Raw genomic sequence first — 65244 nt, 5'->3', positions numbered from 1 at the left:
TCTTCTGGCCTGCAGACATACACACAGACAGAATATTGTATACATAATAAATAAATAAATATTAAAAAAAAAAAAAAAAAGGCCCATCAATAGAGCCGAGCCCTAGTGGGTCTATGTCGTCTTCCTTTGAGAAACCCAACCACTGTACGAATTACCGTATGCGATCCCCAGAGCTGCATCCTAGCCCAGGAAGAAGAGCAGTGCCTGCAGAATAGAGACCCACGACTGACTGGACATGTCTGTTGTGTTTACTTTTCATTGTTGGCCTATCTGCTGATCTCTCTAGTTGCTTGTGGTGGCGGCTCAACCACGAGACTGGATGACTCTTACACTGAATTACAGTTTTACTGTGCTGTGTCTAACTTTGGCCAGAGATTTATTTCCTTAGGAAGCATTGGGTTAGACAAATACTTGGAAGACACCCAAGAGCCCTACCCAGTGTGCGGCCCTCCCGTAGCACAAGCCACTACAATGTGCAAGTATGGGGTGGAGAGGAGTGAGAGAAAGAAGCGAAGCAGCCTGGGCACCATGAAAACAGGTAGATCTGGAGACTCAGAGGTAGAGAGGAAGAGCCTGATGTGAGTAGCCTGTGAAGTCACCTGAGTTGAAGTCCCAGCCCATGCTGCTGCTGAGAGCCATGTCTGGGTCTATGACCAAGCAACAGCAGGGGTCTGTGTCAGTGTCCATGGCCCATGTTACTATCAAAGGCCATGTGGATGTCCCTGGGCTTGATTGCAGCTTGAGACCATGTCGCTATCCAAGGGCTGCACAGAATTGGCCCTGCCCCTCACCAACTGAATCACTTGGGAGGGTGGGCCCTGCACCTTGCCTGAGTAGCGCGGTAGAGCTGGCCCTGGTGTTGTGGGTGTGGTGAGCCACACTTAGGGCGTGGAAGAACTGCCTCACCCCTTGCTGCCTATGGCACTGGGTGAGCGCGCAGTGCTGGAGAGCTCCCCCTGGTGGTAAGGATGTTGGAAAGCTGACCAACTCAGCTATGACCCAGGCCCGGACCCAGGGCTATGAGTGGGCCCATCCCAAAGTCCGCCTCATCTGTGAACTGCTGGAGCGCACTAAGGGGCTGGTTCTGCAGATCCAAAGCTTCAGGATCTCCACGACACAGGGCGACAACAGGATATCCAAGAGGAGTTCCCATGAGGATCCAGTATTGATAGTGTAGCAGAAGCCAGAGGCCTCCAACCGGTCCAATGACATTTGCAAGTAAAGATGACTGGACAAAGCATATGCTGTGTGACTCACTATGACACGCTACAGCTGACATGATGAGGTTTTGGTTTTGTCTTTTTTTAAATTTTATTTTATTTTGGGGGTGGAGTTGCAAAGATAGATGACAAATAGGAAGGGACAGGGAGATGAGTGGGATTGGGGTGTAGGATGTGAAATCCACAAAGAATCAATAGAACCTTTAAAAAGCAGGGAGGGGGTACTTGAAAGCAATTGTGCAAGCCCTATGTAATGGCTGTTGTTCTTATAAACCCAACTCTTGGGAAACTGAGGCAGGAGGATTGGTACAAGCTCCAGATCAACCAGAGTTTTATGGTGAAAACCATGCAATACAGCGAGTTTCTGTAACTTCCCTAAAAGAACCCAGACCCTGCCTGCCTCCCAGAATTTGGTCCTCTCCCGTGACCTTCACCACTCTTGACTCTGCCTAGCAGTCATTCTGCCTTACATCGTGTTAGACAACAATCTCGACAGAAGATAAACTTTAAGAAATCTTCCTATGCTTCACAATTCAAAGTTTTCTCTCTTCCCCTCTCCCCCTTTCCCATCTCCTCTCTCCCTCCCCTGCCTCTCCCTCCTTGAGGGCCCAGTAAGACTCCATCTGCATGTATGCAAAGGCTATGTAAGTAGTAGGAATTGCTGACTTGATTTATGCAAATATCTGAGCTGTCATTTTCTTTGATGGCAGCTCCATAATGACAGTGTTGTTGCCTAAGGCTAACACCACGGGGGAGAGATGATGGTGGGCGGCAGGAAAAACGGGAAACCGCGCTTAATGTCAGCAAACCAAAATGTCAGAACGGTGGATGCTTTGCCAGCTGGAAGCACACCGAAATATATTCTCTGCTTTCCTTACATTTAAGAAAATGTTGGGGGGTTCGATGCTGGGGGCGTCAAACCCACAGCTTGATAAGTGCTGGGTAAGTGTTAATTACTAAACTACATATCCAGTCTCGCATTTTTTTTAAGATTTATTTATTTGTTTGTTTTATGCATATTAGTGCTGTATCTCCATGAACACCTTTACGCCAGAAGAGGGCATCAGACCCTACTGCAGATGGTTGGGAGTCACCATGCTGTTACCAGGAATTGAACTCAGGACTCTGGAAGAGCAGCCAGTACTCTTAACCGCTGAGCCACCTCTTCAGCCTCAGGCTCGTATATTTAATGCTTGATTTTCATCTGTGTCAGTTGTGAGAGTGTAGTACCAAGTGGGGAGATTCAATTATTATTAAAATCTTGAAATATCTGTGCATGATATATAGTTGACATAAGAATGAAGTTCAGAGGATAGGAAAAAAAAGACAAGGAGTCTATATCTTTTAAACACTGAAGTGTAAATTGTGCTGCTCACCAGAGATGGCAGGATGATAAACTTTTTGAGACAGAATATTCTATATTCCAGACCAGCTTCAAACTGGCATGCAGACAAGGATGACCTTGAACTGATCTTGCTTCTACGTCGTGAGTGCCAGAATTACAAGCACTCACCACCACCACACTCTGTTTTATGCCCTGCTAGGACTGAAGCCAGGGCCATATGAGCGTTAGGCGAGCCCTCTACCAACCGAGCTACATTCCCAACCCCTCTGAAAGTCTTTTCTAAATAAAAGTATTTTGTTAGAAAAGTATCATTGTTGTTCCCCCAATTTTTTAATGTCCAAATAGAAGACAGCTAGATTCTTTTTCTCTCTTTTTCTTTTCTTTTCTTTTTTCATTTCTTTTCTCTTTCTTTTTCTCTCTCTCTCTCTCTCTCTCTCTCTCTCTCTCTCTTTTTTTTTTCTTTTGAGACAGGGTTTTTCTCTGTAGCTTTGGAGCAGCATATCTTGGAATTCACTCTGTAGACCAGGTTGGCCTCAAACTCACAGAGATCCGCCTGCCTCTGTCTCCCAAGTACTGGTATTAAAGGCGTGTGACACTACCACCTAACAACAGCTAGATTCTTATGAGGTGATACCATTTTTTTTGCTTGAAGTGTGTGGGGGAAGAAAACAATCCTGGTTCCAGGTCTCTATGAAATCAGAAAGGGAGATTATTTTAATCAGTTCCTTTCAAACCCTTGTGACCATCTCACTGAAAGTTCGAAAGGGCAGCTTGTGAAGATGGATTGCACTAGGGAATATGAAGGCACGTGGGCAAACAATTCTCTGCTCTCTACGAAAAATTCTACACCTTAAATAGATTTTTTATCTATGCAAAACTTTGAAACATTGTATATTTTTCATTTGGAAAAGAACTGTACACTTGAATATCAGATGTTAAATTTCATTAAGTAACATCAAATAATCATAGTCTTCAAAAAAGTCCCTTAAGTATTAGAAACCTATCATGGTCATTAAGGTTTTCCAAATTCTTTTTGTTTGTTTGTTTGTTTGTTTTTTGAAACAAGGTTTCTCTGTGTAACAGCCCTGGTTGTCCTAGAACTCACTCTGTAGACCAGGCTTGCCTCAAACTCACAAAGATCCGCTTGCCTCTGCCTTTCAAGTGCTGTGATTAAAGGTGTGCATCACCATCACCCAGCAGGTTTTCCAAATTTGTATTTTTTACTGGTAAATTTTATTTTTTCTATGCTAAGTAAGGGTCCTTGTACATGTGAGGCATGCAAGGCCAACCATTGCTCTACTGTTGAGCTGTATCCCCAGCCAGTACAGTTGAGCTGTATCCCCAGCCCAGAGAAGATTGACTTCTGTCATTGGAAGCAAATTCCTGTTCTTCTAACACATAAGAATGCTCTCTCAATTTGCAGACCTGTTTGACGCTTCTTTCTACTCTTTTCTTGAAGTCTAGAAAGACAGCTGTGCCTATTTTGTTCATCAAGTCATCACTTGAAATCTGTACCTCACCTATCAAATAACATACATTCAGTAAATGCTGTGCTCATAAATATGAAAAGGAATTGGGGAGGGAGGGGTTCAGGGTCTTTCTCTAGCTCAAAGTGGCCTAGAATTTACTATATAGCCCAGGCTGACCTTCAACTCTAGAAGATCCTCCTGCCTCAACCTCCTAAATTTGGAGATTATAGCCATGAGCCACCATACCTCCCTCTCCACGTCCTGCGTGTATGTGTGTGTGTGCGTGTGTGTGCGTGCGTGCGTGTGTGTGTGTGTGTGTAGAGTATATGTGTGTGTAGACTGGCCGGCCTCCTTTCTCAACTTCCTAGCTTTGGGACTACGGAGTATACTGGCATGGTCAGCTCTCTTCTATGGGTCCTGGAGATTTGAACTCAGGTCCTTATGCTTGCACAGCTTGCACTAAACCCACTAAGCCATGTACCCAACCCCTCCACTGAGAAGGAAATTTTAAACAATAATAGTAAGTCATGTTGGGAGATTTTAATATATTTTATTCACTACTTCCATTAAAAAAATGAAAACATATATGGTATGGAATATAGTAACTCATGTTTGTAATCCCAGCACTTGGGAAGCTGAGACAGGCAGATCATAAATTTGAGGCTAGCCTGGACTTTGTAGTAAGTTCCAGATTAGCCTGGCATAAAACCAGTCTTCTCTGGTTGTTAATGCACTTCTCTTAAGCCTTAAGTCTTATAGTTGATATGACAAAAAACTTTGGTACTAGTTATTAAATCACAGCCTATGCTATTTTGTCTTAGTTTTATGGGCTTCCAGCACCTGACCTTGGTCCATCACAAGTTTGGGGATTGTGTGACTGGTGTCTGAGCCCCACCATGTGGCATATCTTGGAATTGTTTGCTTTCCAAGGACCTACAGGATGGAAACACATAATAAGGAGGATAAAGGGGAATTTAACAGGGAATCACAAGGGAGGAGTAGAGGCTCGTTCTTATAATACTAACACTGGGAAGTGAAGGCGGAAGGATTATTAATATCAAACATAGTTTGGGTATGTTATTAGACTCAAAACAGAAAAGAAATTTTAAAAATGAAACATTGTTGGGGCTGGAGAGATGGCTCAGAGGTTAAGAGCACTGACTACTCTTCCTGAGGACCTGGGTTCAATTCCCAGGACCCACATGGCAACTCACAATTGTCTATATCTTCAGTTCTAGGGGATCTGACACCCTTACACAGATATATACACAGGCAAAACACCGATGTATATTAAATAAGTAAATAAATCTTAAAAAAGGAAACATTGTCTCAGTATTTACTTTATAAACAGGTAGAATTGAAAACATTGTACGTTTGGAGCTCTTTTGGGGGAGTTGGTTTTTCAAGACAGGATTTCTCTGTGTAGCCCTGGCTGTCCTGGAACACGCTGTGTAGACCAGGCTGGCCTTGAACTCAGAGATCTGCCTGCTTCTGTCTCCCAAGTGCTCCAAGTGTATGGTTTAAAGGCATACACCACCACACAAGCCAACACTATAAGTTTTAAAATAATTTTTTTTAGAAAATATACAAAATAATGAGATTTATTATGTCGTTTTATATGTATATCACTATCTTCACTCATATTCACCTTTCCCCTCCATCTGATTTCTTTCCTAGCCCACAAAATAGTTACCCTGTTTTCATATCTCATATATATATCTGTGTGTATATATATCATAAAGAAGAGATGAGGTAGTGCACGCCTTTAATCCTAGTACTTGAAAGACAGAGACAGGAGGATCTCTGTGAGTTTGAGGCTAGTCAGGGCTACACAGAGAAACCCTGTCTCAGAAAATAAGGGTGAGGGAGAGGAGGAGAAGAAAGTATGCATTATGTGTCTTCCGGAGTCTGACGACACCATGCCTCTAATTCCTCATTTCTGCTTTTGCAACTGACATAGCTTTCTTCTTTATGGCCGAATAAAATACATTGCATACACATGCCACATTTTCTTATTTTATCGCTGATGGGCATCTAGGCTAGTCCCCTGCCTTAGCTGTTGCGAACAGTGCTACAGTAGACATAGATGTGCAATTATTCCTGTGGTGTGCTTGGATTCCTCCAGATATATACAGAAGACTGGAGTAGAATAGTCATATGATACGATTTTGGTTCTATTTTGGTTTAGTTTTGAGACATAGTCTCACTGTGCGGTTTTGGGTGCGGGGCTGGAGCTTGCAATGCAGACTTGGCTAATTTTGAGCTTGCAGCAATTCTGTTGATGCTTCCTGAGTGCTGGGATTATAGGCATGCACCACCACACTCATTTTGTGTTATGATTCCACTTTTGGTTTGGTTTTGCTTGTTTGTTTTTGAAACCTCTGTATCAGGGTTCTCAACCTTCCTCATGCTGTGACCCTTTAATACAGTTCCTTATGTTGTGGTGGCCCCCAACCATAGAATTATTTTTGTTGTTACTTCATAACTATAATTTTACTACTATTATGAATCATAATGTAAATATCTGTAGTTTCTGATGGTCTCAAGCAACCCCTGTGAAAGGATCATTTGACCCCAAGGGGGTCAAGACCCACAGGTTGAGAACTACAGTTGTATTGTCTTCTATAATGGTTGCATCACTTTGCGTTCCCACCAGAGTTGTGTAAGAAACCCTCTGCCCCTTACATCTTCACTAATGTTTGCTGTTTACTTTCTTGACGATAGCCATTCTGACTGGTATGACGTAAAACTTCAGTGTTTTGATTTGTGTTTCCTTGATGGTTACGGAAGTTGGGCAATTTTTTGTTAGTCAACAATTAAAAGTTTTAATATTTCTTTCCTTCCTTCTTCTATGCATAAACATAACCCATTTTTGTGATTCTGATGTAGAGAAATTCTCATGCTTATGATCTAAAAGACCCATGTAACAGTGTTCATTCAGGCAACTAATTTTTATCTTTTGAGGATTATAAAAGTTATATTTATTCATGGAATTCCATTCATTTTGTTCCCTTACGGAAATGCAGAATTGCTTATATACCCGATTTGCAAGTAAGTTTTATTTTTATGAATCATATGTAGCACATAAGAATAACTGGTACAGCTAAAATCCTGACACTACAGTTTGGAGATTTCCACTTCAGAGTCTCCAGTGTATCAAGTCTGCACCATACAAAGTGAAAACTAGAATTATACTTCTGCTACTATAAGACTTAGACTAGGGGGCTGGAGAGATGGCTCAGCAGTTAAGAGCACTGGCTGCTCTTCCAGAGGCCCTGAATTCGATTCCCAGGAACACATAGTGGCTCACAATCATCTGTAATGAGATCTGGTGCCCTCTTCTGGCCTGCAGGCATACATGCAGGCAGAAACACTATACAAAATGAATAATATTTAAAAAAATAAAAAAGACTTAGACTATACTTTAAAATATAATAAAAACGGTATTTATTATAAAAACAAAAATACTATAAAATGGGAAGACTTATTCTAATATCATTGTATCCATTTGACAAATTCATACCTTATTTTGGCAGGGTCTTTCAAATGTTAAAAAAATGGAAAGAAAGAAAAGACAGAAAAAAACCACCCTAATTTCGATACTGTGACTGCTCTAGGTCATTTGTCAAAATATTTATCAAACACTTTGAACAATAATTTTCCCCTCAAAAAATTAGGGCAACCATAACGGGAGCTTTCCTACAGAGTTTATCTAGGCTGGGATTGATTGACACAAAATAATAGAAGTCTCTAAGTTGTATTTTACCATGCAGAAAATGGACAACTCTTGAAATGTTTTTTGTCATTAAATTACAAATCTAATTTCAATGTAGTTTTGTCTAGTTGTTACCACATTTGGCCTAACGCCTATAAGACCTCATTTTTGAGAAAGAAATGCTGTGGGATGCATTGTGTTCTAGGAAAAGAATATTTTGAAACATTCATTTTAGATTTATTAATTTTATGTGTCTTAGTGCATAGTTGGTCTTTTTTTTTTTTTTTTTTTTTTTTTGTCTTTAGGGGCCTACCACTCAGCTCCCAGATAAATACAAGATTTATTCTTACTTACAAATGCCCGGCCTTAGCTTAGCTTGTTTCTAGCCAGCTTTTCTAACTTAAATTACATAAATTCTCATTAGCTATACTTTGTCTCTGGGCTTTTAACCTTTCTTTATTCTGTGTATCTTTCTTTCCTTCTTACTCTGTGACTGGCTGGGTGACTGGTCCCTGGCGCCCTCCTCCCCTTTTTCCTCACTGCTCACTCCTCTCTCTAGAGCCTAGATTTCTCCTATTTATTCTCTCTGCCTGCCAGCCCCACCTACCCTTTCTCCTGCCTAGCTATTGGTCATTCATCTCTTTATAGACCAATCGGGTGTTTGAGGCAGGCAAAGTAGCACAGCTTCATAGAGTTAAACAAATGCAACATAAAAGAATGCAGCACGTGTTTGCATCATTAAGCAAATATTCCACAGCATAGATGAATGTAATATATCTTAAACTAATATTCCACAACATTATCGTTTTGCCTGCATGTATGCATGTGTACCATGCACATGCATGGTGCCCACAGAGGTCAGAAGAAGGCACTGACTCCCTTGAAACTAAAGTTAGATAATTGTGAACATGATGCCCAATATCCAGGGCCATGTACATCCACATAAAACCTAGGAAAGTTTTTTAAAAGTTTCTTAATGCACAGAAACAGACAAATGCAGCTTTCTAGTATCACAGTCTCACGCCAGCTGCAGTGCAGAGACACGTATCTGTGCGATGAAGCCGGCCACCAGCCTGTGTGGCGGGTTCCTGCAGCCTCTCGCATGGGCAGTGGTATAGAGAGGCTTCTCCCAGTTGCTGCCTGAGAGCTTAAACTACATGCTGCCTGGTGGGTTTGCAGTCTTTCCTCATGCAGGCAGGAAAGATTACAGATGTGCAGTACAGACAGGTTCAGGCGGAGAGACAGACTAGGAGGATGCTGGGAGGAAGAAGGGCAGAATCTGGAGTTGCTAGCCATATGCAGAGGGAGCAGAAGATGAAAGTGCCATGCTATGCAAATGGATGGAACTAGAAAAACCATCCTGAGTGAGGTCACCTAGACCCAGAAAGATGCGCATGGTATGTACTCACTCGTAAGTGGATACTAGCTGTAAAGCAAAGGATAACGAGTCTACAGTCCATGACCCTAGAGAAGCTAAGTAACAAGGAGAACCCTAAGAGAAGCATATATAGATCCCCAGGGAAGGTGAGATAGACAAGATCCCCTGACAAAATTGGGAGCATGGGGGTTAGGGGATAAGGGAGGGCAGAAGGGGAGGGGTAGAGGAAAAGGGGAGAGGGGAAGAGAATGTGAGGGAACAGAATAGTCAAGATGGAGGAAGGACAGAGACAGAGAGCTAGGAAATAGATATTTTGATTGAGAAAGTCATTATGGGGCTAGCAAGAAACGTGGCACTAGAGAAATTCCCAGGAATCCACAAGGATGACTCCAGCTAAGACCCTAAGCAATAGTGGAGAGGGTGCCCGAAACGGTCTTGCCCTGTAGTCAGATTGATGACTATCTTAAATGTCACCATAGAACCTTCTTCACCCAGCAGCTGATGGAGACAGTGGCAGAGACCCGCAGTGGAGCACTGGGCTGAGCACCTAAAGTTCAGTTGAAGAGTGGGAGGAGTGAGAATGTGGGCAAAAAGGTCAAGACCATAATGGAGACACCCACTGAAACAGCTTATCTGAGCTAATGGGAGCTTACCCACTCTGGTTGGACAGGAAATAACCAGCATGGGGCCAAGATAGACCCTCTGAATGTGGGTGACAGTTGAATGGTTGGGGTAGATGGCGAGGCTACTGACAGTAGACCAGGTTTTGTTCCTCCTGCTTGTACTGACATTTTGGAACCCATTCTCTTTGGATGGATAGCTTGCTCAACCTGGATATAGTGGGGAGGGCCTTGGTCCTTCCTTGGAGTAATGTGCCTTTCCCTCTCTGGGGAGTGGATGGGGGATGGGGTGGGGGGAAGGTGGTAAAGGGAATGGGAGGAGGGGAGGGAGTGGGAACTGGGATTGGTATGTAAAATGAAAAGAGATAGTTTGTTTTCTTTTTTAAAACATAAAATAAAAAAGAAAGTACCATGCTAATAAAGGTACCGCCATGTGGCAGAGTGTAAATAAGGTATATGAGTTAACTTAAAATATAAGAGCTAGTTAGTAATAAGCCTGGTCTATTGGCCAAGCATTTATAATTGATATTAAGGCTCCATGTGGTTATTATGAAGCAGTTGCTGGGACACAGAGAAACTCTGCCTAGATTAACCATTATGTGGATTCTGGCAACCAAACTCAGGTCCTCTGCAAGAACAAGTGCTCTAACCCCTGAGCGATCTCCACAGGCCCCTGAAAAGATCTTTTACTTATTTATTTGAAAAGATCTTTTAAAGTAAGATTCATGTTTTATTATTTTTAACTTTATGTTTGAGTCTGTGTGTGGGTATGTGCATGTGAGGTTTGCAATGGGTGCAGGGAAACACACTCTGGTCCTCTGAGAGAGCAGAACATGCCCTTAAAGGCTGAGCTATCCCTCCAGCTCATTCTATGAGATATCTTTTAATAGTAAATTGCTGTTATCTTCATGAGTGATGAAGTGCAGGTTTTCACATTTTACCTCCAGGGTTTTAGGTAGACAATATGTAGCTGAGGACGATTCTGAACTTGTGACCACCTTCCCTCTATTTCCCAAGTGGAGGTTCCTGGCCTGTGCCACCACTCCCATCTTAAAAGATTTATCTGGAAATGATTTTCTTATTTACAAAATGGATATAATACCGATTCCCGCCTCAGGGCTATTGAACTGAAAATTCAACTCATCTAATCCGTGCAACGAGCTTACCAAGACAACCTGCTGTAGAGTTCACTACCACTAAAGAGGTCAGCTATTATGAGTTACAACACTCATAGTGCTTAATGTGTCCTGCCTTTGAAAAAAAGATAGGAAATCTCTTTAAGTCAAACAGGTATTTCTCATTGAAATCTGAAATTAAATCAACTGGTGGCATCTTCCATTAAATAAATATATGCAAAAATACTAGATTGAAATACTAAGATAAAACTTGACCTTCCCCTCTGTATTTTTGGTTGTAAAAATTCCAAGATTAAATTTCTTTGTTAAAATTAAAAAAGTACAAGTTTTTTCTTATACATACCATCCAATTTAATAGTTTGTTCATAGCAATAAATGTACAAATATGGTAGAAGAAACGATTCTGCAGCTCCCCAGGCTCAGAGTACGTACGGAAAGACCCTTTCAGGCAAAGGACCTTTTCACGTTTCGCGTAGCTAGGGAGATCAGATAACCACTTGGCGGGAAAAAGGATAAATACTGACCAAATCAGCACAATCTGTTTCTGTTTAGTTTATAAACTGCGTTCTAGTATGTCAGTTTTCCTGCCTTGTGGGACTTGAAGTCCGAAGTTAGAAGCGATTCAGCTAGCTGGACCTTAGAAACCCACAGACCCTGAAGCTCTGCGGCCTGAGGACTACAATTCCCGACGTACATCAGAAGGCCGCGCCGTAATCACGGGCAACCAATCGTATTCCTACAAGGCCAAGTCCCGCCCCCAACCCCAGGACAGCCTTGGCCAATGGCAGAGCTCGGAGCGCACAGCCTGCGGGTTAGGTTGTGAGGCCTGGGCCGGGGGTGGGGAGGAGTCGAGGGTTTCGGAGCGAGCTCGGCGGCCGGTGATTCGGGGCGTTCGGCGCGCCCTTCACCGAAGCGGCAGTGGCCGGGCTGGGAGCAGGGAGTGGGAAGCGACGGCGCGGTTGGAAAATGCCGGTCCATTCCCGAGGGGACAAGAAGGAGACGAATCATCACGATGAGATGGAGGTGGACTACGCGGAGAACGAGGGGAGCAGCTCCGAAGACGAGGACACCGAGAGCTCGTCGGTCTCCGAGGATGGGGACAGCTCAGGTGCGCGACCCAGCCGGGCAGGGATGCCGGGTCCCCGCGACCGGCGCGCGACAGGCCGCGGTACTCACGCCGGGCGGCGCGTCCTGCTGCGAGCGCGGGGCGGGGAGACGGGGAAGGGGCGGGGACTGACTCGGCCTCTGGCACCCGGGAGCTGCGGGGCGCCGCCAGCTCGGGCTCTGGGGCGGCGGGGCGGGCGCTGACTTGCGTGACGACCCGAGGCGGCCCCGGCCAAGGGTGGGGCCTGCCCTAGGGTCGTCTAGCCGTGTCCTGGGGCTACCGATCCGGGAGTGGAATGCCCCGCCGGCTAGTCTGGAAGACCGTGGAGAAGTCCCTTTCCCCAACCTACTTAGTCACGCCCTTGTCGGCGTGTTTCGGGGCTGTGGATAGATTTTGACTCGGTCCTTGGCGGTCTTGGAACTCATTAACATTTGCTTTAGGTCGTCCTGTCTAGTGCTGTCATCAGTGCTCTGGAGGGGGACTAACTTGGGAACTCTCCGGCTCATAGTAGGTCCCTAAAGTTTCCAAGACCAAAAAGGGACCAGCCAGACGGATGGTTTCGAATCTTTATGGGTTTATAATCAGGACGATGTGGGCAGTGTCGACATTCCCAGTCTTCTAGCGTTCATAGTTCTGTAACTTTAGACAGTTTCTGATTTCTTTACTTGTATTTTTTGGGTTTTTTGATGGGGGAGGTAGGGTAACACAAATACATTTTGTAAATCTTTAATAATTGCCATTCAAAAACGAGTAGTAGTTGTGATTTTCTGGCGCATTCTCTGACGGAGAATGGCTTCTTTGCCTAACCCTGTTTTTGACCGTGTTTATGAGGGAAGCATTGATGACAGGTTAATGACAGCGTGTTATCACTCCGCACTATTTTTCCGGCTTGCCTGTCAGAGTATGCTCCTCCATGGGAAGAATGTAATGGCATAAATCAGCCATCCAAAAGTAAATAATTGTGAGGAAGACTTTTTGCTCAGTATTGGGCACTACTCACCCTGAGGTATAAATATCTAGTTATGTTATCTTGTCCCAGATAAAGAACGGCATTTTCCTTACTCAACAGAGCAGTTGAACATACAAACTCATGGCACTTGTGACAGCATGCAAAAGACCTAATTCCAGTGTGAAGGGGTGGAGGTGGCCATGAGGTTCTACCACTCTTTCAGGAGCTGTTAGCATTTGGGGGGGTGGGGGGGAGAGTCAGTTTTCTTTAATAACATGAGATGAAGCCGGGCGATGGTGGCGCACGCCTTTAATCCCAGCACTCGGGAGGCAGAGGCAGGCGGATCTCTGTGAGTTCGAGACCAGCCTGGTCTACAGAGCTAGTTCCAGGACAGGCTCCAAAGCCTGTCTCAAAAAACCAAAAAAAAAAACCAAAACAATAATAATAATAACATGAGATGAGCCCTGGTAGGTTAGCCACGTGCCAGGGCAGGTTCCAACCAAGAACGATTGGGTAGAACAAATTGAACTCCATGGTTTTGCAAAGAAGAAAAAGTGAAGGACTTGCAGTTGTGTGACCAGGGAGATGGGTGGATCTGGAGCAGTTGGGGGAGGGGAGTGAATGTGTTCAAAATACACTGTACAAGTCTCAAAGAGTTAATAAAAGTGTCTAAAAATACTGTTGTGAGTTTCCACAAGTTGCCAAATAAACGATCGAATGTAAATAATGCCATGAAAATTCAGAGACGCAGGAAAGACTCCCTGAACTGAGTGGTCGGCATGCAGGGTTGAGCAAGCAGGATTGCCTTGTTTTGAAGCCTTTGGGTTGGGATTGTTAGGTGGAAAGTTCGTATAGGGGAAGGAATGTGAGAAAAGGTGCAAAGGCCAGAGTTCAAGGCTTCTAGGGGAATGAGAAAACCAGTTTGGTTGGGAGACCAAGAGGCTTGAAAAGGCAAAGAACGTTGTCGTTGTGAGAAATTTCAAGCAAGGCAAAAATCGGAATTGAGGAATCCAACTTTAGGAGCGAAGGTAAGAGGACCGCTCAGATACAGGAAAGGTGTGGGGAGCATCAGCCGGATGGGAAGATAAATCCTGGGGTGAAGATAGAAGATAAAGTGTTCCGAGCCTGTCGCGGTTGAGTATGGTCTGCTTAGCTAAGAATGCCTGTACTGACAGACGGAAATCTAACATTGGAACCTGCTTGAGATGAGAAGGATTCTGAGATCCTCTGCCTAGCTAGGGACATAGGTGAGACTTCAAAATTAGCCAGTTATTTAGCATAAAGTAGGGATTATTTTATTCTGAATACAGTTCTTGGATCTGAAAAACGTTTTTTGTTTAGTTCTTTTTTTTTTTTTTCTTTTCCTGGTGGGGTATAGAGGACAGGGTTGTGCAGTGTAGCATTTTTATGTTCAAGTGTTTTTGTTTGTTTGTTTTTAAAAAGACTTTATTTGGGCCAGGTCGTGGTGGCACACGCCTTTAATACCAGCACTTGGGAGGCAGGGGCAGGCGGATCTCTGTGCTCTGTGAGGTCAAGGCCATCCTGGTCCATAAGAGCTAGTTCCAGGACAGGCTCCAAAAGCTACAGAGAAACCCTGTCTCAAAAAACAAAACAAAAACAAAAAAAAAAAAAAAGATTTTATTTGTCCACTAAAGAATAGTATGTGCTCAGATTCCCTGAGCCATCTCTCTGGTCCATGTTCTTCTTAGGCTTTAATGGGAGCCAGGTTCCCATTAAATGTATTATAATTCCTTCCTTCTAGTATTTACATTGTCATGATTTTTTAACATGTTCAAGAAAAACTCATTCTAGAAAAGAACATAATTTACAAGGATCATAGTAAGGTAAATTATTTAGATGCACTTTGTCTTTTCGCTTTTTCTAGGATCGTTTTTTCGTCTACTGCGCTTTGCATTTTACTTGTCAGAGTTTTCCTGTTAGACTTCGGTACTGAGCAGGTCCTGTGGACAAAGAAACTTCCTACAGAATGTAGAAAATAGGGAATTTGGAGGGAACAAATGTTGTGTGTGATCATGTGTCTCTGTCGTGTTCCTTCTGCTCCCTGTCAGACCTTGGGACTTGAGCAGTTTGGGCCCGTGCTCTTACGTGGGATTAGCTCTCCAGTTAAGGGATGAGTTTTTTAAAACTTGCCCTGCAGAGCAAGCTCCAAAGAGGCAGAAATATTTCCGTGTTGGAAAATTATCATCATATACTTCCTTGCTATATGAAAATAACTATACATTCTGTGGCTCTCATAGTTTGACCCTTTATTTGATGAAGATCAAGATTCAGACCAGTTTGTGCTTGTTATTTTGATGTGTTGCATATATGTGATATAAAAACAGAAGATGTGATAATTGATAGTAGCTGTCTTTAGAAGTTGGCTTTTCCTTTTCCTCATTTGCTCTTTCTCATTGACTGACAATATCTGGAGAGAGGGTGAGTGGCAGTTCAAGATTCCTTAAACTAAATGTGATGGGATTAGTTTGCTTTCGGTGGTGAGACAAGGTTTCAAGGTGTAGCCTTGGCTGGAATTCTCTTTGGAGACCAACCTGGCCTTGAACTCAGACCCGCCTGCCTCTAACTCTTTTTTTTTTTAATATTTATTTATTATGTATACAATATTCTGTCTGTTTGTAGGCCAGAAGAGGGCACCAGACCTCATTACAGATGGTTGTGAGCCCCCTTGTGGTTGCTGGGAAATGAACTCAGGACCTTTGGAAGAGCAGGCAATGCTCTTAACCACTGAGCCATCTCTCCAGCCCCTGCCTCTGCCTCTTAAGTGCCACATGCTGCCTAGCAATTAGTTGTTTTTTTTTTATGTGATGGGATAATCAGCCATGTGACTTCTCTACCTACATCCTCATTTTTTTTTTTAAACTTAAAAAAAAATTTAAGTCACGCGTATGTGTATGGCATGTTTGGAGGTCAGAAGAGGGCATCTGGTCCCCTGGAACTGGAGTTACAGGCAGTTGTGAGCCATGGCATGGATATTGGGGACTGAATTTTGGGCTCCTGCAAGAGCAGGATTCACGCTCAACCTCTGAAGCATCTTTCCAGTTCTGGTTTTTCTTTCTTTGACTTTTTCCCTTCAGCCTAGGCTGGCTTTGAACGTTCATCGTTTCCGGCCTCGCAGTCATGTGCTGCACAGCTGACACGCCGCAGTTGTGAGGGACGGATGCCAGGTGTGTTTTTTGAATAATGACATTTTATGAGCATAGGCATTTTTGGTGCTAAGTTCTCAAGAATTAGTGTAAAACCAAAGGTAGGTTAGTTAACTTCATTGACATAGCTCTTAAAGTCCTTTAAGAAGACTGAAAAATGGAAAAACGCTGGAAGCTCTACAGACTGCTGGGGTTTTAATCTGTCATTAAATTAATTCTATAGTGGTAATTATTTTGGAAAAATTGTTTATTTTCCTTTAAGGTTCAATATAGACCTTGGATGTCCAATTTCATATTACAACTTTTTTTTTCTATTTGGACTAACCAGATATATTTGAAAGTTTTATCTTTTTTTTTTTTTTTTTTTGATATACGGTCTCATGTAGCCCAGGCTGGCCTCCAACTTGCTGTGTGGCGTATAGTTTTAGGTAACCTTAAACTCCTAATCCTCTTGCCTGTACCTCCCAAATGCTGGGATCCAGGTCTATGTGTGCCTCCAGGCCTGCCTTGAAGTTTTATGTTTGATATTTTCTGTTTTGTTTTTTTATTAACAGAGATGGACGATGAAGATTGTGAAAGGAGAAGGATGGAATGTTTGGATGAAATGTCCAATCTTGAGAAACAGTTTACAGATCTCAAAGATCAGTAAGTATCGACTTCTGAAGGTCTTTGTCGCTGCGGCTCAGTGCTATCATTTTTACTAGCACAAGGGCAATTACATGGTCTCCACTGTGTTTCCTTTTGTGTTTTATGGGAACAGACTGATCTGATCCGAAGGAGGCTTCAGTTATTGTTAAGCGTTGGAGACCTCATTAACCAAAGAGAGTTTTTTCTGGGGTGGGATGGAGTAGGTGCCTGGCCTGTGGGCGTTGGTGATTCAGTTGTTTGTATTGTTGCACACTTGCTGCTAATCTGCATTGTTCATTCCTTTGTTAAATAATTGGCTGAAGATTTTCCCCTCTGGTGCTGGAGTTGAAATCGTGTATGTGATAAGTGAGTGCTCTGCCGCTGAGCTATGGCCCCAGATCCCTCTTTTTACTTTTTCCTTTGAGGCAGGGTCTGGCTAAGTTGCCCAGGCTGGCTGTGAACTCGCTTTATAACTCAGGTAGGCCTTGAGCTTATGATCTTTCTAACCAAGCCTCCAGTGTAGCTGGGTTTACAGCTCTGTGCCAGCAGACTGAGATACCATTTTTAAAATTTGAGAATAGAGTAAAGTATTGTCCTCCAGTTTTCTATTTGGTTTTAATTTGATTTTATGTCTTAACATTGAATAGTGTGTATATTACCTATTATTTCACATGTGTGTTACTTAATTTACTTTAACAACTCTGTAAGGCTTCCATTTTAATAATGAAGAAACTGATGCTCAGAGAAGTTTATTTGTTCCCATAATTTATCAAAAAGTGTAAATAAAGCCAGGGCTTTTGCCTCTAGTGTTACAAGTGCATTCCCCTAAAGGCTCCATCTTTGGAGGAATTGTTATAGAATGGAAGAGCATAGGCGCTGATGAATCAGATTTGAATGCCTCTCTCTCTCTCTCTCTCTCTCTCTTTCTCTCTGTGTATGTGTGTGTGTATTTCGCATGTATGTATGTCTGTGCATCACATGCAGACGGAAGCCAGAGGAGGGCATTGGCTGGAATTACAGATGATTGTGAGCTACCATTTGCATACTGGTAGTCAGCCTTCCATCTCTGGAACAGCAGCTCTAAACTACTGAGCCATCTCACCAGCTTCTAAATTAGGCTTTCTCTTTTCTTTTCTTTCTTTTTCTGTTTTTGGTTTTTCAAGACAGGGTTTCTCTGTAGCTTTGGAGCCTGTCCTGGAACTAGCTCTTGTAGACCAGGCCGGCCTTAAACTCACCTGTCTCTGCCTCCCAAGTGCTGGGATTAAAGGCATGTGCCACCACCGCCTGGCTAAATTAGGCTTTTTTTTTTTTTTTGGATTTTTCGAGACAGGGTTTCTCTGAAGTTTTTGGTGCCTGTCCTGGAACTAGCTCTTCAGATGTAAAGGTTGCTGGCGACGAGTTTTGTGCTAGGGAACTTGCCGAGCACAGGAGGTTAGAAAGCCCTGTTTGATGCCCAGCAACAGAAGATAATATGTAAATAAATATGTCAATCCATACATAAAAACAATGCTGTTAGTGATCTCACAATCCACTGTGAAGTTATTAAGGAGTGTCTTTGTCAGTGTTCTATTGTTCTGAAGAGACACCATGAGCACAGTGACTTCTATGACAGAAAGAAAGCATATAGTTGGGGCTGGCTTGCAGTTTCAGTTAGTCCGTTATCGTCACGGTGGGAGCATGGTGGCAGACATGGTGCTGAAGAAGTTGAGCTCTACATCTGGATCCACAGGCAGCAGGAAGAGAGTGTGACACTGTGCCTGACTTGGCCCACCCCCAGTGCCTCTTCCTCCAGCAAGGCCACACTCCTAACCCTTCTTAAGTAGCGCCACTCCCCTCATGACTAAGCTTTCCCATATATGAGCCCAAGGGGCCATTCTCATTCAGACCACCACAAGGAGCTATCTGTAAAATTCTTTGCCGTTTGCTTGGCGTGTGTTAGGTGTCTAAGAGATACCAACTTTTCTCCCCACTTGACTTCCTTTTTGCTTTCAGTCCTGGAGATTGAATCCAGGGCCTTGCATGTACTAGGTAAACACTCTTACTGAGCTACACCAGCATCCCAGTTTTTCATTTTGAGAGAAGAATCTTGCCAAAGTGTTGGTGCTGGCCTCCACTCTGCTGTTCGCCTCCACTCTGCTGTTCGCCTCGGCCTCCTGAGCAGGTGCCAGCACGGTTGTGCGTCCCCACACTTTCATTCGCTCCTCCACTTCCCAGTTAAGGCCAGAGCTCTTGTGAAATTGGTGCCACACAAATGGATACCACATGTGTGCCTGGTGCCATAGAAGCCAGAGGAGGGCATTGGATCTCCTGGAGCTGGACTTGCAGATGGTTGTAAGCCACCATGTGGCTGATGGGAATTGAATCCAGTTCCTCTGGGAAAACAACAAGGGCTCTAAACCACTGAGCCATCTCTCCATTCTGGAAGAAAGAATCTTTATCAAGAAATGCCTCCATAGGATTGGGCTATGGCAAATCTGTAAGGCATTTTCTTGATTGATGATTCATGTGGGAGGGCCCATCCCATTGTAGGTAGGTGGTGTCTGGGTTGGTGGTCCCGTTATGTATAAGAAAGCAGGCTGAGTAGGTCTTGGGAAGTAAGTAAGTGCCGGTAAGCAGCACTCTTTCATGCTCTCTGCATTGATTCTTATCTCCAGGAAGGGACCTTAAGTCCCTTCCATGATTTTCCTGGATTATGGACTATAAGCTGTAAGATGAAATAAACCCTTTCCTTCCCAAGTTGCTTGTGGTCATGGTGTTTATCACAGCAATAGAAGCCCTAACTAAGACATTGGAGACTGGATCTTGCTATCTTGCCTAGCCTGGCCTCAAAGTTGGCATTCTACTGCCTCCATTTCCTGAGTACTGGGATTGCAAGTGTCTACCATCATGGTTAGTGCAGGCTGGTGGGGTGGTGAAGTGAGGTGGGGTGCTTGAGAGGACATAGAGTAGATTTAGTAGAATTATCATGTTAGAGTGAGACAATGTGTTTACCATATTAATCCTGTTTATGCCATTTCTTCTCTTAACTTTCATTGGTATTAGAGAGGAATATGAATATTATTTCCTGCCAGTTTAACATATTAAAAATTAAAAAGTATATTATTTTGGCTTTGATACATATATATATGTGTGTGTATATATATACATATATATATAATTATTTTACTATGTTTTTTGATTTTTTGAGACAAAGGTTTTCTATGTAGTCCTGGATGTCCTGGAATTTGCTTTGTAGACCAGATTGGCCTCTAAATCATAAATATGTGCCTGCTTCTGTCTTCTGAGTTCTGGATTAAAGGCATGTGCCACTATCACCTGGCAGTATAATATTTTATTGTACTGGTTTAAATTATTGTAGCATGTTTATTGTCATGCCTGTAATTTCAACACCTGAGAGGTAGAGGTAGGTGGATTGGCATTCCAGGTAAACCTAGGCCACATAACAAGACCCTTTAAAAAAAGATTTCCATTACTAATTTTATATTAGAATTAGTTTAAGTCTTTTTAGGCAATATAGAGAGTTTAGCATCATTCTGGCAGAGAGGAGGCAAATGTATGTGTGTATGTTTAAAGAATTATTTTAAATGATGTGTGTGTGTGAGCGGGGGTGTATTTGGGGGATGCATTTGCACACATGAGTGTGCAGATTCTCATGGAGGTCAGAAGTTGGATTCCCTGCAGGTGGTTGTGAGCCACCTGCACATACCCGCTGAGAACCAAGCACTCACTCCTAACAACTGGAATGTTTCTCCAGCCCCAAATTTGGGCTTTTGTGTTTTAGCAGAAGTAACCCATGAATGAAGAATTCTCATGCAGTTGATTAAGATTTCCCTGCTAATCTTGTGACGTGTCTTTTAGAGCTACCCAGCAAGGGAAGACTGCTTCAAGTTCTCCTATGTGGGACAGCTTTGCAAGTAGTCATGGAATCCAGTCTTGTTCACCTTGGGCCACGTTGCTTCTGGTTCACTGTGACCACCAGCTAGCTCCCCTTTGAAGCTTCATCCTTCTCTAGATGTATTAGGAGTAGTAGATCCATGACCATCGCATAAGAATATTCTTTCTTGAGGAATTGATTTGTAGAATAGCATATCAGAAAAAAGACAATTTTTTTTTTGCATTGGGTTTTAAATCTTTACTTTTTCATCTTGCTCCAAATGTCTTGCCTATTTTTAGCCTGCCATGCTGTGTATCTCTGTAGGGTGTCTCAAAGCTTTCGAAGAGATAGGGAATGATAAAATTGTGCTGCTCCTCCTCCTGTTCTGGCGCCCATGGGCGCTGTAGTGCTCTGCATAAAACAGCCAGCCCAGCCGCTGCAGTTTCTGTAGTGTGGAGTAATGTCTTCCACCACCCTCAGTCACCTGCATATGTGCCTGGTGCCCTCAGAGGTCAGAAGAGGACATCAGATCACCTGGACCTGGAGTTAGGGATGGTTGTGAGCCACCACAGGGTGCTGAGACTTGAACTCTCTCTGGTTCCCTCATTCATTTTACTACTTGACAGTGAGCAAACCATTGAGCATTTGCTCTGTAATAAATGGTAATAGTTACTGTTGAAGGGCATACATTTTTTGAATTTTAGCTTGAATACCAGGCTTATAGAATTTATATTGATTTTGAGGAATCTGCTTTTTGGAAAGGTTAGATAAGCTGGTCATGATGGCAGATGCCTGTAATTCCGGTGCTAGGAGTTTGAGGCAGAAAGATGGAAAGTTCTGGGCTGGTTTGGGATACACAATGAGACCTTGTCTTCAAAAAGTTAAATAACGGGCTATTATTCATTTATACCTCCTCTTCATTTAAATTCCATCACAAATTAAAAGGGCTCTTTCAGTATTTCGTGTATATTTGGCATTCTTCAGGTGTGTTACCTTTCTGTTAGTGTTTTAGTGAGTTTTCTTTAAAATCTGTTGGAATTTTAAAAAGCTGTCAATCATATTATACTTCTGACTTTGTATGTTTATGGTTGAATTTTGAGCCCAAGAAGCTTTAATCCAGATGTAGAAATGCATTATTTAACAGTTAGCTCTACAAATCATATGTTGTTGTTGCTGAGGGACCACATAGACAAAAGTGGACTGTGTATTATATTAACACTCAAACTTGCCTTGCCATTTAAGAATGAGCCTATTGGAGGCAGAGGCAGGAAGATCTCTGAGTTTGAGGCCAGTTTGGTCTAGAGAGCAAGTTCCAGGACAGCCAGGGCTACACACAGAAACTGTCTAGAAAAACAAAAACAAAGACAAACAACGAAAAAGAATTAATAGGCTTTCCTGTTAAAAGAACCCTATATTGTAGGATTATTTTAAAAAATAGTTTCCTCACATGCAGAATCTTTTTGCATCAGCTGGTAAGGGTTTTTTGTTTGTTTGTTTGTTTGTTTTGTTTTTAAACCTGGTATTACTGAGTGAACCCCATGCCTTGTACATTGTAGGGAAGTGTTATATTTCTTTTCTTTCTTTTTCTTTTTTCTTTTTTCTTTTTTTTTTTCAAAACAGGGTTTCTCTGTAGCTTTGGAGCCAGTCCTGGAACTAGCTCTTGTAGACCAGGTTGGCCTTGAACTCACAGAGATCCACCTGTCTCTGCCTCCGAAGTGCTGGGCTGGGCGTGTGCCACCACTGCCTGGCTAGTGTTGTATTTCTGAGCTGCCTTCCTAGCTTCAGATTATTAAGGCTTTTCCTAAGTTTACTTTTTCTACAGTGTCCATGAGTAGGGATAATAGAGACCTGTACCCATTTCTCATTTCATCCTTTTTCAAAGCACTTGTATATTTTTTATATTGTATTTATTTATGTTTTTTAAAATTTTATGTGTATTTGTGTTTTACCCACATTTGTGCCTGTGTACCATGTGTGTTCAGTGCCTGTGATGGCCATAAGAGGGCATGAGATTCCCCCTAGACTGGAGTTACAAATGGTTGTTAGTTACCATGTGGGTGCTGGGATTTGAACCTGGGACCTGGTATCTGTGTGTGTGTGTGTGTGTGTGTGTGTGTGCGCGCGCACACACATATGAGAATGTAGTGTGTGGGGGGGTGCACTTGGGCCATGGTGCCCATCAGGGGACAGGTGGCAGGAGTCAGTTCTCTCCTTCTACTCGGTGGGCTCTGGGGATTAAACTCAGGTCATCAGTTTAGAAGCAAATGCCTTTACCCACTGAACTGTCTTACTGGTCCTAAGGTGTAGCCCAGGCTGCCTTCCAGCTTGTGATCCTGTGTTTCTACCTTTTTCGCATATCCCCCAGAGCCAGCCTCCACAACAGGCTTCTTTTTCCTTTTTCTGTAGATTATTACATCGTAGTCCAGGCGTTGCAGAGCTACCTATAGGCTTTTCTAGCTCCATTGTCCAAATGCTGGGATTGCAGCAGCCTTGTGTGGTGCTTTCTGTGTTTAACTTTTGTTTTTCATTTCTTCGTCCATTAACTCATTTTATTTCACTTTCTTCATTTCTAGTTGCGTTGAGTTATGTACCCCAGATTCTGGGCTTTATAATCACCCCCTCGCCCCATCGCTCTTTCTTCCTTGTTTGTTAAAAACTAACTAGAAGCCATGTGTAGTCACTTTCACCTGTAATCTTGGCCCTCAGGAGGTTGGGACAGGACCTCTGGGTTGGAGACTAGCCTGGGCTACACAGTGAATGTTAGACTACTTGAGTGTTTCTAGTGAGACCTGTCTCACATTACCAGAGACAACAAACAGAAATTAAGCCGGTGACTATGGCACTGTGGAGAACAGCCAGGGATTTATGTACTTTGACAGGAATATCATCTATACACAAACTATTAAAAATGATTTCCTTATTTCTTTTAAACTTAGTGTTTAAAATAACTTTTTTTTAGAATTGATTTATTGTTGTTCAATTACAGTAAAAATCAGGAGTCCCCAAATAGTCATTTCAATTTTTTTCCACTTTTTTTTTTGAGATATTCTTGCAGTGTTGTGTTGTCCAGCCCATTTTCTTTCCTCACTCCCGTCCCCCAGCAACGTTAGACAAGACAAAAGACATTGAGCCTGAATTATATATATTTTTTGTGACTCAAGAGTTATACTAATTTTAAAAAACCTTGGACTTATATCTAATATAATATTGGGATGTATATAAAGTCAAATAATGTGAGTTTTCTGATTGCAGTCAAGGCAGGAGTACATTTGATAGGTTATTGGAACATGAGCTCTATTAGTAAACAATAATGCATGAGGGGAAAGTTGCTCTTCTTGGTTGGGAACTTTTAATTAATGTCTTAATTTTTGCTTTGTTAAGACTTTATAAAGAGCGGTTGAGTCAGGTGGATGCGAAACTCCAAGAAGTCATAGCTGGAAAAGCCCCAGAGTATTTGGAACCACTGGCTACTTTGCAAGAAAATATGCAGATTCGCACAAAGGTGGCAGGTAGGACAGTGGCACTTTGATTTGTGACATTGTTTGGGTGAATATGTTGCAGATGGCGTAGGTCCAGGTATCTGCCACCCTCCTTGACAGAAAGGACAGCTGATTATGTCCCTAGGTCTCTCGTGGCTCGGCATTGAGTATACATATATAGAGTTACTGTCTTGTCACGTCTGCATGTGCGCCTGTGCGTGGCCTTGCTGCCTGTTTTATAATGAGAGTAGCGCCTAGGCATCTACTTGTCGGGAGCGCTCTCAGCATGATCTGCCTTGTTCCGCCAGTTTGTTCAGCCTGTCTTCCTTCAAAGCTTTGGACTCTGAAGAGCCTAGTTTGGATACAGTGGTTTGGCAGAGTAAAGTATCCATTTCTTGCTTTGATTATGTATGCCCAATGAAACCTGAGTTTATTGTCTGTCTCCCTTCTGTTAGGAGAAATCTGAGGATTGTTTTTATTAGAAAAGGATTGTACTTTTTATTTTGATGATTCTTTAGCAAACATTTAGGAGTGTTCTTGGAAGTATGAGGCAAAACAAAAAGTAACTGTATGACTTCTTAGCTCATTAACTCTTATTCTCTCATCTTCTTTGATATGTGTTTTGATTCTTTGTTTTCAGTATGTTTTTTTAGTTTTTAAGGATAAGTTAGAATTGTTTGTGACTTTCTGACTGACTCATACTATGGTGGAGACACCGTATAGGAGAATACCCATGACTTTGTTGCCTACATAATGAGAATCACTGTGCTTGTTGCAGGCATCTACAGAGAGCTCTGCCTAGAGTCTGTGAAGAACAAGTACGAATGTGAAGTCCAGGCTTCACGCCAGCACTGCGAGGTACCGTCGTCCTGTCTAACTTTGAGTCCTTTCTGAATAGAGTGCCTTAAAAAGTAAATAAAAAGAGGGAGACAAAATTCAGTGGTGCTCATCACTTGGTGAGCTTTAGAAAGTGCAGTTCACCTGGAAGCTGGACTGGAGACAGGGCTCAGAAGAACACAAGAAAGACTTGTGATAATTTTGGAAGTTTTTCAACTGTTACTTTAAAAACATATTTACATTATGGTACTGGGAACCCCCTAGAGCCCTGTACATAATCTGCAGCAGGCAAGTGCTGCACTGCCGAGCTGCCCACAGCCTGCAACCATTGCGTAGAGAGCTGTAGCGGTCATGCCGTCAGATAACTGGAATTAGAGTATAATTAGCACAATACAGAACTTTATGCCAAAAATGAATATGGCATAATGCAGCTAGGACATTGGGGTATAGAATTAAGTTTTGATGGTTGGACTGGTTTTCCCATTTTAGGGCAGCATTTTCTATGTGAAAAAATATAGGTATTTTTTTATGTTATGTTTATATTGAATAGTGTTTAAAACATCATGGTCATTTCACAAATAACTTTTCTTTAGACTTAGATATCTTAAAAAACTGAGACAAGGATAAATAAGGGGACATGTTCTAGAATGACTCCTACTTTTAATTAAAAAATATTTTATTATTTTATGTGTATGTGTGTTTTGCCTGAATGTATGTCTGTGTACCTGTGTGCGCGCCTGGTATCTTGAGAAGTTGGAAGAGGGCATTGCATCCTCTGGAGTTAGTGTTATAGATGATTGTAAGCCACCAGTGGGTGCTGGGGATCTAACCTGGGACTTTTGCAAGACCAGCAAACATTCTTAATCATTGAACCATCTCTCTAGCCTCTCTAACCCTCCTTATTTTAATGTGCCATTCTGAATATGTATAAAAGCAGTGGATCCTATTGCTTTGTGTGTGTGTGTGTGTGACAAGATCTCCATACGTAGCCATACCTAGACTATAACTTGATATGTAGACCTACTGGCCTTGAACTCCCAGAGCCTCTGTCTCCAGAGTGCAGACCCTTTAATGCATCACACTCAGGCTACTGTTGCTTTTTCCCCTCCTTCTTGAGGCAGAAGCTTACTATGTAGTACAGGTTAGCCTTGAACTTTCCATCCTCCTGCCTCTGCTTTAAGATCGTGATAACAGGGGCTGGAGAGATGGCTCAGAGGTTAAGAGCACTGGTAGCTCTTCCAGAGGTTCTGAGTTCAATTCCCAGCAACCACATTGTGTCTCATAACCTTCTATAATGAGATCTGGTGCCCTCTTCTGGCCTCTAAGAATATATGCAGGCTGAACACTGTATACATAATAAATAAATCTTTAAAAAAAAAAGATCGTGATAACAGGTGTGCCACTATGCCAGGCACATTGGTAATATTTTGTTTAGTTGTTTCATTCCTTTGTTTATAAGTAAAATTTAATTTTCAAATTTCAGTACTGTTTTTTTGATTTCAGGATGTATAAGATGAGCTAGTAATAGTTGATATTTAAAGATTTTTATTTATTTTTATTTTATTTGTGTGGGTGTTTTGCTTGCTATGCACCAAGTGTGTGCAGTGCCCAAGGAGGCCAGAGGAGAGCATTGGATTCTCTTGAACTGGAGTTATAGACAGTTAGCCTGCATGTTGGTGCTGGGTACACTGTGGAGTACTTCTGTAGGCATTCTTTGACTTCATGATCTGTTCTTTATTTTTTATGATGCTACAGATTTAATCAAGGGCTTTGCTTGCTAATATTTATGAGCAAGGTTTTGTAAATTTGGAATATCACTGATGCTATATTTTTATTGAATTCTGATGAGGAGTGCACAATTTTGCTATGTCCCATTACTGGTGATGTTATGTGAATCACTTGATTGGAATTGCAGTTTTCTCTAAGTAAACTTTAAAACTGTGCAAAGAACTTGTTTCTCTTAACAACTTTCCATTTATTTGTTTGTTTGTATTAATATGAAGTCATTGCTTCATTATTTTTGTTTGTTTTGCCTACTACTCCTTGATGGAAATATGTTAAAATTTCTTTATGTGTATCTTAGTTAGGATTTTATTGTTATATGGAGACAACGTGACCATGGCAACTCTTATAAGGAAAGCATTTAATTAAGGGCTGGCTTACAGTTCAGAGGTTCAGTCCATTGTCTTCATGGTGGGTAACATTGTGGCATGCCGGCAGACAGTGCTGGAGAAGGAGCTGAGTTCTGCATGCACAGGTAGCAGAAGGAACCTGTGTCCTACACTGGGTATAGCTTGAGCATATATAAGTCCTCAGCCCATTCCTCCAGTGGCACACGTCCTCCAATAAGGCCACACCTCCTAATCCTTCCTAAACAGTTTCACCAACTGGATACCAAGTATTCACACCTGTGAGCCTTTGGGGGCCATTCTTACTCAAACTACAACAGTATCTATTTTAACAAATTTCTCATCTTCTGAGACAGTGTTGTAGAGCTCCTCTCATAGCAACTTCCAAGCGTGCAGTGTGTTCCTGGTACCAGTAGTCACCACGGTTGTGCAGTAGGCCCAGGACCTAGTCCTCTTCTCTAAACCTGTGTCTCCTGTTCCCTTCCTACCCCAGTGCCTGGTGGCTCCCAGCCTAGCCTCTGCTGCTATGAGTTATTACTGCACTTTTTCATTTGAGTTCATATATAAGTAAGATCCTACAGCGTCTGTCTACTAGTACCAGGAACACACTGCACGCTTGGACTTATATATGCTCAAGCTATACCCAGTGTAGGACACAGTCTCCTTCTGCTACCTGTGCATGCAGAACTCAGCTCCTTCTCCAGCACTGTCTGCCGGCATGCCACAATGTTACCCACCATGAAGACAATGGACAGAACCTCTGAACTGTGAGTGCTCTAGAGATATCAGTGAGCCATCTCTAGCCCAGTAACTTATACTTTGAATGCTATGTGTTTAATATTTAATTTTTTATTTTAAGCCTTTTTATAACAGACGAGATAGGAATTATTTTAAGCGTGTGAAACAGGGTCAGTGAAACTGAGAGGTTGAGTGACTTGCTCAGGGCCGCACAGTGAATGATCAGCAAAACCAGTACCGGAGTCCTTTTTCTTTCTCTGTTCATGTGCTTTGCCATTAATTCTGGACTTCAGTAGTCAGGGCTTTTTGTCTGCTTATTTGGTAGTTTTTATATTTGACTTATATAGAAGTGAGAGTCAAGAGAAGAGGAAAAACGGAAGACATTGTTCCATTTGTCTATCTGTTCGAGTAGCAGCAGATAGTGAGGCGAAGCCTAGCCTTGAGACTAGACATGTGCATATGGGTACAGACGCAGAAAGTGTAGTGCTGCCTTGTTGAGGGATAGAGGCAGCAGATAGGATGTATCAAACTAGAAAGAAATTGCATGCGTAGAGTACTCGTGTTCTATTTGAAAAAGGCTGGAGACGATTTATTTTGGAGAACCTTACTACAGGGCTTTCAGTGACTATTAAGATTAGACAGCGGGGGCTAGGAATATGGCTCAGTTAGCAGGGTGATTGCGTAGCATGCACAGAGCTCTGGGTTTAATCCTCAGCACCTCATAAGATCGGATGTGGTAGTAGCATGTGTCTGTAATCCAGCACTTGGGAGGTGGAAGTAGGAGTATTAAGGCCCAGCATGGGCTACATGAGACTGTCCCAGAAAACTTGTGCGAGTGAGTGAGTGAGTGCGTGCACACATACACGTACACACACAGATAGATAGATTGAGATTGATTTATTGATTGATTGATATTGATTTAGTAGCAGGTGGGAGCCAGGACTCAGCCACCTTCAGAGTCAGTTCAGCTTCTGGTTCTTGGGAAGACTGGTGAGAGTTCTTCAAGATTCTGGTGTCTTTTGATCAACAAGAACCTGGGTGTGGATCCCCAGAACTCGTGTGGCAGTGAGTGGCACATCCCTGAAGCTTGTTGACCCCTGTAGTCCAGCCCAGTGGGTGAGCTCTGGGTTCAGTGATTGAAGGAGATACCTGATTGCGAATGCTACTCTCCACATGCAAAATACACATGTGCACATGCACTTGTCTGCACACACACACACACACATACACACACACACACAGGAACATATATAGACATATACAAGCTAAAAAGAAAGTTTGCTGGGACTGGAGAGATGGCTCAGAGGTTAGGAGCACTGACTGCTCTTCCAGAGGTCCTGAGTTCAATTCCCAGCAACCATATGGTGGTTAACAACCATCTATAATGAGACCTGTGCCCTCTTCTGGCGTGCAAGCATACATGCAGACAGAATGCTGTATATATAATAAATAAATAAATCCTTAAAAAAAGTTTGCTTTTGTTTTGTAAGATTAAAATGTTTACGGATAAAATTTGAAAAATAAGTGTAAAGAAGGAACCGAAACATAATTTACCATGCAGAGATCATCACTGTTAATAAGTGAGCATGTTTGTGTATATTGTACAACAGAGCTGGTGTGATTCTGAGCAGCTCTGTAGTACCCTAGTGTGTTTTCAAGCAGGGTTTCACGCACATGCTGTGGTTCTGGATGCTCTTTGTTGCCTGCACACATCCTCCCAAAGGCAGAGGCTGACAGTGAAACAAGTGTGCTGTCCTCTTTCTAAGCCGCATCTCACTGACTGTTATCTGTGACTCTTAGATGCTGCCCTGGAATTAGGCCATATTTCTATCATTTACACTTGGTTAGTTTTTTTGTTAGCAGAAGCCAAGCATTCTGTGAGCCTCTTCACTGTATTGTTCTTATGTCTTTGTGTCTTAGTTTTTGTTTTTTCCAATTGTAAGTATTGTTCATGGGCCAGAGCTATGGTCTGCTGTTGATTCTTTCTGTGAGGCAGATAATGCCTTTGTATACCACATGTATACCATGTCTATATGTGCACAAGTCGATAATAACTATATTTAAAAACTTAGCAATTAAAATTTACATTAAACATGAAAAAAGTTATGGTCTACTTAATCTTTTCTTCGACATCACTTTTGTTATCATGGTGGGACTAACAACTCTTCATTTACTGTTTGATAGCTTTGTTTCTTCTCTTCTGTACCGAGACTGAATGCAAGGCTCTGCACAGGCTGCTCCGGTGCTCCACCCTGAGCTCTGTCCCTGGACCTTCACTTACCTTGTATTACTATATTTTAAGCTCTTTTTATTTATCCTTTGTGCCATGCATCTTGTATCATGCATCTCGATTCCATTCATTTCCTGTCCCTTTGTAAACCCCCTTGCAACCCCCCTCCCCCTTAATAAAATAAAATTTAAGAGAAAAAAGAAAATCTCATCTTGGAAGCTGCAGTGAGACACTGTGAGTCATGCAGCAAACCCTTTTATCCATATATCTTTATGTGCAAGAGCTCATTGCAGAGAGTCATTGGTCTGGTTTGAGACCCCTGATTTCTATTACAGTATTGATGCTGAACCCTTACTGGGACTCCTCTTGGGTACCCTGCTGTTGCCCTGTATTGTGGAGACCGTGCAGCTTTGGGTCTGTAGGACTGATATCTTCATGTGCTCCAGCAGATCTGGGGTGGACATTGGGGTGGGCCAGCTTATAACCCTGGTTCTGAGCCTGGGTAGTTACAGCATTGGTCAGCCTGCCAGCTGTTTCTTGTCCTCACCACCAGGGCGTGCTCTCCATCATTGCCCTGCTAGTTCACCCCTTGCAGCAGGGAGCAAGGGGTGAGGCTAGTTCTCCTGCTTTCACATCCTCAGGGTCTGCCCTCCTACACCCATACTTTCAGGGCCAGGTCTACCAGGTCCTTACCTCCCAGGTGAGGAGTAGGGGCCATTGTCCCAAGTGCTGCAGCTGGTGAGGTGCAGTGCTGCTCTTAGGATCTTAGGGCCAGCTCTCCCACCTACCTCAGGCATTGGGTGGGTGGGGCATCTCTCCCCTGCCTATGCCATCATATGACAGATGAGGGGTGGGGCTAGATCTCCCCACTCATGTTTCCTGGGCTGGCTCACGTGTCACTCCCTCCACCCCAATAGGGTCAGCTTCACTGTGCTGCCCAGAAGAGGTGCAGGGCCTGCTTTCCCGAGTGTTGGAACTGGTAAAGGGGAGGGTTGGCTCCCTCACCAGCTGGAGGCGGTAGGGGCAAGGAGGGAGGACCTCTTTCCCTCACCCCCATCACCACACCACAGACGAGGGAGGAGGTACTAACTCTGCTGCTGTCTACAGGGTCAGCTCTACTGTGCTGCCCAGGCAAGGTGCAGGGCTCATTTTCCTTCTTTTTGTTTGTTTTGAGACAGGGTCTCTCTGTGTAGCCCTGGCTGTCGGGTCTCTCTGTGTAGCCTGGCTGTCCTGGAACTCACAAAGATCTACCTCCCTAGTGCTGGGATGAAAGGCGTGTGCCACTACTCTCGATGCTTTTTTTGAGATGGGATCTTGCTATGGATTCAAGACTGACCTTGTACTTTTGGTCCTTAACCCTCAGCATCCTTAGTCTTCTGAATGTGTACCAGGCCTGGCTCCTTGCTGCTTTTGAGAAGTCCTTTTGATTACTGCCGCTGCCCTATGTTCTTCCTGAATGCATCCAGGATTTTTCTCTTCATCCTTGGTGTGGGGAGCAGTGAAGCATGGGTCTCCTTTTCCTTCATTGTGCTGAATACTCAGAACTTTTACTCTTTTGAGATAGGGTCTTCCTATGTAGCCAAGGCTGGCTTTGAACTTGTAGTCTTTCTGACAGACTTCCAAGTGCAGAGATTGCAGGAGTCCATTGCTTTACCCACTTTCAGGGGAGCCTTTTAATCAGGACACTTTCATGTTCTTTTCTGAGAAAAATTTGTATTTTTATTTCTTTTGGATTTAATTTTATAAACTGAACTCTAGTTCATTTGGGGGAGGTTCTGGAGGTGATACCAATAACTGGTCCATAACAAGTATCATCAGAGAAATGCAAATCAAAACAACTCTGAGATTCCATCTTACACGTGTAAGAATGGCTAAGATCAAAACCACTGATAACAGCTTATGCTGGAGAGGTTGTGGGGAAAAGGGAACACTTCTGCATTACTAGTGGGAGTGCAAGGTGGTACAGCCTCTTTGGATATCAGTATAGCGATTTCTCAGAAAATTAGGAAACAACCCTTCTTCAAGACCCAGCAATACCACTTTTGGGTATATATATCCAAAGGATACTCAATCGTGCCACAAGGACATGTGCTCAACTATGTTCATAGCAGCATTGTCATAGCTAGAACCTGGAAACACCCTAAATGCCCCTTGACCAAAGAATGGATGTAGAAGGAGCTGCGGGCTGCGTTCCTGCCACCTGGCTCCCTGCCGCCTGGCTAGCTTATGCCCCGAAATAACAACACACAAAATGTATTCATTTAAACACTGCCTGGTCCCATTATATCTAGCCTCTTCTTGGCTAACTCTCATATCTTGCCTAACCCATATTTAGTAATCTGTGTAGCACCAGTCTTACCGGGAAAGATTCAGTATGTAAGACCTGGTGGCTGGCTCCATTGCGTCTGCCCTGGAGAGGAGAGGCATGGCGTCTACCTCACTTCCTCTTCTTCCCAGCATTCTGTTCTGTTTACTCCACCTACCTATGTTCTAACCTATCAGGCCAAGCAGTTTCTTTATTAACCAATGACCTTCCTCCATCAAATGGATAAGGAAAATGTGGTACATTTACACAATGGAGTACTACACAGCAGAAAAAATAATGACATCTTGAAGTTGGTGGGCAAATGGATGGATCTAGAAAACATTACATTGAGTGAGGTAACCCAGACCCATAAAGACAATTACCATATGTACTCACTCATAAGTGGTTTTTAAACATAAAGCCAAAAAACCTAGCCTACAAATCACAATCCCAGAGAACCTAGACAGCAATGAGGATCCTAAGAGAGACATACATGGATCTAATCTACATGGAAAATAGAAAAAGACAAGATCTCTTGAGTAAATTGGGAACATGGGGACCATGGGAGAGGGTTGAAGGGGAGGGGAGAGGAAGCAGAGGTGGGGGTAACAGAGAAATGTATAGCTCAATAAAATCAATTAAAAAAATGACCCACCCTGATTATGGGCAACACTCATTCCACAGCCTAGAGTCCTGTAGTCAATAAGGCGGAAGATAACTAGGCACTAACAATATTTCTCTACTTGTTGAGTGGATGCCTTATGCCCAGCGCCTCAGGCCAGTGGACCATAGCCCCTTAGACTGTAAGCTGGAATAAACAGTTTCGTTTCCTAAGTTGCCTTTGCCAGATGTATAATTGCGACAGCATTGGAAGAAGTGGCTAATTCAGGAAGGTACTGAAATGTGTATAGATATAAGGCATTTCATTCTGTAATTTATTTCTTTTCCAAAACAGGTTCTCATGTTTCTAGTGTTATGCTTTTGTCTTTTATTTTTAAGACTGGATCCAATATGTAGCCTTGGCTAGCCTGAACTCACTGTAGATCAGACTGGTCTTGAGCTCCCTTCAGCTGGGATTAGAGGTGTGTCCTACCTCACCTCATTTATGAGGTGCTAAAAATACAGCCCAGGGCCTTGTCAGTACTAGTCTAGCACTTTACCAATTAGGCTACGTTCCTAGCCCCACCCCTCCCTGCCCACTGTAGGGTATATATCTTTTTTTTTTAATATTTATTTATTTATTATGTATACAATATTCTGTCTGTGTATATGCCTGCTGGCCAGAAGAGAGCACCAGACCCCATTACAAATGGTTATGAGCCACCATGTGGTTGCTGGGAATTGAACTCAGGACCTTTGGAAGAGCAGGCAGTGCTCTTAACCTCTGAGCCATCTCTCCAGCCCCCTGTAGGGTATATATCTAATATTTTTAAAAAGGACTTGAAAGCTTCAAACATTTTAGTTTCTATTTTGGTGGATTTTTAAAACAAATCATGAAGAATGGTTAGTGGACTCAGAATTTCTGCGTCACCTAGAACAAGTATACTAGTATAAAGGAAGGAGAGTATACCAGTTTAACTTCATATTCATACATGCAAAGCCTTATCTCTTCAGTACTTGATGTAAGTCATCTCTGCTTGGGGAAACTGGATCTGCTGACAGCTTCCATGAGGCCTCTCTTGAGGATTATTTTTCTTTTCTCTTTTCTGTAACTTCTTCATTTCTGTAGTGCAATGCAGATATAGTTGGAATATTTCAGAAGACTTTTTATAAGTCAGAGAAATAAGCAAAAGGAAGTATTGAGAGCAGCATGTAATGAGATAATTATTTCACTCAGTACATATTTATTTTGTGTAGTTATGTGTATGTACATGTTTGTGTGCATGCATGGCATTTAGAGGCCAGAGGTTGACATCTGATGTCTCCTCAGTTAGTTTCCACTTTAGTTTTGGAAATAGGGTCTCTTACTGAGTCTGGGATTTGCTAAGTTGGGTAGACTGTCTGGCCAGCAAGCCAGGAATCCCCCTGTCTCTGTATCCCTTGCACGGGGATTATAGGAGTGACTTAGTTGGGGTTTCTATTGCTGTGAAGAGACACCATGACCGTGGCAACTCTTATAAAGGAAAACATTTAACAGAGAGTTAGTTTATTATCATCATGGTGGGACACGGCAGCATGCCCCATGGTGCTGGTGAGGTAGTGAAGACTTGTACACGTTACACAGGCAGTAGGAAGTGAACTGAGTCACTAGGTGTGGCTTGAGCCATAAAGCCCACCTCCACAGTGACACACTTCTTCCAACAAGGCCACACCTACTCCGGCAAGCTATGCTTTCTAATAGTGCCACTCACTCCCAGTGAGCCTATGGGGGCCAACTCCTTTCACATTACCACAAGGAGTGTATTACTAAACCTGGATTTTTAAGTGGAGGCTGGGGATCCTGTCTGGGGTCCTTGTCCTTATGTGACAAGCACTTTTCTGACTATGCCATATCTCCAGCCCTGATATTTAGTGTTTTATTAAATATTTTAATGTACAAAGCAAGAGGTTTTGTTATGTTTTCTTATATTTGTTCCGTGTGGTCTTTCTTTATCCATTCCACCACCCTCTCTTGCCCTCTTTCCAGCATCTGCTGCTGTGGTTTTTCATGACATTTGTTCGGCTTTAGCTTTCATTCTCCCATCTGGATACTAAGCACATCTCATCCTCTGAATTCAGATTAGCATGGCAGGTTCAGTGTAGTGTGGCCGTAGATAAGCTGCTGTCTCTTTAACTCCTGTCTTTTCCCTATCATATAGAATAATCTTCAGGTATGTGCAGATTAAATTTCAAATCTATATTAGAACAGTTCATGATTGAACTGTTCTAGCATATGGGCATGCTACCTACAGTAGTGTGGCTTCCCCAGCTTCCCCACCAGAAGTCCTGTCTATTATAGTAGATTTCATAAGACAGTCAAATCTATAATAACCCAGTATTTTGAGCTAATCTTGTGGGGGTGGGTTTCAATTCTGTTAGAGGTTTGTCCCCTTCACCTTTGTACTTAGGATTGGACCTAGGGCCTTGTACATGCTGGGCAAGTACCTACCACTGACCTACAGCCCTCTTTTACTTTTAGTTTGTGATAGAATCTTACTAAGTTGCCATGCTGATCTTGAGGTCAGTCTGGAGTCCAGATAGCCCTTGAGCTTGGGATCCTACTGTCTCTGCCATTCATGAAACTGCAATTATAGACCTTCTTTACCATGCCTCGCTTTATAGGCTGTTTATGAAAAGACCTTTGTAGTATATTTATGTACATTTTGTGGCTTTCATAAAAAGAGCCTACAGTGGCATGCAATCAAAACCAATGAACTGGACCTTGTAGCCTGGGTTCTAAAACAGTGTTTTTAGAACCTGATCTGGTAAAACAGTGTTTTTGTTTTATTTATTTTACTATTTCGTAAGTTATACATTTATTTTTGTGCATATGAATATTTTGCCTGTATGCGTGCCACCTGCGTGCCTGGTGCCTGAGGAGGCAAGAAAAAGGTCCTGGATCCCCAAAGTGGAGTTCCAGACAAGTGCGTGTGAGCTGCTGTGAGGGCTGGGAATAGAGCATGGGTTCTCTGGAAGAGCAGCCAGTGCCTTAATCATGGAGCCATCTCTCTAGTCCCAGTGCTTTCTGTTGTCTGTCTGCTGGTTTATTTATTTATTTGTTTTGTTTTCCTTGTCTATTTTATTCATGTTTTTATTTTTTGTGTGTGGTGCTAAGGTTTGAACATAGAGCTTTTAATATGCTAGATAAGTGTTTTCCCACTAGGCTGTATTTCTACCTCCACCCTGTTGTTTTAGTAAGTATGATGTAATTAATCTATAATTTTATAATTCAATTAACATGTCAGTTTTCTCTAAGTCAGTTTATTGCTTATATATATTCTAGCTGAAATGTATTATTTTATTGAATTACTTTAAATGACTGTAATGTTTATCTAAATATTCTTTGTAGTATATTGCTGTGTTTTATATGATGCAGATAATAAAAATTCAATATCATCTATTTTATTTAATTTTGAAAAGTTTTTTTTTAAAACTCATGTGCGTATGTGTGTGTGCATGCCCATGGAAGTCAGAAGAGGGCATCAAATCCCCTGGAACTAGAGTTACAGATGGTTGTGAGCCACCGCATAGGTGCTGGGAACTGAACCCAGGTCCTCTGCAAGAGCAGCAAGTGCCTTGAGCCATCTCTCTGGCTCCAATTAAGACATTCTTGAACAGGATGTTATTTTACTTAAATCTTTTTATAATTGTTCCCTGGTTTTATTTTACATATTACACATTTCTTCTTTTGTTTTCAGTTGTGGGACTGAGGACATAGCTCAGTGGCAGAGCATTGATCTAGCACACACACCCTCGCTTCAGTCCTCAGAACTGCAAGGGTAAAAATAAGAGAAAATGAAAAAGCAAGCACAACCACCATGTAATTTGGTATTGTTAGTTAAGATGAACTGGTATGTTCTTTCTTTTCACTTGAGTATATGTTTCTTTCCAGAGTGAAAAGCTTTTGTTATATGACACAGTCCAGAGCGAGCTTGAGGAGAAGATAAGGAGGCTTGAGGAGGACAGGCACAGCATCGACATTACCTCAGGTCAGGCCGCGGGCCAGTGGTGCCCCATACAGCCTCAGTCTTCTCGTTAATGCTGTCCGTGTGAATACAGTTTCCCAGCCAGAGGGAGCAGGGGAGGAGCCTTCTAAAGAATGATCAGGTTGAGGTTGTCTAGGAAGATGTACAAAGTACAGCAAAGGAAAAGGGAGCTGCCATGGACCAGACTGGAAGACAGCCCCGTGTTCTTCCAGGCGAGTGGATAGATGTTACAGGGTGGCAGGTTTTTGCCTTGGAGAAAGGAAACACTACCCTGATTATTAGATCGGGTCAGTATGAAATGTGTCCACTTCAGGACGGCAGTAGAGAAGTTTTCTCTTGCACACTAATAGACGTTTTACTAGGTTGGCCCACAGTTCTTGAGTGTGTATTGTCTTTATGGTTTGCATTTTGCTTCTCTGCTATATATAGTTGGGGCAATTTGATGAGATCAGTGCGGGTGTTTTCTTGCTTGTGAATTGGGTGTCTGTGGACAGTTGCTTAGTTTTTTCTAAATGGATGTCCAGGGCTGGCGAGACGGCTCAGTGGGTGAAAGAGCTTGCCCCCAAGGCTGGCAAACTGAATTTGGTCCCCAGCATCCATGTGGTAGAAAGAGAGAACTCACTCTCACAAGTTCCCTCTGACCTCCACATGTGTGCTGTGGTGTGCAAGTGTGCATACACACGGCACACACATAGTGAGTAAATAAATAAATGTAAAAACTGAAAACAAACTCGCTCTGTATAGTTTCCTTGGAGCTTTGTATGTAAGGAAGCAGTAAATGTGAAATTCTGTACTGTGCTTTCTTCCTGTGTCCCCGGAAGTCAGCGGTTGTTGTGCTTTGCTTGCAGAGCTGTGGAATGATGAGCTTCAGTCACGGAAGAAGAGGAAGGACCCTTTCAGCCCCGACAAAAAGAAGCCTGTCGTTGTTTCCGATATCCTTTCCCACGCTGTCTGCCTTCCTTACTTCTTCACACTCTGCTCTTACTGGAACTGTTTCCTAACAAGCACACAGTGACTCACAAAATGACTGAAGCCAGAGATAGACTGCTGCCCTAGAGGGCAGGGGAGAGGAGGAGCTCCCGTCCTCACTTCAGCTTGGAAACTGATAGTGTCCCGCCCACAGGACTGAGGGGAGACAGCCGTTTATAGTACAGTGTGATTGGTTTTTTTTTTTTTTTTTTTTTAAATATTTATTTATTTATTATGTATACAATATTCTGTCTGTGTGTATGCCTGAAGGCCAGAAGAGGGCGCCAGACCTCTTTACAGATGGTTGTGAGCCACCATGTGGTTGCTGGGAATTGAACTCAGGACCTTTGGAAGAGCAGGCAATGCTCTTAACCACTGAGCCATCTCTCCAGCCCCAGTGTGATTGGTTTTTACAGGCGCTTTTTGTTGTTTTTGAGACAAGGTCTTGTATGTAGCCCAGGCTGGCCTTGAACCCATAATCCTCTTGTGTCAGTTCATTGCTGGAATCACAGATGCGTGCACCACATTGGGCTCCAAAGTGTATAATTTACTCAGTGCTGAGTTGACCTTGACCTTTCAACGTCCATATATAGTTTATATGCTTCAGGATCTTGATATCCTTGAAGACTGGACAACAATTAGAAAGGTATGATTAACAAATGATACAGCAGAAGTATATTCTTATAGTCAACCTTTAGGAATTTGTTCATCAGTATATAAAAATATAATTTTGTAAATATACTTTGCTTTGCAGTGGATTGTAGAATATTTTAAGAATTATACATGTTTGTAATTTGTATTTTTCCTGTAATAAAGCCATTAATAGTTTATAAAAGAATATTGAATATGTTTAGTTTGCTCTAGAGTATTTGGACCCAGAGCTTTGCTGTTTCTGCTCTATAGAAAGTACCCAGTAAATATTTACTAAATGAATACATTGAGCTTTAAGTGTCTTATATTGTATTAATAACTATCGAGGCAAGATGACTCAGATGCTTGTTTAAGAACGGAGCTGTGAGCTGGGCGGTGGTGGCGCACGCCTTTAATCCCAGCACTCGAGAGGCAGAGGCAGGCGGATCTCTGTGAGTTCGAGACCAGCCTGGTCTACAAGAGCTAGTTCCAGGACAGGCTCCAAAACCACAGAGAAACCCTGTCTCGAAAATCCAAAAAAAAAAAAAAAAAAAAAAAGAACGGAGCTGTGTATCTTCCCATCTTTTTACTTTTTATTTATTTCTATTACCATTTTTACTTTTTATTTTGCTCAGACTGCTCTAAAATTCACTTTGTAGCCCCAAAGACTTTGAACTTGTGAACCTCCTGCCTTGGTCTTCTTGGGATCTGGATTACAAGCTTGTGCCAACAGGCCTGCCTTGAGACTTGTTTTCTTCAATAAAATTTTTCATTTTTATAAGTTATCCAGAGAAAAGATTTCAGCTGTTAATAACGCCTATGTGAGAAGGTGTTTTCTATAACTTAAGACATTGTCGGTCTGGAGGCTGGGCATACCCTCAGTTCTAGCGTGCCTGCTTAGTTAGTTAATGTGCCTGCTTAGCGTGCCTGCCTAGATAGTGTGCCTGCCTAGCATGCCTGCTTAGTTAGTTAGTGTGCCTGCCTAGCGTGCCTGCCTAGTTAGTGTGCCGGATGCATTGGGTTCTTTCCCCAGCACCAGAAGAAAATGAGAGCAGCTAATGTTTATATTTTATTCCATTATTGAACCAATGAAGAAAATTGTATATGTTACAGATAACAAAATGCATTTTCAGTCTGAACTCAGATTTCTCCCCTCTCTCCCTCTTTTTTCTAAGGCAATGGCTACATTGGGTCCACATCGAGTTAAAACAGAACGTAAGTCATGAGTTGTGACATCCTGTCTGTGGAGAGCTGTTGAATCAGAGTGGTTAAATGCCCTGTGTGTTGAGGAACTACATATCACTGGTTCCATTAGTCAGCAAACTCTGATATTACAAGGAACTCAGGAGTCTCCTGCTTCATGTAAAAGTTTCATATGTATCTCTTCGATTTCTTCTTGTTAAGCTGAATCATTCTTAACTACTGTAATTCTGTAATAACAGAACTACTGTAGTTCTGTAATTCAAGATGTATTTATTTACCCAGTGTGTTTTTTGTTTTTTGTTTGTTTTGTTTTTAATTGGCCCATTATTTCTTTAGGTAAAGTGTTGAGAACTCATGAATTTGTAGCACAAATAATAAAAACCCAGAGACAGAATTTGGTTCAACCCAAAACCCAGAAAAGCAAAGCAGCCAAGCCACTAGAGAAGTCTTAATTCTACCAAGGCTGGGTGACACTAAGCCACTAAACCTCTCTCTCCTCGCATTTTATATTCCCTCTAGTTCTGGGATTAAAGGCATATGACTTCCTAGTACTGGGATCAACACTAGCCACCACCACCTGGATTTGTTTCTGCATTGATCTTTTGTAGTCCAGGGTGGCCTTGAACTCAAAGAGATCCATCTGACTCTCAAATCCTGGGATTTAAAGGTGTATGCCACCATTGCCTGACCTCTAGTGGCTTTAGCTTTGCCTCTGGTCTTCAGACAAGATTTATCAAAATACAAATAATATATCACTACGTGAATTGTTTTCAGGGAGTCCAGACTCTCTGGGGGTTGTGTATTAAATTTCTTAGGAGTTCTTTTGCCCCTGAGCAGAGATTAGGGTTCTGACAGTGGAACACTGAGAGATTATCTACCAGTGAGACTGACCTGTTGTGTTTTAAGACAGGACTTTGCTAAGGAGCCTTGACTGGCCTGGAAATTAGGATCTGTTTGCCTCTCTCTCCTGAGTGCTAGTGTTAGCATTTTATATATATTTTTGTTTTCAACTCTGAGGCAGCTGCCAAAATTGTGATGAATATTGGTGTCTGTTTTTGCTTTTTTTTGTACATTTTTGTAATTCTTTAAAAGTTAGCTTTTAAAAAACATGTTTTAAATAGCGAGGAAAGAATTTCTTGCTTCATTTTAAAAGTTTCTTTAAGAGGTATTTATCTTTAAGAAAGTTTCTTTTTTTTTTAATGATTCCTTTAAACTTTATTTCATATCAATAAATTTCAGCAGTATTGTACCTATGTACTAACCTTGTTTGGCAGGGACTGATGCCTGAATCTCTAAAATGATTTTGGGTTTTTGATTTTTCTTGGTGTGTGTGTGTGTGTGTGTGTGTGTGTGAGATATGCATGTTCACTTGTGTGGACATGTATGTGTATATGTGGAGGCTAGAGATTTATCCTCCATGGCTCTCCATTTATTTTTATTGATATAAGATTTCTTGTTGAATAGAGCTAGCAAGTCTAGCTGCCCTGAATACTCCGGGGAGCCCCCGTTTCTGTTCCCTTGTGTTGGGATTATAGGTGGATGCTGTACCTGCCTGGCTTTTATGTGGATTCTTGTTTTCACACTTGTGTAGCAAGTGAGCTCTCTCCCCAGCCCCTCATGGATTAGAGTCCCACCACCCCATCGAACGGCTCTCTTCTAACTTGTCTTTAGCTTAATGTTCTACTACTTTTATTCATAACATTTACCTCTGTTTGTACCTTTAAGAATAATAAATTCCACAGTTCTTTTTAAAGAAAATTTATTGTTGTGCATCTGGGGCATGTGTGATTACATGCATTCCATGCCCACATGTGGAGATCAGAGGACAACTTTTAGGAGTTGGTTCCTTCCTTCCACTGGGGGTTTTGGGAATCAAACACTAAATTCAGATTATCAGGCTTGCATAGCATGTATGTCTACCTGCTGAGCCATCACACTGGCCCCATTGGTACTTTTTTTTTTTTTTTAAATATTTATTTATTATGTATACAATCAATATTCTGTCTGTGTGTACGCGTGAAGGCCAGAAGAGGGTGCCAGACCTCTTTACAGATGGTTGTGAGCCACCATGTGGTTGCTGGGAATTGAACTCAGGACCTTTGGAAGAGCAGGCAATGCTCTTAACCACTGAGCCATCTCTCCAGTCCCCCATTGGTACTTTTAAATGCCTTGTTTATCTGCTTCCAGACTGGAGTGTACTCTTTACAAAGGCTGGCAACATATCTTTTTTGCTTGTTTTTTCTTCGGCACCCAGCACAGTGTGCTGTGTATAGGATGGGCTCAGATGTGTAATGAACGATTGAATGACTAAAAACAAATGCATATATGTTTATCACTTCCTTCTACATACCAGAGACTGTTTTATGTTCTTGAAGAGACATGGGGAAGGAAAGATCTGGAGGCTCCTTTTAGTAAGTGAGTTAGCACCAGATGATGATAACCATAAGGAGCCTGGGTGAGCTGCAGTGAAGACTTTCTGAGAGGTGGCCGCTGAATGTGAAGGTGCAGCTACTGAGTGGTGTGGTTTTGACTACGTTCCCCGAGAGCGTGTTTTCCCTGCTGTCGTTTATCTAGTGATGCCGACCATTTCTCAGGGTTGGAAGTGGAAGTTCTGCTCGCGACAATTAAAAGTTCTGCGGACCTCTCATTATACATTAGATTTTGCTTTTTCCAAGTATGATATGCCTTGTAGGGAAGGAGATTTGAAAAGCAATTTTCAAAATTGGAAATAAGGCAATTCATGTTTTTCAGGAGCACTTAAAAATGGTGCTGGTAGTTAGCCTTTCACGTGCCTGCTCACTCTCCTGACTCTTCCTCACTGATCTTTGTTCGTCTTAGACAGTGAACTCTAAAGTCAGAGAATTTCCTGTGTAAGAATATTTCAAATGTTTTTTGCACACATACATGTACATGGATTCCTGTTGTCTTTTAAAGTTTTGGCAGTATCTTATTAACATAACAGTTATTTAATGAACCCTTTAGCCCCCGTGAAACTGGAGAAACACCTGCACAGTGCTCGATCTGAAGAGGGAAGACTGTATTATGATGGCGAATGGTATATACGTGGACAAACAATATGTATTGATAAGAAAGATGAGTGTCCTACAAGGTAAGAAGCTTCCTGTCGCTTCAGTGTTCTGAGAATTGCTGTTTACGTCTGTTGTCAATCAACATTTGCAGCCCCTGTAGGATATTTGCCATGTCTCATTTGTTCCTCGGGATCCAGTCGTGTGTGCAGTTGGTAGTGTTCATACACGAGACTTCATGTGAGAATTGAGCACAACATTAAAAAGTGCATGTGTAGGGGGTTACTCATCCATGAAATGATCCTGTTTGTTAATTTTTACGGTATATTAGTTGTTACGATCCTAATATAATGACTTTCAAACCAGACTATTAAGAAATTTTGGTGGGCCTATTAATTCTTAACTCTTTTGGTCCCATTTCAGTTTTCTGGATTAAAAAACCATATCAGCTGGCAATGCAGCTAAGTTTTTAGAGTGCTTGTTAGTGTACAGATAGCTCTGGCTCCAGTCCCCAGCACTACATGACCCGGGAGGTGGAGCCTGTAATCTCAGCACTGGGGAGGTGGGGACAGGAAGATCAGGAGCTCAAGGGCAGTCTTAGCTGGGGTCTCTGCAGTGGCAGGGCCAGCAGAGTAGCGGTTCATGTGAGGCAAGAAGTAAACCCAGTTCATCATAATGCAGTAGCCAGTGCTGGACTCAACTTCGGAGCATGACCCTGGGCAGTTTAGTTTGGGGATATTTAAATACAATACATTTGGAAAAACATTTCCTGATGTAACAGAATCCTGTGTGCACTAAGAGTCATAATTACATGGAAACTTTTCTCAAAGTACATGTGCCTTCTTCTGTGGAGGTGGGTTCTACAGATAGACTACATGTGTTATCTTAAGGGCCTCGGGAGGATCTGCTGTGGTCTTGGTCATACAGATAGCGTAGAGGTCATCTAGACTGTTACCCATCCTGGGTCCCGTGTGTGGGAGCCTGAGAGAGCTGGCTGTGCACATAACCCAAGGATCACCTAGTCTATTAGCTACCTCCATTCCCAGCCTTCTGGGTGGAAAACCATGTGTTTAACATTCCTGGTTCCCCTAGACGTTATCTGTGAGCACAAGTACCTTTGTGTTCCCAACACTTAGCTAGTTTAGAGTTGGAGGGCAAGCTGGGGATACAGGAGAGACTCCATTTCAGACAAAAAAATATCAAGGCAGAAAAGAAATGGAAAATTAATAAAAACTTTAAGAATGCCTAGTGGGGCTGGAGGGATGGTTCAGCTGATGAGAGAGCAGCTCTCCTCGAGGACCCTTGGTTCCCAGCACTGCAGCTGTCAGTTCACTCCAGCTCCCTCCTCTGGCCTCTGCGAGCACTGCACACAGTTTGTGCACCATGTAGCCAAAATAGTCACACACATAAAGAAAAACAAAAGTAAAGCATTACAAAAGAGTACTTTGTAACTAAAATAGAACTTGAAAACTAGAAATTAGTCTTTAAGTGTTAATTTAGATTTAACGTTCATATTAATTATTCATGCAGCCTATAAGTTATCTTGCTGTGGTCTTTTTGAAAGTATTGATGAGTTATTGCTTTCATCCTTTAGGGTTAAATTCCCAAAGTATCATCTTTCTAAGTAAGAAACAGTCTTTTCTACATAAGAACATTTGAGTTTAGTGTGATTTCTTATTTTGAAAGTTTAATTGGATTATGATTTCATATGTAAATTTTTGGATTTCAAGAACATGCATAACAGCTTTTCTCATAGACGTTTGTTTATCATAATACCAATTTCATTTGATGCCCCAGGATTCTCTTGTTTTATTGGTTTTGAGACATTTTGCCACTACTTAGCATTAAAGTGATTAAAAAGAGATAGCAGTGAAAGTGATAAATCTTTTGAGATAGATTTTGAATATCTTTCCTATGTGAAGATTAGTGGTGTTGAGAAGAGAATCAGTACAACGGGTGATCTAACACTGGGAACTGACAGATTAGTATTTAAAAGACTCCCTGTTGACGTAGAAGAGGCTCTAATGCTACTGAATAAGATGAAGTGTGGATGGGAAAGGAATGATGTGTTTTAGAACAGCCAGTAACTCACTCAACGAGGGGATATGTGCCACAGGGCTTTTCAGCACCGTAGAGCTCACTTACACACCTAGGTAGTAGAGGCCGGTCACATAATGCAGCCACTTGGTGCTACCAAGAGTTAGTTGTAAGATGTTTTACAGCAATTTTTTTATTTTATTTAAAAAATAATTTGAAAAACATATATGCTAAAATTATAACAAAAGAGTCTAATACAACATAGGACTGGGCATGTAGCTCAGTGGTTGAGAGCCTGGCAGCCCTACACAAGGTCCAGGTATCAGTCTTCAGCTGGGGAAAATGTTGATATCGTCAGAACCTAGGCAGGTAGCAAAGTGAATCATCTTTGCCGTCAGGCACTGCATGCGACTGTATATGCTCTGCTTTCGTGTGGTTGACAGCACAGCAGGTTTCTGTGCAACAGTGTCATCACACACACGAAGAACACATTGTGCTGTGATGTTTGACATTGCAGCCTAACTATGAGCTTTTAGCTTCAGTTTTGGCTCCTAGAGCTACTGTTGTCTATACAATCTATTGTCGATCAAAATGTTACATACTGCATGACTTAGTTCTAATAGAAAGAGGAGTTTATCGATTTCATTTAGAAGGTAAGTTGTTGATGGTTATCGTGATATTTTCTACTCCATGCCCTGCTGACAGTGCAGTGTCTGTGTAAACGTCAGTTTTATACCTGAACCTCCTGAGTTTGTAAAGTATGGAACCTTGTTGTTAATCTAGTAATCTAATGAGATTAGTAGAGCCCAGAGGAGGCAGAAGAAACGCAAGCTCAAGGTCAGCCTGGGCTTTCTATGGCATGTCTTAAAAAAAAAAAAAAAAGAAATAAACCCCCATAATAATAAAATAAATGAAATGAAATGAACCACATTGTAATTCATTCACTTTTTTTTCTTTTTTAGTGCTGTAATTACAACAATTAACCATGATGAAGTTTGGTTTAAGAGGCCTGATGGAAGCAAATCTAAGCTTTACATTTCACAGCTACAGAAAGGAAAATACTCAATTAAACATTCGTAATCACAATTTAAGTGTATCCAAATCTACCTTATTAGTGTTACCAAGTGTAATGTGCCATGGGAGCCAAGAAAATGTATTCAGCAGCTGAACTCTTCATCGAGTCATGAGAGAATGTGTCTTTTAGGTAGAACTCTAAGTAGACCCATATTTGTAAGTCATTAAGAAAAATAGCGGAAAAAATTAATCATGACCATCACATTTATTTGCCTCTTAGGTCCAGTGGCCAGCAGGTATATTTGGTATGTATTTTTTCCCTCAGTTTTGTTTCATTTTGTGTTTTAATTATGTGAGTGTTTCATCTTTTAGTGCACTACAAACTACAGTTAAGCTGCAGTTTTAAAGTCTCCTGCCTTCATCACTCATTGTGTTTGTAAATAAGACTGAGAAAATATTTCCTATACATGATTTGTATTAGCGCATTAGTTTAAATCAATTGAAATTTATACATATGTCTGTGAGTATGTATATATGGCATCATCAGCTTACATAGAACCGGCGGCCCAGCCGTCCAATGTTGTTTTACTCCAAGTTGAACTGTTGGGTCTGAGAAGTAAAGGGAGCACTTTTACAGACTGGATCTCCTTCTCTCTGCCTCATGGTGGTGGCCTGTTTTCCAGATATTAGAGGTATATTGGTAGCATTGTGTCACGTGTGACCACGCTGCTGCTGTGTTTATTGTGAGCTTTTGGAGAGCAGGTGCCCCCTGTTGTTGGTAATGCAGAGTCTGCGGGAGTAGCGGCTGGCAGTATTGCGGTGCTTTCTGCACATGTCTGACCTTCTGAAGATTTTAGTAAGCATTTTCCGGAGGCAAAGCTAGATCCTTATTCTAATTTTATTGCTAGGATAGATGTGAATACTTCCTTTGAATCTAGCCCTCCCCATTAGCCTTTTTAAAATCTTACATGTTTTTACATTTTAAGGCCATTTGGTGCAATTTAGAAAATGTTGGCCTCCCTTCCCTTAGCCACATTCATAATTAACTTCCAAAGCCTCTGGAACCAGGTAGAACACTGAAGCCCGCAACTTGGCAGCGCAGTTGGCTATAGTATGTGTTTAGGGTGCCACCAAACCAAGTGTTCTGGTGGTCTCATGCACTTTAATTTCTGTTACCGTGGTATTTAGGAGGACGAGGAAGATTCACTTGCTCACACTCAGCCAAGGAGTCTCTGCATGATTCCGTTAGTTCCTTATGAGTTTACCTCTGCAGGTGTCCTGTGCAGGTACCACTTCACAGTTGCCAAATGTAACCCGTTCGACTTTTGAAATCAGTATCAGCAGTGTTGTGCTGCTCTGTTCTGTTTCTCATCAACCTTAGCAGCTGGACTTACTGTCGCAATCCAGGAGCATTCGACAGTACTTATATGTATATATGATGTTTGATAACATTTTTAATGAGATTTGTATTTTTAAATTTAGTATGTAATAAAAAGAAGTGTTTGAGTGTCATTTCTGGTACTGTGTGTTATTCGCTTATGCTTAGTTGTTTCTACCCTGTCTACTTCTGGCAGATTTGAGCCAGTTGTCATCGGTAGATCCACAGCGGTGTGGAGGGGCTTGCGCTCGGCTACCCACACTTGCACCTCTGCGGGACATGCGTAGGTATTGAGGGCCTAAGTTATACGTAACTAAAATATGCACACAGGTGTGTTATACCTTAGCAAGTATACTCTGTATTTTGAAATTCTAACCAGAAAAAAAAATAAAGACTTGTTTCTCATGCTTACTGTGAAAACTTGAATTTCTGTATCATATTAAGATTGTGGTAAGCACAGGCTGGTCAGTGATATGAGTACCATGAGATAGCTTATTGCAGGCAGTTTCCCGTTAGTCTGTTAGTTATTTGGAGATCATTGGGAACCCTGCGATGAGATGGGCCAGCTGCTGCTGCTGCGTGTTTATCATCAGTTCCTGCTGGCAGTTTCTGGACTTTCCTACCACAGCTCCTTGTTCACGTCGAGCTTACCTTGCCCTGCCATCTCACACTTAAGACAAAAGACCCCAACCATTATCTAAGACAAAGTGGACCGAAAACGCTTGTCTCCTAAGGAAAGGGATTGAATAAGCGGTGAACGAGTACATTAGCTAGAATCATTACAGTCTTGCCAAATTGGAATGTAAGCTAGTGTATTTTGAAATTCAGAGATGTAAAATATGAAAAAGCACTGGAAAGTTCAGAGGCAGAGAGGAGGCATGTCTCTTGTCTTCATGGATGGAGCTGCAGGGATCCATGGCTGGTGCACTGTGGGTGACCTGTGGGAAGTCCCCATTGTTACTGTGGGCCAGCATCTTGCCCTCCATAGCTTCCCACTTTATTTTTAATAACACTCATTTGTGTGTGTGCTTGTGTGTCTGTGTGAGTGGATCTCACATGTATATGGGTGCTAGTCAGAGCATTGGATCCCTTGGAGCTGGAGTTGCAGGCATTTGTGAGCCACCAGATGAGAGAGCGGGGAACCAAGCTTGGGTTCTCTGGAAGAGCAGCAAATGCTCTTAAACACCAATTCATCTCCTCCAGTCCCCCTCTAGGTTCTTTTTAGACCATGTATTTTATTACTCTGACCAATTTATTGGAACAGGGTGGAACCCGTGACTAATGGGTATCCAGCGATGAAAACAATCGTCATCTGAGTGTCTTTCATGTGTTATTGTATTTATTGTAAAACCTGAAGTTCATAAATTTTTTCATGTTCAAAACAAAAATGAATAAAATGTCAGAATTCTAACTACATATTTGTCCTATGTTGGGAGTTTTTGACCTTATATTTTTCTCCAAACATGAAAGGTCAAGACCATGAACGTTTTGAAACAGGCTCAAATAGCTTATCTTTCAGAAAAATATGTATATGTTCTGCCACGGAAAGCTAAAATTTGTAAGTGTATAATTCTTTTCCCCCAAAATTGAAGCTTATGTTCTCTTTCAAGACACATATGATTAAAAGCAAGCTGAGAGTGGTTAGAAGCTGTACCTTTTGAGTCTTCTTTCCTTTTCTGACTTATTGTTGCTAAAATAGGCTCAGGTGGGTGACCTTGCCGGAAGGTAGCTGTAGTCCTCTGAAGAGAGGATTGCCTTCCTTCTGGTTTGGTAACCTTTTTTACTAAAGGTTGTAAATCGTGTTCAACTGTGAGGAAGAATCATTAGTTAGAAGCTCAGCCTTCTCTGCAGGGATGTTGAGAGATACTCGGTTTGTTATTAAAGGGCTCTGCAGCTGGCGTCTATAGGAGCCCACATGCTTGCACGTGGAAGTCAGATTTCAGTAAGTTAGGTGTTGTAAGTATGTATGTTAGTAAGTAAGTATGTATGTTAGTGGGTCATTTTACTCAAGTACCTCGAGCCCTTGAAATTATCCATGAACCCTAACCCTAGCAGTTTTGTTTGTTTTGAGACAGGGTCTTATTATATATTCCTAGCCTGGAATACTTTGTAGAGCAGGATGGCCTTGAACTCTCAGAGATTCACCTGTTTCTGCCTCCTGAGATTGAAAGTCTTTTATTTGAACCTTATACTCTGTGGTGTTAAATTATATCTTGTAAATATTTATGTATATAAAACAACAGTTACCCACTACACAAGAGGCCCAGAGTTTCTGTCGAGAGTTTTGGCCTTCTCCTACAGAGGGGAACCCAGGACTTAGACCGTTCGTTTTTCCCTTTCTTGAGAGCTTTTGTTTTTGTTTTGTTATGCATTGTCCAAGGGAACATTCAGTTGAGGTCATGGCCTGTGTTTAAGCCACTAAAGAGGGAAGTTGCTTGCTGGTCACTGCTCCTTAACACCCTAATTCTCTGTAGCTTTTCTACCTCCATCCAAGGCTTAGAAGATTTTCTAGGATTCTGTCATATATGTCTTCAGCTAAGGAGGAAGGGACACAGAAGGCCTGGGTTTTACACTAAAGGAAGACTGTATTTTACTCTCGGCATCCTTTTCTTTTGCAAGTGCAATTCTGCCTTGGTAATTGCTGTGGTGTGGGTATCTGCCAGGTCTATTGTGGTTGAGGGCTTGGTCCACAGAGTAGCACTGTTGGGATGTGGGGGGGACCACTGGGAGTGAGTTCTCAGTGAGAGGTTGTCGTTAGCCCACTGGGGACACACCCTTGGGAGATAGTTCTCGTGGAAGTCCTTAGAGTTCTAGTGAGCGTTGTTCTGAAAGTCTGCCCAGGGCTTTGCTTAGCTGTCTCCAGTTTGAGCTGTGAGCCCTTTCATCTGTCTCTCGCAGTCATGAGTTGTTGCCATCTGCCCTCACCAGAGGCCAATCCAGTGCAACTGACTGGTTTTGGACTTTGAACCTCCAAAATTGGGACCTGATTAAAACTTTTTTCAGTACCCTGTGTTAGCTGTTTCACTATCACAGTAATAAAAATGTCACCAGTACAGTACCAGTACAGAGTGACAGGATCACTCTCTGGAGATCCACCTTGTACTTTTTCATGACCACATAGTATTCATCATTTTTTGAAATAAAGTGGCCTGACAGTGTGGCATATACCACACCATATGACCAATATTTGAATTTTTCATTTCCTTCCACCTCCTCTCCCCTTAATCAAACAAGTCTGACGTGAACACTCTTGCTCATAAACCTTTTAGTCTGTCAAGAGGACTGCTGTGGAGTAATGCTCTTGTACACTGAAAAGATTTGACACTCATATTGGTTAATAAAACGTTGATTAGCCAGTATCCAAACAGGAAGTATAGGCTGGGCAACCAGACAAGAGAATTCTGGGAAGAGGAAATGCTGAGATACAGTCATTATCCAGAAACAGAGGAAGCAAGATGAGAATGCCTCACTGAGAAAAGGTACCAAGCCACATGGCTAAACATAGATAAGAATCTTGGGTTAATTTAAGTTGTAAGAGCTAGTTAGTAATAAGCCTGAGCCAAACAGCTTATAATTAATATAAGCCTCTATGTGTTTCATTGAGACTGAGTGGCTGCAGGACTGGGGTAGGATGGAAACTTCTGTCCACAGAGGACAGTTGTAGATGTATCTCATATCCTAAGTAAAATTGCTGGGTTCGATGGGGAATTTATATTTTACTAGATATTGCCAATCTTTGCTATAAATAAACAGCACCAGCTTGTAATATAACTAACTATTTAGGGATGCTTGTTTGTCCTAATCACAGAAACACGAGTAATTTTCAGTGTCTTTATTCAATGTCATTTTTCTTTATTCACTTTAATCCCTTTGCTTCAATTAGGCAGCTAGACCCTCATTGTACTCCCTTTGAATTACTGCTCTCATTTCCTGGGCTTCAGTATCATCATTATCCTGACTAATCTCAAATCAATCACTGTTTTCACTGTGGTTTCATAGTCCATATTGGCAATTGGGCTCTCCCATAGCTCATGTTCTTGGTACTGCATACACAAAACAGCATACCCAAACACAAAGGGTCCTCTCCTCCCACCTTTCCCTGTGTCAGATGGACTCCAGTTTTGTTTTTGTTCTCTCTTCACACCACCACCCACACTTAGACTTTTGTAAAGAAGGCTGCGGTAGGTGATGTGACTCCTGGATTTTGGAACTAGACTATTTCTGATTCCAAATTCTTTCAGCTTGTTGACTATATGCCTGGAAACGTAACATCTGAGGCCTCAGTTTCCCATCTGAAAATTAAGTGATAATTTAGACTTCATAGGGTTGGGGTGAGCATTTAATAATGTATGTAAGAGTATAGGAGAGTGCTTGTTATGTAGTATAAAATGAAAAGTTATGTGTATGTGTGTTTTAGTTTAATTTTTAATTGAAAACAATTTTCATACAATGCATTCTGACTCCCTCTTCTTCTCTCAGATCTTTCCCTACCCCCACCCATAAAACTCTATGTCCTCTTTAGAAAACAAACAGGATAAAAGAAAAAGTATCAAAAAAGTACAAGAAACACACATGCACACAAAATCAAAACACAAAATTGGAAACCATAACATACAAATAACGATTAAGATTAAATGGGGGGAGGTCCAAACAAAAAATTTAAGAGAAAAATCTACAAAACTACCATTAAGTTTGTATTGTGTTGGCCACCTATTGCTGGGCATGGGGCCTTTTTAGTGTGGGTTCTATACCCACTGACACCTCTGTCTTAGGGTTCTATGGCTGTGATGAGACAGCATGACCATGGCAACTCTTTCCATATGACCCCTCCTTCTGTTTCCTCCCTTACCCACCTCCTTCCTCCCTCTTCCTGTTTAATTCTCTTATTCCAGTTTCACCCCTTGTCTCTCCATTACTAAATATTCTATTTCCCCTCATGCCTAGTGCCTTGCTCTATACCTAAGTTTTGTGGTTATAGGAATTGTAGCATACCTATCAAAAACTTACATACGTAATACATAAAAAACACATACACACAAAATTTGTCATTTTGGGCCCAGGTTACATCACTCAGGATGATTTTTTTCTAGTTCCATCCATTTACCTATGAATTTCTTTTTTAACGGCTGAATATATTCTGTTGTGTAAACTTACCACATTTTTATTATCCGTGCATATATATGTTGATGGATGTCTAGGCTGGTTCCAATTTCTGGCTCTTAACAATAGAATAGCAATGAAAGTGGATGAGCAAGTGTCTCTGCGGTAGAATATAGAGTCCTTTGGGCATATTCCCCACATATATATTATGTAATTTATTATAATAATATAATTATATATATTATATAATTATATGTTATATATCATAGTATATATTATATATATTACCATACTCCACACATCTATGTAATTATTGTTACAGATTCTAATAAACATTTTCTGAAATTGCCCCCTTTCTCCTCTTCCTAATGCCCCCAGTTTGGCCATTGGCTTATTTTACTGGAACTTTTTTTCTGTAGGAAATGTTAACAGTATTTCTAAAACCCAGATCCGAGTTTTGTTTTCTACTCCCAGCTGGACTTTACTTCATTTGCTTATGCAGTACCGTGTTTCTACTTTCTCCAATAAATGTTTCTTGCCTGGTCCGACTATGTGGTTCCAGCAAGAACACCATCTCTCTAACATCCATCCCGTTTAAGTACCCATGTCCTGATGAGGTGGGCATGTAGCCCCTCCTTGGGGTCCTTCACTAACTGAAGAGAAGCAGTGTACCTCTGATGTTGAAGCAGGGACAATGACAGTTGAGAATGGTAGGCAGTGTTTTCTCCTGTGGAAAGAGCTGAGAGATTAACAGTTCCTTGGCATTGAACTTGCTGGTATCAGCTGACTACGCTCAAGGCTTCCTTGTGTCACAGAAACTTCTGGAGAGGTTGCCTCTTTCTAAATTTTCTTCAGCCAGTCACATTCTTTTTTTTTTTTTTTTTTTGGTTTTTCGAGATAGGGTTTCTCTGTGGTTTTGGAGCCTGTCCTGGAACTAGCTCTTGTAGCCCAGGCTGGTCTCGAACTCACAGAGATCCGCCTGCCTCTGCCTCCCAAGTGCTGGGATTAAAGATGTGCGCCACCACCGCCCGGCAGCCAGTCACATTCTTGAAGCACATGGCAAACTCTAGATCTTCATAATATTTTATTGATTTCCATCTTGAAGAACATAATAAACTTTTATACTTTCAACCACAAATTCAAAGACTAAAAACTAAAGTGTTTATGGAATATTGTGTGTGTGTGTGTGTGTGTGTGTGTGTGTGAGAGAGAGAGAGAGAGAGAGAGAGAGAGAGAGAGAGAGAGAGAGAGAGAGAGAGAGAGAGAGAAGTTCCCAAAGTACTACCTGGTCTTCATTGCTAGACTGCATTCCCTTATAAGCATCAGCAATCAACATCACACACCAGCATCTGGCAAGGCCACTCTGACAGGATGAAGAGAAGAACACCCTCTCCGTGCATGAGCTTGTCTAACTGTAGGCATACAGAAGGTCTAGCTGCAAATCACAAGAGGTCAAAAGGTCCCTCTTGTAGCTGTGTAAATGCTGCCTTATTGGTTGAGTTTTTGCTTTATTTTGTTCATCTGGATTTGTTAACAGTATTAATGTCCCCAAATCACAGTGTTCCTTGCACTCCTGTGAGTATCTTATCCAAGACAGAGCCCCCTTCCTGGAACCCTACTCCAGCTCTAATAGAAGTCAAGTCCCATGAGTCCTTTCTAAATGCTGTCCTACTCAGAAGCCTGCTGTTCCTTGTGTGCTCACAACCAGTGTGTATGAGAAGCTAAGCGTGGCCAATGTGAGTTCCTGCTGACCTTTGCTTGGGGACCATCAATATATAAAACACTAACTTTTATTTTTTTTTAAGATTTTAGATTTATTTATGTGTATATGTGTGATGGTGTGTGAGTGTCCATGGAAACCAGAAGAGAGCATAGGAACCGCTACAACTGGAATTACAAGGGGTTGTGATCCATTCAGGATGGGTGCTGGGAACAAAACAGGAGGTGCTCTTAACCTCTCAAGTCATCTCTTCAGCTTCTGCTACATGAAACATTTAAGACAGTTAAATTATAATTTTTAGTTTTTTAAAAAAAACATTTTAATTTCAAATCAACCATGTATGTGTGTGTGCCACAGCACACATGTGCAGGTCACAGGATAGTTTTGTGGAGTTGGTTCTCTCCTCTCACCATTTGGGTTCTGGAGTAGAACTCAGGCCACCAGGCTTGTCTGGCAAACCCATTACCCACCGAGTCATCCTGCTGGCCCCTTCTTGGTTCTTTTGAGACAGGATCTCCTGTAGTTCAGGACAACCTTGGGCTCCTAATCCCTTCTGTTTTCAAAGTTCTGGGATTAAAGACATGTGCCATTGTTCCTGGCCTTAAACTAGTTCTGAGAACTATTCTTTAGATTTAGAATTTAAAAATATTTGTATTTGTAGCAGTGTTTTGGCAGCTTCTGCTATATAATTGCAGTTAGAATGGCTGATCAAATAAACTTCAGTTTTCGTTTCCAATGACATGTTATTGAATGACTCACATTAGACATAAAGACAGGAAGAAGGGCCTATCTCAAGACACTTGTGCTACAGGCTAATTTAAATTGTATTTTTCTTTTAAAAACAATAACATTTCAACTACACTACCTAGGGGCCGTCTCCAGGAATTTTAGTTCTAGTTCCTGTGCATTTAATTAAAACCTGAAGGTGGCAGCAAACTCCTGCAAGATACATGTACTTAGTTTAGAATTTGGGCTTTTCCTTCTAATTATTCAAAATCTTATAATGAGGCTAAAGTTGGTTTTAATCCTATTGCATACTAATTAAGGGATATTCAGGAAGATGATGAAGTTCTAAACAAGGATTATATTTTATTACTGTTTACTAGTTGAAAAGAATGTACCTTCCTTAGGGAAGTTGCTGCCAATTATATGCTTTTGAGTTACTATAGTAACAAAGTATTCAGTTAAAGAAACATTAGAACTTTCATACAACAACTGCTTTGAAGGGATGTGGCAGGAATATAGCTTGTATTTGTCTATTGATTCTCTTGTGGGTTCATCTGTGAAATTATTAAAATAAATATGCTCTTAAAATAAACTTAATATAATCCATATGCTTTTTAAAACGTAATCATTTGGTTCACATCAGTAGATTCTCTAATGTAGTGGTTCTCACCTCCGTAATGCTGTGGCCCTTTAATGCAATTCCTCCTACTGTGGTGGCCCCCAACCATATATTTCATCGCTACTTCTTAACTGTAATTTTGCCTCTGTTATGAATCGTAATGTAAATACCGGTTTACATTAATGTAATGTAGTGTTCAGGATATCTGATCTGCAACCTCTGTGAAAAGGTAGTCTGACCCACAGGTTTAGAAGCACTGCTCTTGAATGTTGATCACCAGGAGCATCGTTATCTTTGCTTTCTTCTTTGACACGGGCAGGATCTTACCCTGGAGCTCAGTCTAGCCTTGAACTCCTCATCCTACTGCCTCAGCCTTCTGAGTACATTGAAGTTACGTGTGATCACACCCAGCCCTAGCCGATAATAAAGAAGTTTTACCTAGAACAAATTAATAAATACTAGTTTATATTGGAAAATGAACTATTTATTAGATTTTTTTGAGACAGGGTTTTTCTGTGTAACAGCTTTGGCTGTGGAATTCACTTTGTAGATCAGGCTGAGGGCTGACCTCAAACTCACAGAGATCCACCTGCCTCTTCTCCCGAGTACTGGATTAAAGGCGTGCGCCACTACCACCTGGTTAGTTCTTAGATTTTTAGAAATCTCTCAGTGCTGGGATGTAATGCGGCGCCTTGCGCATGCCGAGGGAGTGCTTCCCCACTGAGCGACTCCCCAGCCCCATTCATCTTCTACATAAAGATCTAGATTGGATTTTTCTTAAATTCTTATGGAATAAATATTATCATTGACCTATTTAGGATTACCCAGGGCTATGGGAAGGTTTTAGCTAGCTCAATATATAGGCGTAAGATTATTATCATTTGCCGGGCGGTGGTGGCGCACGCCTTTAATCCCAGCACTTGGGAGGCAGAGGCAGGCGGATCTTTGTGAGTTCGAGACCAGCCTGGTCTACAAGAGCTAGTTCCAGGACAGGCTCCAAAACCACAGAGAAACCCTGTCTCAAAAAACCAAAAAACAAAACAAAACAAAACAAAAAAGATTATTATCATTTTAAAACTTAGGAAATACAAGATTTCTAGATTTTTTTCTAGATAAAGTTAGATATGCACTGTAAATATATGTAAACAGAGTAGCTTTTCATTTTGCATCATATTATTTACATAATGCACATGTATGGAGGTCAGAGGGCAACTGTGTTCCCCTCTTTCACTGTATGGGTCCCAGGGATTGAACACACACCGTCAGGCATAGTGGGGAGTGCTCTTACTTGCTAAGTCATCCTGCCAGCCCCACAAAATAGCTTTGATGAAAGACAGAAATGATGATGGTACTATTTATTTATTTATTTTTGTTCGAGACAGAGAGTTTTTATTGTGTAGCCCTGGCTGTCCTGGAATTGGCTCTGTAGACCAGGTTGGCCTCGAACTCACATGGACTTGCCTCTGCCTCCCAAGTGCTAAGATTAAAGGCATGCACCGCCACTGCCGGCTAAGTTTTCTTCTTTATGGCTGGACTTACATAGGAATAGATAGTTTAGTAATTTCTAATTCACATGATCTGATTTTTTTCAGGACACTATTTACTATCCTATTTGATTTCTTATGGTTTTCTTGTGTGTGTGTGTGATTAGAGGAAAAGTCATGGGAGCCTATTATTTCTTTCCACCATTTGACTGCAGGGAGAAAACTTAGATCATCAGGCTTGGTAGCAGGTGCTTTTACTCACCACACTTGTCCGCCAGCTCCCCCCCCCAATACCCTTTCAAATACAAGTTCACAGAGTAGTGGTAAGCTACAGTATTATAAACTTAACTTAATTCCATGAATTGGAACCGGAGACTTGGCTCTGTGGTTAAGAGCACTGGCTGCTCTGCCGGAAGACCCAGGTTCGGTTCTCATTACCCACACGGCTGCTCACGACTGCCCGAATCTTTAGTGCTAGGGAATCCAGCTCCCTTTCCTGGCCTCTGGGAACACTGCACATGCTTGGTGCATAGACCTGTTTGCAGGCAAAACACCTAAGCACATACAACTCAATCTTTGAACAAATTCCAGGATATAATTTTTGTTCTCGCTATTAGTCCTGATTCTTTTTTTTTTTTTTTTTTTTTTGTTTTTTTTTTTTTGTTTTCGAGACAGGGTTTCTCTGTGGTTTTGGAGCCTGTCCTGGAACTGGCTCTTGTAGACCAGGCTGGTCTCGAACTCATAGGGATCCGCCTGCCTCTGCCTCCCGAGTGCTGTGATTAAAGGCGAGCGCCACCACCGCCCGGCTTAGTCCTGATTCTTAGGCGGTTGAGATGTGAGACAAGACCTGAGAGAGGATGGTCCAGCACCTGCTCAAAGGCATGTTGGTGGACAGGGGTGTGGCTCAGTGGCTGAGTGCTTGTTCACATGGACAGGTAAATTATATTTATTCTGGAGGTACAACTGTATCCAATACTAAAATTCCAAACAGTTGCTTTTCACCTAACAGCTTTCTCAGTAGTTGTAAATGACTGGCCTGTTCATTTTCGTATTATGTAGATTGTCGTATGTGAAGACATAAGCTTCAAAAGGATCCTTTTAAACTTTTACTTATGGGGCTTGAATTTCATTTTGTCAGTTGTGGCACATAATGGTAAATGCAGTATACGTCAACTGTGTAAACCGCGTGTACCCATGAATTCTGCAGGGTTTTCTTTCTGGCTGCCAGCAGAGGGCGCTTTGGGGTCTTACGTTACAATTCCAGGTAGTCTGAGAACAGACTTTGTTGACGCAGACATACCTGACATCTCCTAATTTCCTGGATTCAGTTTATAAACTCTGGGACTGAGGAGGGATTGGTCACCTTAAACATCCTTAACACCTGTCAGCTCGGTGGGAATGAGTGTGAGAGACGTGCCCGTGCCCGGACGAGTAAGTGGGAAGGGGTGGAAACTCCCTGAATTTTCTCACCGTTCCAGCCTATCCCAGTGCCAGCTGCTCTCGCCTAGGCGTCTGTCATGGAGTCCAGGGATAGACGCGTTTGTTTTTTTTTTTTACAGAGGTTTTACTTAGTAGATAGGAAGCAAACCCTAAGATGAGGCTGTAGAGTCACTGCCAAAAAAGCCTTCTGGGTTAACAAGGGCAGCGCTTTCCAAACCTGGTCCCCATGTCCTTAAAAATGCACCGTTATGCATGCATGCATGCACCACACACGCATTAAACAGAATTCTCCCATGCTCTACTTATCCTTATTGTATTTGTCAGCGCTCTAAAGGAACAGAATTTATAGAATGAAGTTTTGCTTTTATAGGCAAAAAGCCAAGTTTCTTCCATGTCCTTTCATAAGACCTGACACTGGGTGTGGCCAGATTTAGGGTCCGTCTTCCTGTTTCAAATAAGTGGATTAAGAAAATCCCTTACAGGAGTGCCAGCATCTTGGGTTTTAATTGATCCCAGATGTAGTCAAGTTAACTAAACTGTGTGATAAAGGTACATATAATTTTAAGATAGTTAAACGAAATGTAGAGAATGAGTTAAGTTGAATGTAGTGGCTCATGCCTGTAATACTGGCCCTTGGGAGGCTGAGGCAAGAACATCAATAGTTCAAGGCCACCTGTGTTGTAATAAATAACAAACAGATAAATAAAAAATAAAAAGGTGAATTTATAAAATATATTAGTTATAAGATATCTAATCACGGCCGGGTGGTGGTGGCGCATGCCTTTAATCCCAGCACTCGGGAGGCAGAGGCAGGCGGATCTCTGTGAGTTCGAGACCAGCCTGGTCTACAAGAGCTAGTTCCAGGACAGGCTCCAAAACCACAGAGAAACCCTGTCTCGAAAAACCAAAAAAAAAAAAAAAAGATATCTAATCACATAAGATTTTTTAAAAAGAATTATATTTAATTTTGCTGCCTACAAGAGGATGAGCTTCTGGTGATTTGAATGACCAAGAGAGACTTTCGTATCAGGAGGGGTGAGTACTGTTAGCTGTATGGCTGAGACCAACGGGTAGATGACAGCTGCACTGTTATTTTAGGACTAATCCAGTTTTAAATGGTAGCACTTTGTTCTGTAGCCTGTAACTATAATTTCAGTGTGAGGTGCTCTGTTTTGTTAAGTCTTCTTCAAAATTATCTTGTAACAACAGTGTAAAGCAAACCACGTGGTGATCTATTATGACATCATCATTATGAGTCAGCCAAGAAACTGCTCATATTGTTGATTTGAGCTTCCTGACACAGATGTTGACTGGTACGCTTTTGTTAATGACAGGTGAGACAGGGCAAGCAGGCCATGGGTGCTAGAGTGATATCTCATCGGTAGGAGCACTTACTGCTCTTCCAGGGGACCCACGTTCAGTTCCTAGTATCTGCATTGGCAGCTCCTGATTGCTGTAACTCCAGCTCCAGGGTATTTGACACCTTCTTCACGACTCCTCGGGCATGTGCGATCATATACCAGCCCCCATTTATACATCATTCCAAAAGTAGAATGACTCTTATACAGATGAGCAGTTCTCTCATTTGCCAGTGATGTAGGAACACTGATGAACTGGGTAATAGCTTTCAAACATTTCCCCACTTTGGGGGCCCTATGTATAATGAATGACTACAGAACAACACACTTTCCAGCTTCATCACCTTTGTTAACATTGCCTTCAAATCTTTAAGACTGTCTTGGAAAGCAAAAACTTCAGTCTTGATTTCTAGCCTTCACTAGCTTTGTTAGTGTAGACAGTTAGACTGTGGGTTGATTTGAGCTTACTAGCAGGAAGTCACTGAATGTGTGGGGTTGAAAAGAGACGTATAAGACTGGGCACACATGATGCCAACGCTCAGGAGGGTTCAGCAGGAGCTCAGGTTCAAGGTCTCCCTGACTGACAGAGCGAGACCCTGTATTCAACAACAGCAAAAGAGGAGATGTGTATTACGAAACCATTTCTGCCAAACAATGTTTTATATGTGCACATATATGAATGTATAATATATATTCAAAGTGTAGATATGTAGTAGCAATGACAATTTTCTTTGCTGTTAATATAGTTTATTTAATTGTAAGTCTCTATTACTTTAATAACTAACAACCAGCTTGCAAAGTTCTTGAAAGTTTTCCCTTCTGCAATGACGCGAGGCAGCTTCTGCACACCATTGGTGGAGAGACAGAGTAAAGCATACGTTGCTTAGCAGCGCTGACAGACAAGCAGTTTAATATCAAGAATAGGGAGAATATTAGTAATGCTACTGGAGGTGTGAAATTAAGACAGGTGAGTAATTATGGGATGTCTTATTCCATCCTCCCCCTTGAGAGCCCAAATTCTTGTAGGACTTAAAGGAGAAAAGGATAATAGAAAGGAGAAGAGAATACACAGAAACTTGTTAAAATCGGAATTATGCAGATAGGTGCATCAGGTGATTAAGTGTATTTCTATATTTTGCCCACTGGATGGTCTTCAAAATGAGAATCATTTCAGTAGTGCTGAACATTATCTGTGCCCAGCCTTTCCAAAAACAAATTGCGTTAGCATTAAGAAATGGCTTCTAATCACAGATCAGACCCAGAGCATTGTATGTGAAGTTGTAGGTGTGCATATGTAGTCCTTTGTTGAGATCTCAGAAGAGACCCAGAGTGCCTTACAGAACTATTCCGGGGAGCTTGAGGACTTGGGTCTTAGGCAGTTAAGCAGAAACTTAAAGGAGGAGGGCGTGACTTCTGAGATTTCTGGGTTTGGCTTTTGTCTCCTGAATGACTCTTATTAGGGCTTTTAAGACTCCCACAAAAAGGGTTGGAGAGATGGCTCAGTGGTTGAGCACATTGGCTGCTCTTCCAGAGGATCAGGACTCAATTCCCAGTACCCACCCACATGGCAGATCAAAATTGTGTATAAGTACCTCCATTTCCAGGACACCCTCACTCATACATGCATGCAAAACATCAATGAATATAAAAAAACACATATATACTAACTATATTACTATTACTATTATTATTATTATTATTATTATTACTGTGTGCATGTGTAGGTTACAGGACAACATTGGGGATTCTGTTATCTCCTTCCACCTTGTTTTGGAGGCAAGGTCTCTCACTGTTTCTGCTCGCACCGTGGGTTTCAGGGTGATTCTCCGTCTCTACTTCCCAGCAGTGCTTGGAGGCTGCTTCACAACGCCCCACTTTCTCTCACGGGCTTCACCTGCGGAGCCATCTCACAGGCCTTAGTAACTGCTCTCCCAAATTTGAATGTTGACTTTTTTCCTGGGCTGGTTATATACTCTGTTAATTTCTCTCTCTTGATGATGGGTGCTAGCATCAAGCTTCAGCTCCCAGTGAGCCGTGCAATCACGAGGTCGAATGGTATTCTCTAGTGTGCTGAGTTGCCAGTGTGCTCAGCATGTTGTATTTTATGTTTTCTATCACATCTGTGTATAGTCCACACTCCATTATAAAATCGCTCTCATGTTAATGAGTTTTTGGGACAATGACAGTTTCTGTCTATGATGAACTCACTGGAAGAGCCCACTTCAGAAAAGAACAGGCCTACCACGGATATCAGCCAATAGCTGTCCAACAAGATAAGACCAGGCACGAACCTCACTTTAAGGCTGGTGAGGTTCCCAGTAGGAGGAAAAGGGTCCCGAAAGTGGGCAAAAGAGTCAGGAGAGGGTCAGAGACACTGTCTGTTGTCAGGAACCGCTCCAAAGGACCAATCCATCAATCACAACATGTATGCAGAGGACCTGGTGCAGACCCATGCAGGCTCCATGACTGCCGCTTCAGTCTCTGTGAGTCCCCATGAGCTCCATTTAGTTGGTTCTGTGGTCTGTGTTCTCCTGGTGTCTTCAACCCCTCTGGCTCCCACAATTCCTCTTCCCCCTTTTCTGCAGGGTTCCTCAGTTCTAAGCGGAGGGACCTGATGGAGACCTCTAACCTGGACTCTTTCTCCGACTAGTCACTAATTTATGAGTGTGTCTGGACATTATTAGAAATCATTTCATTGTTTTTTTGTCAGTCATGTTTGTCATTTAATTTTTTTTACTCTTGAATTTTGACATTTCTTTTCACAATCTAGGTATTTTTTAGTTTTTGACATATTTTTAAAAGTTATTAAAGTATAGTTAAATCATTTTCCCCTCTTTCCCTTCAACTCTTCCCATGTCTTCTTCCACATTTCCTCTCAAATCCATTGTTTCTTTTTATATAATTATTGTTGTTACATATATGTATAAATATGAATAAATATGTAAATGCAGCCTGCTGACTCTATTTAGTGTTGCTTGCATATATGTGTGTTTAAGGCTGACTGCTTGACACTTGAACTTGATAACCATTTAGGGTGCCAGTTCTTAGGGAAGACTGATTCTTCCTTTTCAGCAGTCATTAGATGTTGTGGAATTCCCCTCTGTATGCTGTGAATCTATTTTATTACCATTGATTATTGAATAAAGCTGCTTCGACCAATGGCTTAGCAGAGCAAAGCCAGGTGGGAAATCCAAACAGAGATAGAGAGAGAAAGTAGGCGGAGTCAAGGAGATGCCGTGGAGCTGTCAAAGGAGACAGATGCCAGGTCTTTACCAGTAAGCAACAACTTTGTGCCAATACATAGATTAATAGAAATGGGTTAATTCAAGATGTAAGAACTAGCTAGAAATATTCCTGAGTCATTGGTTGAACAGAGTAGTAATTAATATAGTTTCTGTGTAATTATTCAGATCTGAGCAGTTAGGAAATGTTGCAGGGGGCTGCTTGGTTGTTCCCGGCCACTTAGCCCCAAAATAACCACACAGAAACTGTATTCATTAAATCACTGATTGTCCCATTAGCTCTAACATCTTATTGGCTAACTCTTACATCTGAATTTAACCCATTTTTATTAATCTGTATAGTAGCACGAGGTCGTGGCCTACCAGCAAAGCTTCAGCACATCTGTCTCTGGTGGAGGCTTCATGGCGTTCCCTTTCTGCTTTCCTTTTTCTAATATTCAGTTTCATCTTCCCTGCCTACCTAAGTTCTGCCCTATCAACAGGCCAAGGCATTTTTTTTTATTCATTAATCAAGAAAAGCAACATACAGACAGAAGGACCTCCCACACCAGGGAAATGAACGAGAAGTCTCCGCCTACAATCAATTATCTGTAGTTCTTCATCTAGGGGTGGGGCCCTGTGAGATGCACTCATTCATGTTGGCATGTTAACTGTTGTTACCATTGTTCAGGTTTTGGTTAAGCAGTCGTATTGTTGCAGTATCATGGGTGTGTCTTCCTTGTGATAGCTAGAAGGTACATCTTACAGCTGATGTGTGTCTTCTGTCTGTTATAATCTTTCTGCCTCCTCTTCCTCAATGTTCCCCAAGCTTTAGATGTCGGGGTTGTGTTGTAGATGCATCAATCTTTCTGCCTTTTAAAAATATGAGTTTTTTTTTGTAATTCGATTGTGAGGTTCTCCAGAGTATGAACTTTGTAGATGGCCACATCATGTTGCAATTTTCAAAGGTTGGATGTATCCTGTTGTGCTTTTCCATTGTTGTGATAAAATACCTGACAACTGCAATTTAAGGTAGAAAGGGCTGATTTCAGCTTGCACACAGCTAAGGAGAACACTCCAACCTGGAGGGGAAGTGGTAGCCGTAGGTGCTTGAGATGACTCCATTGCACCCCATAGTGAGGAAATAGAGATCAACAAACACCCTGCTGCACAGCTTCCTTTCTTTACGTGTCCAGGATCCTGCCCAGGGAATAGCACAGCCCACAACAGGTAGACCTTCCCAATTCAGTTAATGCAATCAGAATAACCCTCCACAGGCGTGCCCAGTGTCTCTCAGGCGATTCTAGATTGTGTTGAGCGGACAATTGACACTGATTATTACAGTTTCTCTCCTTGTTAACTTGAGTCTCAAACACACCACTTTTAAACCACAGCATCCCACCTCTTGTCCCCATAAGACATGACCATGTTATAAAATGCAATTCATTCAGTCCAAATATGAACGTACCCATAGTCTTCTAACACTTTTGAAGTCTACAGTGGGACTTGCCGGATGGCTCAGTGGGTGATAATGGTACCTGATGCCAAGTTCAATGACCTGGGTTTGATCCCTGTGTCCCACGTGGTAGAAGAAAATCAACTGTGAACTGTCCTATGACTCCCATATGAACATCGTGGTCTATGTATGTGCACGCACACACATGCTCTCAAAATGAATGAAAATCTAAAGTCTTTTAACTGTGAGTTCTTATAAAATAAAAATAAACAAGACACATGCAACATAGAATGTCAGAGTAAATATTCTCATTCTAAAAGGGAAGATTCAGAGCAGAGCAAGGAGTGCTCAGATCAAAACAAGACCAAAATGAGGCGTGGCAAACACTGAAGTCTGCCACGGTGACCAGCATATAGGACCTTGATTCTAGGGCTTGTGATGAAACTGGTTGGTCTCCAAAAGTAGCTCCAACTCTCTAGCATAGCTCCTTGCAATATAAATAGCCCTTCTTTTGGGCCAGCTCCACTCTGTATGCCTGAAGCTCTTCTTGGTGGGCATCCCATGGTCCTGGCTCTGCAACATTTTTAGGTCTTTACTGCTGTCTAGACTTAACTTTTACGGCTTTGCCCAGTGGCCTCTCCAGGCCTTCTCACAGGGTCTTCAACTTAGCCACACATTGCTTGGCCTCAGCTGCTTTCTGAAATTGTGGAGCATGATTCCACGGATGCTCTCAATCTTGTCTCTTCCATGCTTCCAAAACACTGTGTGTGGCAACACTGGGAAGTTCTGCTGCCAGCTCAGGATGGAGCATGGCCCTCTTGGACCACAGTTGCATGAGCTTCTGTGTACCGACCCTGAGGAATCATGCTCCTATGCTGATGGAGGAAGGTCATTGGTTAATTAATAAAGAAACTGCTT

The 65244-nt window shown here is 41.9% G+C and overlaps 1 protein-coding gene across 1 annotated transcript; it reads left to right on the top strand.

The window, feature by feature from the left end:
• Positions 1-11703: 11703 nt before the first annotated feature.
• On the top strand, positions 11704-47609 carry Brms1l (BRMS1 like transcriptional repressor). Its single transcript, XM_057783238.1, has 10 exons — positions 11704-11991; positions 16656-16746; positions 23984-24111; positions 24860-24939; positions 36852-36948; positions 37794-37877; positions 38496-38560; positions 39720-39759; positions 42730-42856; positions 45773-47609. The coding sequence occupies exons 1-10, from the start codon at positions 11850-11852 to the stop codon at positions 45888-45890; spliced, it is 972 nt and encodes a 323-aa protein (XP_057639221.1). The 5' UTR covers positions 11704-11849; the 3' UTR covers positions 45891-47609.
• The last annotated feature ends 17635 nt before the right edge of the window (positions 47610-65244 follow it).

Source organism: Chionomys nivalis, chromosome 10, assembly GCF_950005125.1.
Source record: "Chionomys nivalis chromosome 10, mChiNiv1.1, whole genome shotgun sequence".
NCBI lineage: Eukaryota > Metazoa > Chordata > Mammalia > Rodentia > Cricetidae > Chionomys > Chionomys nivalis.
The sequence above is the reverse complement of the archived record's forward strand: the minus strand, read 5'-3'. Positions and strand labels throughout refer to the sequence as shown.

Bases quoted from the DNA above. Each gene is read 5' to 3' on its own strand.
- Brms1l (XM_057783238.1), top strand. From the start codon at position 11,850: ATGCCGGTCCATTCCCGAGGGGACAAGAAGGAGACGAATCATCACGAT. The intron at 24,112-24,859 runs GTAGGACAGTGG...TGCTTGTTGCAG, and splicing joins GATTCGCACAAAGGTGGCAG to GCATCTACAGAGAGCTCTGC. The intron at 37,878-38,495 runs ATATCCTTTCCC...TGACCTTTCAAC, and splicing joins GAAGCCTGTCGTTGTTTCCG to GTCCATATATAGTTTATATG.